The sequence below is a fragment of the Primulina eburnea genome, chromosome 14 (assembly GCF_022965805.1).
Source record: "Primulina eburnea isolate SZY01 chromosome 14, ASM2296580v1, whole genome shotgun sequence".
NCBI classification, from domain to species: domain Eukaryota; kingdom Viridiplantae; phylum Streptophyta; class Magnoliopsida; order Lamiales; family Gesneriaceae; genus Primulina; species Primulina eburnea.
Genome location: NC_133114.1, coordinates 4,182,391 through 4,254,479, shown reverse-complemented (window position 1 = coordinate 4,254,479; position 72,089 = coordinate 4,182,391). Strand labels below are relative to the sequence as shown.

The following is a 72,089-nucleotide window of genomic DNA, read 5'->3' as shown; positions in this document are numbered from 1 at the left end:
ATATGCAAGATGCGGGGACATTAATAATGCTCTCCGCAGGGTAATATGTGTCTCCCAGAAAGAGAGGCATAATTAGAAGAGAATAAATTATCACCAACCTTTCCAAACAAAACCTTCCACACTGTACTGTGTATGAAGGACAAGATACCCAATAGCCGTGTTTCCCTTCTGTTACCCTACAGAGACACGAAAAATATCACAAAATGGTATGAATTCTTAATGTTAAAAATTGTTTGCATATGGCAGATGCCAACAAGAAGGTTGCAGAATCATTTCAAATGTAAACCTTTCATAGGCAAATGAATGCTCATTTTCAAACTCACAAAGTCAGAAAGTCACGAAGTTTAAACTAAAACAAGCATATTTTCCAAGAAATAGAGGCAGAAAGGAAGAATACCTTATTTCAAGACACAGGCACAAAGTTAAATTTGTATACATTTTAAAAGGTTTGGGTTGAATATCCTCAGATACTTTCAGCAAAAACTGGACAACTTACAGGATGCAATTTTCATACAAATAAATCAAATCAAACTTAAAATTCCATATCCTAAATGCATCATGCAAAAAAATTTCTTCCTGGAGATTGAACTCTAAAAACTGTTTTGGCGTGAAAAGGATACGGAAGAAGAAGAGAATTGTTCGCATACAATTTCTACATCAATCAACCTGAGTGCCTTCTGATTCAGGTTCTTTTCTCCTTACACTAGAAAAATCCTACAACTGCAATTGTCTTAAATTGAAGAAGGTTTTACATATGAAGGGTCAACGTGCAGACATGGACCAAGAATATACAAAGAATTACATTATACAGCTCATCTGCATACAAACTACAAAGGCAACCTATCATTCCAGATCGGAAACAAATCACAGGTTGAGATAAAGTTCACCACCTTCTCCCTGTGACAGAGAAGTTCCAGAACCCTGGTTCCAACAGCATAGCCAGCATCCTCTAACCTGATACACAGGAAACACATCAATAATACCATCAACCATAAACAGATAATAAAATAAACATCAAGGAAATATCCCATTTTAAACTTTCAACATAAAAAGGATCACTGCCTTAAGAGTTAGCCATTAACCATCATAAAGATAATGTCAAACCCAAGGCTAAATTCTAATTCCTCACTCATGAACCCCTAAGAGGTGGACAAATAAATGGTTATCAAAGCACTCACAGCAAGCGCCAAGACTCAAGGCACACCCATAAATCACACACCGTGGTGCGCCTTTAAGTCACGAGAAACGAGCCTCAAATGTGGGGAATGCAATTGCAATGCAATGTGAAACATGATGGAGTTGTTATTCGTGTCCGGTTGTATAGTTGTACGATAATAAATAATTTCATATCATCGTTCAAGGGCTATAAAATATGTAGTATCTTATGCTATTCAAATGCTTTAGTAACTTTTTTTTGATAAGGTACAAGCCTTTCCATGAGCCATACAATGACTCTAAATATCTTAAAGATTATTTCTTGTTTTTGGCATTGCAAACACCCTTTGCACTGTGATAATAAACATAGCAATATCCTAGTAAATGTTTCACGTAAATTTTAATATATGGAGATAGCATGATCCAAATTTACACAATAGATTGACCAGCAAACAGCAGTCACCTTCGTTCCAATTCAGCTATGTTGTCTACTTGAGTTTGATTATACTGAACAAGCTCCGAAAACAAGAATGCAAATGCACTCAGACTAACCTGCAAAAAATCATCTTGCCATTAATCATCACCAACAACGCAATTAGATCATTAGACCCGTCGTTAGCAAATTCACCACATGAATCTCATTCATTGTCAGCAAAGTCCCCAATAAAATAGTTAAATCTAATCTCAAATTGGTGTAGTTTCAACAAATTAGTTGTAAAACCCTCTCACTATAATTCAAAATACAACAAAATATTGGGTTCTAGAAATGTTAGCTAAAAACCCTTCAATTATCATTACCAACAAAAATCGCTTGAGTATCAAAATGGGTCCATGAGATTTTAACAAAGAGGCTGTCAAAAGTTAAAAAAAATGAAGATACGAATAATTTAGAAAAAGAAAAACGAAAAACCTCTTGTTTGCCTTTGCTGAGGGGCCGATCGAGTAGGTTCGAATATTGCTTCATTTTCCCAGTTCCTATCATCTCTGCAAATGATGATACACAGTAACGAGAATTTTGACAATCCCGATTGTGGGCTTAAGCTTGCCGTGGGAATCGTCAGCTAAATCTGTTGCTGCAATGTACGGTTTAATTAATAAAAATTAAGCAATCGGATCAAAGATCTGGATAAGTATGTCACCGCCTTATTCCTCACAAGCCGCAACCTTTGAGGCTATAAAATGGCAGCGACAATGGTAGATTCTTGATGGTCGGTCGAAGAAATAGTCCTCTAGAGAGGAATGATGTTGCTCGAGTAAAATTGGGTGAGCTGGGTGGTATGTGCTGGTGATCTAGCAAAATGAACTCGAGTTGGATGGTCTGTTTCTATCTAAGGACGAGAAAGGCTAGTGCGGGGAGGGTTTAGCTTGATTATTCTGACGCTTATAAAGATGGCCAGTGGATTAGGGATGGCAATGGGTCGGGGCAGGGACGAATTTGTCATTACTATCCCCATCCTCGAATTACATCCTCATCCCTATACCAGTTCCTATCCCCGCTTTTTCGGGTTCAGGGAATCTCCAAACCCGAAACTTCGGAGATCAACTTCCCATCCCCGTCCTCATCCCCGTTTCAAAAATATTCATATAGCAAGACGGTGACGAATTCGGAGATTTTCTCAAACCAAAAGTTATTATTATCTATTATTATTAGAGACAATATTAATATTAATATTAATATCAATATTGATAATAATAAGATTATTAATATTTTAAAAAATAATATTAATAATACTATTATTTTATTATTGATATTGTTTTCGGGGCGGGTTCGGGGATTTCGGGGATGGAGATAGTAATCTCATACCCGCCCCGAATTAAATCGGAGATTTATAAAAATTCCCGAACCCGAACCCGAAAAAATCGGGGATCCCCATCCCCGTTTCGGGTTTTCTCCGCAGGGCCCTAAACCCTTGGGGAAAGTTGACATCCCTACATTGGACTGTGAATGAAAAGTGAATTCTTTGATTTTGTCTCGTTTGGAGTATTTAAAAAAAATTCAGAGTCAGTGATCACTACGAAATGTTAGGGTAGTGATCATGATGTGAGGACATGACTCGTCTCTTGGCTTCAACTAGATCGGAGAATGTGGAGTGAAACATGTTCCTTGATTACTAATGGACTAAGCCCACGATCAATTATTATGGGTCTGAGCTTGCATAAGTAGGCAGTTGCATGACAACCTTATTGGGTTGATGCATATCTGAGATAGTTTAAAAACAAGGTATTTTTTTTGTCTGGGCTGGCTTCCATCCGATCTCCTATTGGCTTCCCGAAAACAGCTCTCGAATCCCGATCTTTCTTCCTCTGCTCGAGTCCAAGGATAATTGGACCCTTTCTAGGTATCAGCACTCCCTCCTTAAATAGTCGAATTAGAGTCCTACTCGTTGTCCTGAGTGGTCAGATTTGGACTAGGGCGAGAGAATGTTTACATTTCGAATTTTAGACGTTCTAGGACTAACGGAAAGGTAACATAAGCCCTAGAAGCTGAAAAGACATGTGTCATGTCAAAAGTCACTTCACCCATTCGACATGAATTTCGTTGTCATGGGTGTCCCTGTTCAACTTCTCAGATACATCTTGTTTGTTTGTCTATTCCAAGGTCCACGGTCCGGATTACTCCTCTGATGCCTATGAATACCGACCGTCTTCCACCTGATAGACCATCTATTGCCTAGAAGAAGGGTAAAGAGAAAGTGAAACCGGCTCCTAAAGCCAAAACCCCAATTCCTTCTTCTCATTCTTCCAAGAGGACCGAGCTTCATCCTCATTCTTTCCATAATGGCCTCGACCTTTGTACTATTTGAGATAAATAATCCCTTGATCAACTCCATCATCCTTCATTACTTTTTCGTTTGCCATTTTAATGTGTGTGCATTCTCCCTAGCTGCCTGACTGAATAGTCGATTCCTTGATGATATCCTTTTTTTTATTAAAGGGTTGGAAAGGCCGGTACTTTTACATATGACTTTCTTCTGCTCTTGTCTGCTCGCTCTATTTTCTATCCAAAGTACCTGCCCAACTTGAACTCTACAGTGACTATAAGACCCATGAGCCCCTCGTGGAAGAGCATAAATTTTCCTCATCTATCCTGATCTTGGAGGAAAATTTAATTGCCTACGAGTTGGGCACCTGGGCTGAAGATCCAGTGGAGCAGGCGATTGACGAGTTTGATGCCTGGATTCTCAACCTGGTACATTTTCCTTTCATGCTTTGCTTTTTCTCGCCATTTCTTTGGGCTTTGCTTCTAACCTTTATTTTTATATTTTTGTCAGACAATCCCGAGGTGAAAGAAGCCTTTGTTCAGAGAAAGGCGGTTGGAAAGGCACCCGAGGAGAAGAAGTTGGCAGCCTAAAAGACTGCTGCTGAGAAAAAAGATCTGGCCAAGAAAGCAGCCCAAGAAGAGAAGAAAATTGATGAGGTTAAGAAACTGATGAGGCAAAGGTGGTTGAAGCTCGGGAGGCCTGGGAGAGGGCAATGAAGGAGAAAATAACATTGTCCCGGGTGGAGGAGCTTGACCAGGAGGCCGAGGAATCAAATGACCGCATCCCTCTCTGCCCTAGAAGAGGAAAGCCTTTGTTGACCCCGAACCTGTTATCCTTATCGACACTGAGGAGGGGGTTCCAAAGTTTACCCAAGAAGCCGGCATGTCCTCCCTGAAATTGACTATTCTCGGGCCATATATATCAAGTCTTTCAGCGGCTCGGGGAAATATTTTTTTTGATGGGGTTTTTTCTGCTGGAGTTCGGCTGGTGAAGAGCCTGACTTCCCCGTCTGAGTATAAATTTTTCGAAGGCACCATGCGACCTTCTCTGTAAGCCATATTCCATAATAATTCATTTACATTTTCAACCAAAATGTTTCTAACTTTCTTTGTTTATGTTGGGCCATTGGATGCTGATAGATTCCTACGAGGAGGCTGTTTCCCTAGCTCGACAAGAAACAGGTTGGGCCTTTTGCGCCATGGATCTTCATGACAAGGTTAGTATGAATTAGATAGGGCCCGACAGACAGGGGCGGTCCTAAGAAAAAAGAGGCCCTGGGCGAAACTTATAATATGGTCCTCTTGTATTGATTCGAAATTCAAATGTATATTAAAAAAATTGAATAGCAAAATCAAAGTAAACCAAAATATGTAAATAAAAAAACTACAGATAGAAAAATGTTTACATAATTTCTCAAAATAATTTATTCAACAATCAATATTATTTAAAATGCACTCTTCTTGCGTTTTTTGAAGCAAAGTCATCAATTATGTCGTCATATGAGATATCCTCCAGTATGTCTTTTTCGATGCAGAGGATCGCCAAACTATTCAATCTCTCTTGACTCATTGTGGTTCTCAAATAAGATTTCAATAATTTTAACTTGGAAAAGCTTCTCTCAGCTGATGCTACAGTTACAGGAATAGTCAATAAAATTTTATACGCAACCACAACTGTAGGAAAAACATCCATTTTCAATGCAAACTCCAAAATTTTAATGGCTGTCCAATATTTATTTGTGTCGTAAGCTTCAAGAGGTAGCAATTATTTGTGTCGTAATGCTGCTGTTATAATTTTTTTATCATATTTAGGTCTTATTATATATATATATATATAATATAATTAAAGTAATTATTTGGGTCCCAATACTATTATATATATATATATATTAAAAAAATTTGGGGCCCCCATCAAAATGGGGACCTGGGCATGGGCCCAGTTTGCCCTTGGAAAGGGCCGGCCCTGCCGACAGATGCACGAGCAGATGGTTGATGGGTTGAGGACTACCTTGGAAGTTTAAACAGACCGTGGATGGTAAGGCATACTCCTACTTCCAAACTGGTTTCAAAAATACCGAGAGATTTTTGAGGAAGTCAAGGGAACTTACCAGATTTTGACTATGCAGTTGACTCCTTTTCAGACGAGGTTGCCAAGGAAGCATGAGAGAAAGATGTCGAAGATGCTGAGCCTGAGTACATGGAGAAAATAAAATATGATTTTAATACTTGTACTCATGTTATTCTTTGTACTTGCTTTCATTATCAATAAAAATATAATGTATTCATAGTTGGTACCTTTCTCTCTTGATTTTTCTTTATTTTGATCAGGTTGACCAAAAAAATCGCATAAGGAAAATCTTATAAGTGTTGAGATACAACCGGAACCTTTGGGATGGGCAGAAATAACCCGAGAAAAAATAACCTTAAAAACTGTAAAAAAAATTCTAAGTGTTGGACAGTAATCGGGCCTTTCAGGTCTTAGCTAATATAACCCGGACAAATAAAATTAAAAATCATAAAAAAACAATAAGTTTTGGAAAGTAACTGGTCCTTCTCGGTCAGGCTAATATAACCCGGGCATCCGATCAATGATTGAGTACTCAAACAATCTGAAAATTTATAGAACACTCGTGGTTATTGATCACAAAAGTAACGCGTCTGATCATAACAGATAGAATCCATGGGGACCTGGACTTATAACCAAGATGGGGCTCCAGGTTTACATAAGATGTTGGGGTCTCATGCCTCCTGAACTTAGATGAGATATAGGGGCCTCATGTTTCCCTGTATTAGATAAGATGTCGGGGTCTCATGCCTCATGGGCTGTAATAAGAAGTCAGAGCTCATGTATCTTGGGCTTAAATAAGATATCGATTCTTCATGTTTCCCGAGCTTAGAAATGATTGTCACACATGATGAAGGAATGAATTTTATTCATAATTGAAAAATAAATACAAATTAAGTATAATACTTCTTTAAATGAAAACGTTACAGGGTGTTTTGAGATGTTGGCTCTGACTATCTTCTAGATACACAACTCTTGAGTTGATTATCCGGACTACCTTATAAGATCCTTCACACCAAGCTTATAATTGTCCCATATCTCATGTTTGATTAATCTTCTTTAGAACAAGATCACCTACGTGAATATCCCAAGGTCGGACTCGCTTGTTGTAAGCACGCATTACTCGGATTCTATATGTCTCCATTCGGATAACAGTCACATCTCTTCTTACTTCTACGAGGTCTAATTATTGGGTCCTAGTTTCATAATTCATATCCTGATAAGCATCTACCCGGGCTGAGGTTTACCCTATCTCGGCTGGTAATAGTGCCTTAGGCCCATATAATCTGAAAGATGTTTCCCTCGTGGCAGTCGGGGGTGGTCCGATAGGCTCACAGAACACTCGATATTTCTTACACCCAGTCTTTCTTGATTCTTTAACACCTAGCTCTTAGGGCCTAAAAAAATGATGTGATTCGTGACCTTGATCTGTCTGTTAACCTGTGGATAGGAAACTGGGGTGAATGATTGTGTAATCTTCATTTCTTTGCACCAGACTATCACCTTGCGTCCCTGAAACTGCTAGCCATTGTCATATATCAATCTTCTCTGCAACCAAAACCAGAAAACTATATTTTTCAACAAGAATTTCAATACATATTCTTCCATGATATTGGATGAGGATCCGATCTCCACCCACTTAGAGAGATAATCAACTACCAACAATAATTTATTCTGAGTTCAGGCTATTGAGAAAGGTCCCACAATATCCCTCTTTGTCCTACTAATAAAAAAGGCAGGATTCTTGAACTGGTTTCATGATTGAGATCGGGCTCTGCCAAAAGTTGCCATGTCTCTGGCACCATTTTCATGATCGAACTACATGGACAAAATCATTTTTCATAATAGGCCACCAAAACCTTACCAACAATGATTTCATGGCTAACATCACTCTCCCAATATGATCCTCGCAACATCCCTCATGAATTTCTCTGAGTATGTATTTGGCCCCCTCGTCTGCCACAAACTTGAGCAGTGGACTTGGTAAATCAATGATACAATGCCCCATTCAACACCACAAATCAGGAGGCCCGTCTTCTGATTTTTTTAGCAAGACTCGAGGGGTCCTCGAGTAACCGGGAGGTCAGGATGTAATCAACAAGATGAGACATCTGTGTATCCTCCCTAGGAATCAGTGGCTTGGAGTCAATGGTGGATAGCAACTATGCATGGCACAATATTTCTCGTTCATTCACCTCAGTCAGGATCCTGCCATTTTTTTTCAGGTCATCAGCCTCTGCATTCTCCTCTCGGAAGGTCTTTTCCATGCTCCAATCATGAAAATTTCTGATAAACACCTGATTAGCTTTCAAATATTTCATTAGTCTTTTTTCCAGAGCCTCATAAGATACCCTTACTTGCTGGGCCACCAACTGTAGTTTTGAGTAAATGGTGACTCGGTTGTTCCAGCTGTTCAGGTTGCTCTCATCCCGATCAAAACATTTATATTCAGCCTCATTGTTAAAAGCCTGAAAAGTCACTCTCACTGCTGTTTTGATTTTTTTGATGGGTGGGAAGATCAGGGCGATTCCCATGCCACTTCATTCTTGATTGGATGCATCATCTACAATATTCTCCACATTTATTCTTGTCCGAGGTTGGCTATCTCGGTTAGAAAGTCCAATAAGAACAGGGCTTTGATTGTGGACCTCGACTGATACTCGATGTCATATTGCTCTAATTCAACTATCCATTTTATCAATCTTCCCGATATGTTTGGATGTGTCATGATCCTCTCGAGTGGAATGTTAGTGAGGACAATAACAGTATGAGAGATGAAATAGGTTGTCAATTTTCTTGTAGTGTTTACCAAGGTCAGAGCCACCTTCTCCACCTAGGTATACCTCAGCTTGGGCCCTTTGAGGGCCTGACTGACACAATAGACCTACTTGAAAGGGGATTGGTTACGGTGACCGGAAGCGCAACGGAAGTTCAAAAAATCAAAATTTTTAAGCAAAAATTTCGGCCACCCCTCATTTCATGTAGCAAATACAAAAACACAACTATGTCATACATAGGGTGTAAGAAAATCGTTACCTATCAATCTTAAAAGATTGATGATGGCTCCAACTTAGTTGATATACAACTAAGCTCTTCAAAGGATGATAAATCTACAAGCTTCCTTTGAGCACTCCTTGCTCAACTATTAAGCCCACCACCAACTAGGTAGATCCCCTCATATTTTGCACTAGAAAAATATGAGGATTTTTCAAAGAGAAGTGCAAGATTTCCTCAACCAAAAATTGAAGAAAAATGGAGAGAAAACTTGGAGAGAAAAGGCAAGAGGAATTCGGCCATTGTGTGTGTGTGAGGAGAGAAGGAAGACTAGACTTGGTTGTGGGAAAAGGTGTTCCAAAAAGTTGCATGCCATGCCTTGAAAACTCAAAAAGTAGTCTCCCAACCTTTCACCTCCCATGCATGCATATTATATGGTTTTTAACAAATTAAAAACCATGGACTAAATTTAATTATCTCAAACATATTTGAGACTAATTAAACATTACTTGAATTTACCCAAGTCCCACTAGTTAAATAATTAATTTAAATTGAGCTCTACAAGACTCAATATAATTTAATTAATTCAACACTTGAATTAATTTAATTTAGTCCATAATAATGTTTATGAAAATCACAATTTTCAAATACATTATTCACTTGGCCAAATCTTAATTTAGGAACACTTCCATAAATTAAAATTTACATTTCTCTCATAGAAGTCATACTTCTATTTATCCTTACGCCTATAAACTCATTTATAAGCCGTTCAACACATTGAACTATTTTCTCCTTTATAGAAGTCATACTTCTAATTTTCCTTACGCTTATAAACTCCTTTATAAGCCGTTCAACACATTGAACTATTTTCAACTTCTCAACGGGATCTAGAAAGCTAGTACTTGTGTGGCCCTCAATGGTTCATTGATACAACTAGCCGTGGGTTCACATCTCTATGTGATTCGGACTAAACATGTCCTTATATGAGCATACCCCAATTGCTCCATTCTTACTTATCAACTCCTTGATAACAAGAATGTCAGAACTCAAGTCTGATAGTACCCAACCAATCATGTTAAACGCCTAGCAGCATCGCTTACATGATTCCCTAGGTATCAAATGATAGTGCCTGCAAGAACCATTCAATTATGGTTAGCGTACAGTACGGTCCCTTCAACTCATATATCCCGATCGATTCGACAACCATTGGTTTATCGAGAGTTGTCAATGAATCGATACTATGTGTCATGTCGTAGTTGCATCGATGGTGTAATCTATGAAACCCCTTTCATAATTACCACCATACTCTGGCCAGAGATTTCAACCTACATACACATGATAACACATAGGATATCCATACCCGAAGGTAAGCGGTGAATCCCCGACTACAATGCATCGACTCCTATGTGTTTCGACAGAACACCCAACCTTGCCACCTGATGACCCCATGAGAGTCGGTAAACAAGTCAAAGTGTAATTCTAGCACATAGAGTCTCAATGTTGTCCCGGGTCATAAGGACTAATTCTGTACAACCATAAACTAGGACATTTCCACTCGATAAGTGAGAACCACTTGGAAAGTCCTTTTATGGAGGGTTGTTCAGTGCACTCTACAAGGAGCACCTATCTGCATGTTCGGACATCACAATGTCCCCTACCAATGAAACATGGTACTCACATCGCAGATACTAGTCTCAAACTCGAGCGGCCTATATCCTTCTTAGTGGCGGCTGAATCGACTAGGAACCGTTTAGAATATACAGTATTACAAATATGAGTTTCATGATACTCATCATATGAGCATCTCATATTCTTTCTACTATTTGTATATTCAAGGGCTTTATCTATGCAACTAGCATGTGTATACAGATAAAGATGTGCCAAAATAATAATTTCAAATATTACTAAAATAAAGATTGCTTATACATAGAGTTTCATTGTGAACACTCGGCCAACACTTGGCTCGACGAGCACCTACTCTAACAATCTCCCACTTGCACTAGAGCCAACTACCCAGATGCTTTAAACCCATTGATTCGCGATGCTTGTCGAATAATGGTCCAGATAAAGGCTTAGCTAGTGGATCAACAACATTGTCTGCGGAGCCGACTATGTCAAAAGACACTTCTCTACTTTCCACAATCTCTCCGAGGATGTGGTACTTTCTCAATACTAGTTTGGATTTCTGATGAGACCTAGACTCCTTTGCTTGAGCTATAGCTCCCGTGTTGTCACACAACACCGGGACAGGAGCAACTCCATTAGGAATGACGCCCAACTCTTGGATGAAATTCGTTATCCAAACAGCCTCCCTTGCTGCATCCGATGCAACAATGTATTCGGCCTCTGTGCTGGAATCCGTAGTATTGTCTTGCTTGGAACTCTTCCAAGAGACAGCAGCACCATTGAGCATGAATACAAACTCAGAGGTTGACTTCGAGTCATCGATATCGCTTTGGAAGCTAGAGTCGGTATAGCCTTCCAATTTTAGTTCTCCACCTATAGACCAAGAACAATTTATTGGTCCTTCTCAACTACTTGAGGATGTCTTTCACAGCTTTCCAGTGTGGAAGACCAGGGTTCGATTGATATCTACTCACTACACTTAGTGCGAAAGCCACGTCAGGACGTGTAGATATCATCCCATACATGATGCTACCAATCGCAGATGCATAAGGAATGCTTTGTCATCGCCGCTATCTCTGCATCAGTCTTGAAAGACAGACTTGGATAGGGACACGCCATGACACATTGGTAGATGTCCTCTCTTGGACTTATCCATCGAGAACCGCTTCACGATGGTATCAATGTATGTGGACTGGGTGAGACCAAGCAATCTTTTCGATCTATCTCTATAGATCTGTATCCCAATACAAAAGATGCTTCACCCAAGTCCTGCATCGAGAACTTACTCGCTAACTATATCTTAGTTGATTGAAACATTCCTACATCATTCCCAATAAGTAGAATGTCATCAACATAAAGCACTAGGAATGTCACAACACTCCCACTGACCTTCTTATACACAAAGGGTTCCTCAGGATTCTTAGTAAAACCAAACTCTTTGATTGTACTATCGAATATGAGGTTTCAACTCCTAGATGCCTGCTTTAGACCATAAATAGATCTTTGAAGTTTGCATACCATATGCTCACTTCCGATAGATGTAAACCCTCCAGGTTTGAGACATGTAAATCTCTTCCTTAATATCCCCATTAAGAAAGGCTGTCTTGACATCCATCTGCCATATCTCATAGTCATATTATGCAGCTATGGCTAGCAATATCCTTAAAGACTTGAACATTGCAACTGGTGAAAAGGTTTCCTCAAAGTCAACTCCTTGTCTTTGAGTATATCATTTTGCCACCAATCGCGCCTTGAAGGTCAATACCTTCTCATCCGCCCCAAGTTTCCTCTTGTAAATCCATTTACACCCTATGGGAACAATTCCCTCAGGTGGATCCACGAGATTCCACACTTGGTTCGAATGTATGGAATTCATCTCATATTCCATCGCTTCAAGCCACTTGGATGAATCGGCATCAGATAATGTTTCCTTGAAGGTCCTTGGATCACATCTATGGTTAGGCTCATCATGGCCCTCTTCAAGAAGCAGACCATATCTCATAGGTGGTCTCGAGACTCTCTCGGATTTTCTAGGAGCGTGTATCTCCTCTCTTGGCTCTTCGGGTGTGGGTTCTATAATTGTGGGTGTCTCTCGAACCTCTTCGAGTTCTATCATCTCCCCTTTTCTATCCAATAGAAAATTCCTTTTCCAAAAAGGTTGCATTCCTAGAAACAAACACCTTTGTTTCTTGGGGATGATAGAAATGATATCCAATTGAATTCCGTGGATATCCCACAAAGTACCATAAAATGGATCGACTATCCAATTTATCTCCCACTACCTGCTTCAAATAAGCATGGCTCCCCATATTCTAAGATAAGAATACTTAGGAGGCTTACCCATCCATATCTCATATGGTGTATGCCATTGAATGGACATTTAGTGGAATATCTTTCAATTTTAAGTTATAGAGATCGTTTTCAAGTTCACCAGTACCAATCAAACATTCATTCATGTAAATGTTGCAAACACCTTTGCAAAATAAACAAGAATATCCATCTTTATCACAATATAAATGGAAACAATGATTTTTTTTAACTAAAAAGGTACAAACAAAACATCTCTTACAAATTAACTTAAAATCATTGTTCAACAATAAGTAAACATTTCTTAAGGTCTTGGCAGCAACTCTTGCTCCATTGCCTATCCTCAAGAAGGTCTCACCTTCCCTTAGTCTCCTACTTCTTCCCATCACCTGCAACACATTACAGAGATGTGATCCACATCCGGTATCTAATACCCAAGAAGTAGAGTTAATTGAAATGTTTACTTCAATTTAGAACATACCGTTTCCAGAACTCTTCTGGGCAAGATATTCTTTGCAATTTCGCCTCTAATGTCCAGGCTTCTTGCAGTGATGACATTCACCAGCAGTCTTGTCAGCCTTAACTGGTGTGGCTGCCACAACGGGATTCGGAGAATGCCTCATCAAGGGCACGTTCTTCTTGGGACGTTGGAAAGAACACTTCTTTCCCTTCCCATGTGGATCAATCTTCGTACCAGATGAAGAACCCACATAAAGAACCAACTTCTCTTTCTTGATGGTTGATTCAAACGTAACAAGCATATTCACCAACTCCTCAAGGGTCGGTTCAATCTTGTTCATGTTGAAGTTCACCACAAAAGGATCAAATGAGCTAGGCAGGGATAAGAGCAACACGTCGGTGGTCAACTCCGAAGGCAAGATCATATCCATGCCAACGAGCTTGTCCACGAGCCCAATCAACTTTAGGCCATGCTCATGGACCGAGGCCCCATCTCGCATGCGCAAAGTGATCATCTCCTTGACGGTAGCATGCCTAAGAGGCCGTGTTTGCTCACCGAAGAGCTCCTTGAGATGCAAATGAATGTCAGCAGCACTCTTTGCATCCTCAAAACGCCTCTGCAACTCATCATTCATAGAAGTCAGCATATAACACCTGGCTATCAAGTCATGCTCACACCATTCCTTGTAACTTGTAAGCCTGCAATTCCTCAGGATTGCAGTCATTCGGAGCCTCAACAGGGGGCGACTCAGTCAGTGTATATGCTACCCTTTCCGAATTCAAGACGATTTTTAGGTTTCTTAGCCAAGTGAGGTAATTAGGTCCAGTTAATATGTGTTTGTCGAGTATTACGGATATCGGATTGCGAATCGAAGACATTGTCAATTTGTACTGAAAAGTAAAAACAGATAAATGTTGATGACTATTTTAAAATATTTAGTAAGATATGAAGTTTGGACTTTTACTTCATAAATATTTGCTCCCACTGTTTTGACATATTTCACTACCCTCTAGTGAAAACGGGAAACTCCTTTTCTCAGTAGGTACGTAAGGTCCAATTAGCGAATTATGATCCCGAATAATATCAGCCAATCACAATTCCTAAAAGGTTGTTTCCAATTGCATCACAATGCAACCCTCTATGTAAACTTTTGTCTCACGTTTGATTAGGATCCAATAATATGACGTCGTTCATCTTCACGTGTCAAGCCTTACCCATCGATGTTGAACCTTAATGGACGGTCGCCATGAGTTCCTCCAATAATATGAGCCGAAATCATGAGAGTTCCACGTAGTTCACATCACCATGTCAATGGATGTCACAGCTTTCCGGCACCCAAAGCTCCCCCAATAATATGAACCGAGCCCCGAGTACGGGTAGCGTTCATCATGCACTCATTGTCGATGGAAGACAAGGAAATTATAAACAAATTTATAATTCCCCTTTTCGGGCTTGATATTAATTTTGAATCTTATTCAAAATGAGGGTTTTTAATTTTGAAAGTTCTCATCATTAATTTTATTTTAAAAGCTCGCCATGTTTGATCGTATGTTTGCCGGATTCATGCAACTTTGTTATTATCATAATAATAACGCACATACTCATTATTTATAACATATCATGCATATATTATAAACAGTAAACAAAACAAGGATGATCAATCGCCCCAATACTAACGGACCGTGTGAGCTAAACACGGGCCTAGGTCCAATCCTAGGGAAATGCACGGGATGCAAATGCAACTATTACATAAGCTTCCAATATTTACATGTCTTCGATCTTCATAATTATCATGGCCACCATCTTCCAATCTTGATCATCCACTATACTAATATTTACAAATAAATATCCATGGCAAATAGGGATACATCTCATGGGGTGGGAACGGGCCATAAACCAAGCCCACTTAATAAATTGATAATTATTACAATCATTCAACACAAAATATCCTAGCATACACCTAGCAAATTGGGCTTGGGCTTTTGATCATCCTTCATGCATAATATCACATATCATACACCATCAATTAATTATCACAATAATTAATTGATCCAATATTATATATCTTGATCCAATCACTAACCGCCACGATTATAAACTAAATTAACAAAGTATACAAACACCTTTGTCTACTTTCAAATTAATTTATTTATAACCGAATTTCTTGTAAATCACCATTTACTATAAATATTTAAAGTCCAACTTAAAATATTTATTTCATGAGAAAATATTTGCAACTTTTGTAATTTTAAACTTAAGGGCCCAAAAATTCATTTTTCACCAAAAACGTTTTGGCCCATTTAAAATTCACAAACATGTTAGCCATCCAATGGTCCAACAACTCAAGGCCCATGACACTTTGATAATCCAAAACACTTTTGGAAACCCTAGTCGTCATCGCGGTCGCCGGAGCTCCGTCGCCGGATTTCGGCAACAAAAAATTTTTTTATTTAAAAAGTAGGGGCTGTTCAGGCAGCCCCTCGGGCTGCCCTTGCTGCCTGTTTCGGGCAGCCCCTCGGGCAGCCCAAGCTGCCCAAAAGCCGCCCCAAATCCGGCCTTGAATCGTTGCAAAACTTCACCTCATGCGGTTAGAAATCGATCTCAACATAATATCTTGAATTTGCTACACAAAATCGTAACCATAGCTCGGATACCACTTGAAAGGGGATCAGTTACGGTGACCGGAAGCGCAACGGAAGTTCAAAAATCAAAATTTTTAAGCAAAAATTTTGGCCACCCCTCATTTCATGTAGCAAATACAAAACACAACTATGTCATACATAGGGTGTAAGAAAATCGTTACCTATCAATCTTAAAAGATTGATGATGGCTCCAACTTAGTTGATATACAACTAAGCTCTTCAAAGGATGATAAATCTACAAGCTTCCTTTGAGCACTCTTTGCTCAACTATTAAGCCCACCACCAACTAGGTAGATCCCCTCATATTTTGCACTAGAAAAATATGAGGATTTTTCAAAGAGAAGTGCAAGATTTCCTCAACCAAAAATTGAAGAAAAATGGAGAGAAAACTTGGAGAGAAAAGGCAAGAGGAATTCGGCCATTGTGTGTGTGTGAGGAGAGTAGACTTGGTTGTGGGAAAAGGTGTTCCAAAAAGTTGCATGCCATGCCTTGAAAACTCAAAAAGTAGTCTCCCAACCTTTCACCTCCCATGCATGCATATTATATGGTTTTTAACAAATTAAAAACCATGGACTAAATTTAATTATCTCAAACATATTTGAGACTAATTAAACATTACTTGAATTTACCCAAGTCCCACTAGTTAAATAATTAATTTAAATTGAGCTCTACAAGACTCAATATAATTTAATTAATTCAACACTTGAATTAATTTAATTTAGTCCATAATAATGTTTATGAAAATCACAATTTTCAAATACATTATTCACTTGGCCAAATCTTAATTTAGGAACACTTCCATAAATTAAAATTTACATTTCTCTCATAGAAGTCATACTTCTATTTATCCTTACGCCTATAAACTCATTTATAAGCCGTTCAACACATTGAACTATTTTCTCCTTTATAGAAGTCATACTTCTAATTTTCCTTACGCTTATAAACTCCTTTATAAGCCGTTCAACACATTGAACTATTTTCAACTTCTCAACGGGATCTAGAAAGCTAGTACTTGTGTGGCCCTCAATGGTTCATTGATACAACTAGCCGTGGGTTCACATCTCCATGTGATTCGGACTAAACATGTCCTTATATGAGCATACCCCAATTGCTCCATTCTTAATTATCAACTCCTTGATAACAAGAATGTCAGAACTCAAGTCTGATAGTACCCAACCAATCATGTTAAACGCCTAGCAGCATCGCTTACATGATTCCCTAGGTATCAAATGATAGTGCCTGCAAGAACCATTCAATTATGGTTAGCGTACAGTACGGTCCCTTCAACTCATATATCCCGATCGATTCGACAACCATTGGTTTATCGAGAGTTGTCAATGAATCGATACTATGTGTCATGTCGTAGTTGCATCGATGGTGTAATCTATGAAACCCCTTTCATAATTACCACCATACTCTGGCCAGAGATTTCAACCTACATACACATGATAACACATAGGATATCCATACCCGAAGGTAAGCGGTGAATCCCCGACTACAATGCATCGACTCCTATGTGTTTCGACAGAACACCCAACCTTGCCACCTGATGACCCCATGAGAGTCGGTAAACAAGTCAAAGTGTAATTCTAGCACATAGAGTCTCAATGTTGTCCCGGGTCATAAGGACTAATTCTGTACAACCATAAACTAGGACATTTCCACTCGATAAGTGAGAACCACTTGGAAAGTCCTTTTATGGAGGGTTGTTCAGTGCACTCTACAAGGAGCACCTATCTGCATGTTCGGACATCACAATGTCCCCTACCAAGGAAACATGGTACTCACATCGCAGATACTAGTCTCGAACTCGAGCGGCCTATATCCTTCTTAGCGGCGGCTGAATCGACTAGGAACCGTTTAGAATATACAGTATTACAAATATGAGTTTCATGATACTCATCATATGAGCATCTCATATTCTTTCTACTATTTGTATATTCAAGGGTTTTATCTATGCAACTAGCATGGGTATACAGATAAAGATGTGCCAAAATAATAATTTCAAATATTACTAAAATAAAGATTGCTTATACATAGAGTTTCATTGTGAACACTCGGCCAACACTTGGCTCGACGGGCACCTACTCTAACACTACTTCTGATAAGATCACTCGTCTCAGACTAGTAATGAGTTGACATCTTGCTCAGTTTCATATATATATATATATATATATATATATATATATATATATATATATATATATATATATATATATATATATCAATAACTTCTCCCTGGGCTTGGGCTTTACCAAGACAAGTAATCCAGCCAGATGAATTTTCAAATCCACAAAATCTTGTTCACATTTTCCATCTCATCCGAACTTCTGAGCCATCCTCAATACCTGAAAGAAAGAGTAACTACAATGTGCCGAACTTTTGAGCCTTCCTCAACTTTCTAATATCTCGGCCATGATAAGAGCCTTAGAGCCAACCCGAGAGTCTTCATCCTTCTTTAAAGACCGGTCATGAGGATGAGATTCATCCTTGGATTCCTCTTGCTCTTGCTAAAGATTCTTGTTTGGAGTTACTTTCCCATCCATGGCTTTTTGAACAGCCACTGCAATACACTAGTCTAGCTATTCGGGGAAACATTGATGGTTTGCTAAGGGTTGTTAAGGGGCGGTTTGTCCACGGGGATCGCTGAGTCAATGGCCTTACTTTCAGACTGATTCCTTTGTGATGACTTTCGAGTGAAAATCATATATACGTCTATAGACAGGCTTCCCACGTGGTGAGATGAGTGAGCTATTTCTCGGGCATAAATGTGTTTTTTCCATGTATGTCATGGTGACCGAGAAGATGAACATGAGCTTGATAGCCTGTCTGCCTAAGAACAAGAAACGTTAGTGGGGCTTCGAAAGGGATTTTGGCATGGTTATTTCGACACTCAAGTCATTCAAGTATGCATGCAGAGGAAAGAAAATGTGTTTAAGTAATTAATTTGTAGAAAGTACTAGTGAGAATGAAAAGTGAACCCCCTGATATTACCTATGTTGGGGGTATTTATAAGGTACTAGACTTGATGACCACTCTTAGATGCTTGGATAGTGGCCATGATGTGAGATCTTGGTCCATGTCTTGGCTTCAATATGATACGAGAACGTGGAGGGGAATAAACCCCTTGATTATCGGTGGATATGGTCCACGATCAATTGACTTAGTTTTCATGTGTTGCTCGGTTGATGTTATGGGCTCGGGCTTGTATAAGTTGGTGTTTGTCTGACAAGCTTACTGGGTTGATGCATATCAGTGATGGTTAAAAACATGGAACTCTTATTTTGTCCGGACTGATTTGCATCGGTCTCTTCTTAGCTTCCTGACGCTAGCTTTGGAATCTGAGTCTTTCTTCCCTTGACTGAGTCCAAGGATGAACCAAACTTTTTCCGGGGTATCACCAATAACAAGCGCACAACAATGGACGTTGACACCATACGAAAGTCGAAGAGGAAAGCCAAAGGGTGGGTTAAGTCCCGCTTGGTTAAAAGGATGGAGTTTAAGCACCTTTAAAAAAAATACTTTTCTTCAAAAATTTAATGTTTAATTAAAAATTGTTTTAAAAACGCTTCAAAAACATTTTTTAAAATATGAAATTTATGATTTTTGGCTTTTACTTCTATTTTTTTAAAAAAAAATTAAAGCAAATATATCTTATAACATTTATTCAAATATTAAAACCATTTATTTTTTAATTAAAAAAACATTTTAAAAAATTGCGCTAATTTAACTATTTTTTAGGAGTAGGTCTCACATAATTTTATTCGTGAGACAGGTCAACCCGACTTATATTTATGATAAAAAATAATATTTTGGTATAAAAATTAATAAATTTTCATGAGTGATTCAAATAGAAACAAGAGATTTATAGTGGTTCGGCTAGATAGCCTACATCCACTGTCAAACCAGGAGCAAGTTACTTTATTGATACATCAACGGGAGATTACAGAATGAATCAAGCTCTCTTCTATTCCTTGGGAATTTACAGAGAGAGTCTCAAGTATATGAAAGAAGTACAGTGATTATTTTGTGACACCTTTCTTTAGGCTAACTACCGTAAGTTTATAACCTACTCTCCTAACAGACTCTTAACCACTCTTGTTCCCTTCCTTGCTTGCAACTGCTGGATCTGATCCATTGGTCCATTCACAACAAACCTCCACCTGAACAATGCATCAGCTCCAGTTGCTCCCTCCTGGTTTGCTCATCTTCCCTCCTGTCTAAGGTGGTCTGCCAACTCTGAGCATTGTTAGACAATGTTGGAACTTTGTACCATCCACCACTTTTGTTAACATGTCTGCCGGATTGTCTTCTGTAGGAACCTTTCGAATTATGACCTTCCCTTCTGTTACCACATCTCTTATGAAATGAAATCTCACATCGATGTGCTTGGTTCTTTCATGATGCACCGGGTTTTTGGCTAGTTGTATTGCCCCTTGACTGTCACACCATACCACTGTCTCAACTGTGTTTCCTTCCAGCTCTTCAACCAAACCTTTGATCCACAAAGCTTCTTTAAATGCCTCAGTTACTGCTATGTACTCTGATTCAGTAGTAGATAGGGCCACAATTGGTTGAAGTGTTGATTTCCAGCTGACAGTGTTTCCATATAAGGTAAAGGTATACCCTGTTTGTGATCTTCTCTGGTCCTTATCTCCCGCAAAGTCAGCATCTACATACCCACATACTTTTTCTGATGTATTCCATAGGTTGTTGTAATTCAATCCAACTCCACAAGCCCCCTTTAGATATCTTAATACCCACTTGACTGCGCGCCAATGTTCACCCCCTGGATTGGACATGTACCTGCTTATTAAGCTTGAAGCATAGGCAATGTCAGGCCGGGTGCTTACCATGCCATACATTATGCTTCCAGTGGCACTAGCATATGGGATTTTCATCATGTCAGACACCTCATCCTCAGAACTAGGACTTTGAGCAGTTGACAGTTTAAAGTGGGCACCAATAGGGGTGACCACTGGCTTTGAATTCATCATATTAAATCTGCTAAGAACTTTTGAAATGTATCCCTGTTGAGTGATGTGCAACAGCCCTTTTTCCCTGTCTCTACATATTTCCATCCCAAGGATTTTCGAAGCTTTACCCAGCTCCTTCATTTCAAACTCAGAACTTAGGATACACTTCAATGAATCCACTTCTGCCTCTTTGTTGCTTGCTATCAGCATGTCATCAACATATAGTATGAGGTACACACTGGTATATTCATTTTGTCGTTTATGGTAGAAACAACTATCATAACGGCTTCTTGAGTACCCATTGTTGATCATAAACCTATCGAATCTCAGATACCATTGTCTTGGTGACTGTTTAAGCCCATACAACGATCTTTTCAATAGGCATGCTTTATTCTCGTTTCCTGTCTTTACATAACCCTCTGGTTGAGACATATAAATTGTCTCATCCAATTCACCATGTAAAAATGCTGTTTTTACATCCATTTGTTCCAATTCAAGGTTATGAAAAGCCACCATTGACAGCAAGATCCTCAGAGACGTATACTTGACCACGGGTGAGAATATTTCATTGAAGTCAACTCCTTCCTTTTGTGTGTAGCCTTTAGCCACTAGTCTTGCTTTGTATCTTGCCTTCTCACCCCCAAGAACTCCTTCCTTGATTTTATAAATCCACTTACATCCTATCAACTTCTGATCCAGAGGCTTGTCAACAAGAATCCATGTGTTATTCTTGTTGAGTGACTGGATTTCTTCATTCATAGCTGCCTGCCAGAGGCTACTGTCCTTACTGTTTATGGCTTCCCTATAAGTCCCAGGTTCATTGTTGATCATCATAGCTGCAGCAGACAGTGCATGGGCAGAGATATCAACATATCCATACTTCTCGGGAGGTCTTATTTCCCTCCTCTTTCTGTCTCGAGCCAGTTGATATTGACTCAAGGGTGATTGGTCTTCTGCATACACTTCTTCAGGGGTTGGCTCATGTTCAAGTTTCACCTTTTGTTCTAGCTCCACCTCTGACTGAGATCCCTCACTATCAGTTGGAGGTTTACTTTGCTCCTTCTCTGTATAGATGGTGGTTTCATTATTTGTGTTTAGCATTTCTTGCTCATGGAAGACCACATCTCTGCTAATCATCACTTTTGAGTTGCTTCCATCTTTCAACCAACACCTATATCCTTTAACACCAGCCGGGTAACCTAGAAACACGCATTTCTTTGATCTAGGTTCCAATTTTCTTTCATTTACATGGACATAAGCTGGACACCCAAAAATTCTGAGATTTGTGTAATCCACTGGTTTACTTGTCCATTTTTCATCAGGTGCTTTAAACTCTAAAGCTGTGGAGGGTGACTTGTTGATAATATGCACTGCAGTTGCCACAGCCTCTCCCCAAAAATGCTTGTTAAGTTTTGCAAAATTTAACATGCACCTAACCTTGTCAAGGATGGTTCGATTCATCCTCTCTGCAACACCGTTTTGTTGAGGGGTGTGTCTCACTGTCTTGTGTCTAACAATACTAGAGTTTCTGAAAAATTCAGAGAATTCTTCGCCTAGATACTCTAGTCCATTATCCGTCCTAAGCCTCTTGATATTCTTTCCAGTTTGATTTTCAATCAAGCACTTCCATTGTTTAAATGTTTTAAATGCTTCACTTTTGTGTTTGAGCACATATACCCACACTTTCCTTGAATAATCATCCACAAAAGTGATGAAATAGCTGGCTCCACCTAATGTCTTTATTGGGGCAGGTCCCCAGATGTCTGAATGAATATAGTCTACCGTGCCATGAGTGTTGTGATTAGCAGTATTGAACTTCACTCTTGTTTGTTTACCTAGAACACAGTGTTCACAGAATTCCAATTTGTGAACACAATCTTTGCCAAAAACACCTTGTTTGTTTAGTTCATCAATACCTCTTTGGCTAATGTGTCCTAGCCTCAAATGCCATAGCCTTGTCATATCCTCTTTTGTTTCAGTAAGTAGACTGCTGACTGGTGGTAGGGAGTTTCCTTGTAGGATGTATAAACCATTCCTTTTGATTCATTTCATTATCACCAATTCTCCTGATGTTATTTTTAAGATCCCACCCTCGGCTCTGTATGAATATCCCTTCGCATCGAGGCTTCCAAGTGATATCAGGTTTCTTTTCAAGCCGGGCACATATCTCAGGTCTGACAGGGTTTTGGAAGAACCATCCTTCATTTTGAGCTTTATGGAGCCAATTCCAGTTACTGAACATTCAGCATCATTTCCCATAATCACCCTTCCCCCATCAAATTCTTCGAAGGTTTGAAACCACTCCCTTTTTGGGGTCATGTGAAAAGTACACCCCGAGTCTAGAATCCAATCATTTTCTACTCGATCATGTGTAACAGCAAGCACTTCTGAATTTTCATAGGCATCTGATATCATGGCTTCGTCTGCTGAATCTTCCCTTTTTGTATTCCATTTCTTCTTCCTTTCAGGACACTCTCTTTTGAAGTGTCCTTCTTTATGGCAGATGAAACATTTTAAATGAGCACGAGATTTGGACCTGCTTCTTCCCTTTCTTTTACTGTTATTGTAATCCCTCCTTTCTTGTCTTCCTCTTGTCACCAATGCTTCTCCATCACCTTGTTCCTTCACAGCCCTCCCAGACATCTCTTTGGCCCTTAGTGCAGCATATACTTCATCCAAGGACAGACTATCATGTGCATATTTCATTGTGTCAACAAAGACTGATTACGCCTTAGGCAATGAATTCAAAACCAAGATCGCCTTATCTTCATCTTCTATCTTTATATCAAGATTTTCCAGAGAGATGATTATCTTATTGAATTCATCCAAGTTATCCTCCATAGACATATCATCGGTCATTGTAAAACCAAATAGCTTTCCTTTCAGATGAATTCGATTGTATAAAGTGTTTGTCATGTATAACTGCTCGAGTTTGAGCCAAACACCTGCTGCAGTAGATTCTTTGTCTACTTCTCAAAGAACACGATCGCCCAGATGCAGAATTATAGAGCTGTAAGCTTGTTCCATTATATCCGACTTTTCTTCGGTGCTTAAGGATGATGACAGTTTATCGAATCCTTCAAGAGCCTTTGCAACCTTCATTTGAACCAAGATTGCTTTCATCCTCTTTCTCCAGATCGAGAAATCTGTCTTGCCATCGAACCGTTCAATGTCCGCCTTGGTTACTGCCATTCTTGACATCTTTTCTTGAACCACTAGAACCAAGCTCTGATACCAATTTGTGATGATATGATTCAAGTTCTCGATCGATCAAGATTGAATAACCAAATGCACAAGTTAGAATTGTAATCAAGCACTATCAAGAAACAAGAGATTTATAGTGGTTCGGCTAGATAGCCTACATCCACTGTCAAACCAGGAGCAAGTTACTTTATTGATACATCAACGGGAGATTACAGAATGAATCAAGCTCTCTTCTGTTCCTTGGGAATTTACAGAGAGAGTCTCAAGTATATGAAAGAAGTACAGTGATTATTTTGTGACACTTTTCTTTAGGCTAACTACCGTAAGTTTATAACCTACTCTCCTAACAGACTCTTAACCACTCTTGTTCCCTTCCTTGCTTGCAACTGCTGGATCTGATCCATTGGTCCATTCACAACAAAGAGAATACGAGTATCAATAAAATTTTGGGTAATGAACATAAAACCCGAACAACTACCCGATCTTTATTAAAAACACCTATCATCCGATCCTTTAAAATTATATATATATATATATATATATATATATATATATATATATATGTCACTGATCATACGTGTTGTATTATGTGTATAACAACTTTAGTCGATTGCATCATATCAGGAGGAAAAAAGTTGTAAGTCAATGCAAAACTGGTTTTCATATAAAAAATAGTTTACATATTGCATATTAACTAAAGAAAAGATACATATATTAACGGAAACACACAAGCATTGCGTGTACAATGTAATAAAAGGCTCAAAATTTCGTTGAAAATACTTCAAAATTATATTTTATTACTGTAACATACACATAATTTTCATATAATAAACATCAAAATATTTACTGTGGCAAGATCGATGCAGAAACGAAAGAATATAAATGCCTTTTGATATTTAAAACTCACGATATGACGATACCGAAGCGGAGACGGAACGAGACTTGATCCGGGACGAACGTGGCACTATTTTCTTGCAATAAAAATCACCGAAAACTTGCTGGAAATTCAAAAGGGAGGGGTGGCTGCTCTAAGGTGGAAGAACCCTAGGGTTTCTCTCTCAAATTCTGAAAATAAAATGTGTAGATGTGTGTTGTGTGTTTTGGTGTGGGTAAAAACATGTAAGTGTAAAGTGTGTCTGAGTGTGTGAAACATGTGTTTGTGTGTTTTAATTAAGAGTAATTAGTGCTAAATTAACTAATTAAAATGCTAATAAAAGGTTAACTCACACTAATTTTAAACAAACTCCTCCATTAAAATAAATACACCATAATTTTAATAAAATTCTCCTATTTAACAACATAAAATGCACAAAGCCAACTTCAAAAATTTCAAAATTCTGAACTCACTAAATACATAATTTAGACTTTTAAAATGCTACAACTAAATAAATTATTTAAAACGCCCCAACCTTAACTTAAATAAAATACCGCATTTAAAAATTGCCAAAATCGTCACCGATCTCCTTTCCTCGATCCCGCATCGAATAATCGCCTGAAACATGAAACTCGATAAAACAATTAATGTGCTTCACATAAACATTAAAATAATGCAATTTTTTTATTTAATAGGGTTTATATCGTGCTTAGTTCTATAATATTTGTGAGGTGTCTGTTCTCCTGTAGTAAGAGAGTGTGAGTTCTCTTTGAAAACACAGTGAGTGAGTTGTACACCACAAAATATTATACTGGAATTCTTTTCATCTTGTTCGTGGTTTTTACACTAATAATTTTTAGGGGTTTTACACGTAAATATCGGTGTCCAGTTTATTCTTTATTTTCGGGTTTTATTATCTCAAATTCCGCACGTAGGATCAACACATATCAGGAGGAAAAATTTGTAAATGAATGCAAAACTGGTTTTCATATAAAAAATAGTTTACATGTTGCATATTAACTAAAGAGAAGATACATATATTAACGGAAACACACAAGCATTGCGTGTACAATGTAATAAAAGGCTCACAATTTCGTTGAAAATACTTCAAAATTATATTTTATTACGGTAACATACACATAATTTTCATATAATAAACATCAAAATATTTATTGTGGCAAGATCGATGCAGAAACGAAAGAATATAAATGCCTTTTGATATTTAAAACTCACGATACGACGATACCGAAGCGGAGACGGAGCGAGACTTAATCCGGGACGAACGTGGCACTATTCTCTTGCAATAAAAATCACCGAAAACTTGCTGGAAATTCAAAAGGGAGGGGTGGCTGCTCTAAGGTGGAAGAACCCTAGGGTTTCTCTCTCAAATTCTGAAAATAAAATGTGTAGGTGTGTGTTGTGTGTTTTGGTGTGGGTAAAAACATGTAAGTGTAAAGTGTGTGTGAGTGTGTGAAACATGTGTGTGTGTGTGTGTGTTTAATTAAGAGTAATTAGTGCTGAATTAACTAATTAAAATGCTAATAAAAGGTTAACTCACACTAATTTTAAACAAACTCCTCCATTAAAATAAATACACCATAATTTTAATAAAATCCTCCTATTTAACAACATAAAATGCACAAAGCCAACTTCAAAAGTTTCAAAATTCTAAACTCACTAAATACATAATTTAGACTTTTAAAATGCTACAACTAAATAAATTATTTAAAACGTCCCAACCTTAACTTAAAATAAAATACCGCATTTAAAAATTGCCAAAATCGTCACCGATCTCCTTTCCTCGATCCCGCATCGAATAATCGCCTGAAACATGAAACTCGATAAAACAATTAACGTGCTTCACATAAACATTAAAATAATGCAATTTTTTTTATTTAATAGGGTTTATATCGTGCTTATTTCTATAATATTTGTGAGGTGTTTGTTCTCCTGTAGTAAGAGAGTGTGTGTTTTCTTTGAAAACACAGTGAGTGGATTGTACACCACAAAATATTATACTGGAATTCTTTTCATCTTGTTCGTGGTTTTTACCCTAATAATTTTTAGGGGTTTTCCACGTAAATATCGGTGTCCAGTTTATTCTTTATTTCGGGTTTTATTATCTCAAATTCCCCACGTGGGATCAACACATATCAGGAGGAAAAAATTTTAAATGAATGCAAAACTGGTTTTCATATAAAAAATAGTTTACATATTGCTTATTAACTAAAGAGAAGATACATATATTAACGGAAACACACAAGCATTGCGTGTACAATGTAATACAAGGCTCACAATTCGTTGAAAATACTTCAAAATTATATTTTATGTTGTGAATCAAGAAAGCAAGCAAATATTGAAAGAAACTATGTATAAACAATAAATTGGAAACATCAATACCATTTCGTGTTTGAAATGTGGCAAAAAATGGGATTTGAAAGGATTTGGGATTAGAAATTTCATTTTAAGTATTGAGTAGTTCTCTGGTGATACGGTCTTACAAATCTTTATACGTGAGATGGACGGGTCAACCCTACCGATATTCTCAATAAAAAGTAATACTGTTAGCATAAAAAGTAATACTTTTTTCATGGATGGCCCAAATAAAAGATCTGTCTCACAAAATATGACTCTTGGGACCGTCTCACACAAGTTTTTGCCTTAAGTATTCAGAAATATGATATTTCAAAAAGAGATTGATATTCGACAGAATTTGATGAGAATTGCTTTGACTAAAAGAAATTCTTGCCAAATTGAAGAGATTTAATGGGATTTGTACTATGACAGTATAAAACTCATTTTCAAATATTAATTTTGTATATATATATCTAAATTGTATAAATTTTATATTATTTTGCAAGCTTAATAAAATATGATACTTCTAAAATAATTTATTATATTTCACATATTTTATTATAAACTCTACAAAATTTAATATTAAAATTTAATCTATCAAATTTTGATCAAAACCTCATAATGAGCATTATATTTTCTCATTTCTTAAAAAAATTAACAACGATATGGTTTTTTCGTAATTTTTGACAATTATTTTTTCTTTTACAGATTATAAAAAATATATGATTATTTACAAAATGTTATTGATGCAATATATTTAAAAATATGTGATGTATAATTTTTATATCAAATAATATTATTTTTAAGCGTCCAATCCAATTCATACTTCACATGTGAAATGATAAGTATATGGATTCCAAATCCTAATCTTATTCCTATTCATCCAATCAATCCCGCTCATTTTAGGGGCTGGGCTCCACGACACCGTTTTATTATAAAGATGTAAGGTTTTGTTTTGTATCATATTTAGGGATGTAAATGAGCCGAGCTGTTCGCGAGTTTTTCGGATCTCGGCTCGTTAAAAAGCTCATTCAGGCTCGTTCGTTAAGCTTATCGAGCCGAGCCCGAGCCTTATTTTGGGCTCAACACTTTTGTTGAGCCGAGCTTGAGATTAATGATGTTCGGCTCGTTAGCTCGTGAATGTTCGATAATAGGTTCGTGAGCTCGAGCTCGGCTCGTTTAGCTGGCTCGTGAGCTCGAGCTCGATTAATATAAACCTTCGCTGATGGCAACGGTTTTGGGGTTTAGGGTTTAGGGTTTTAGCAAACTGTCTATAAATTGTCGCGTTTAGAGTAGGGGTGAGTATTCAGTTAATTCGGTTAAAAACTGAACCGAATTAACCGAAAACCGATTTAACCGAAAATTTTTAGACTAACCGAACCGAACCGAATTTTCACAAAAACCGAATTAACCGAACCGAATTAAAATCGGTTATTTCGGTCGGTAACCGAATTAACCGAATTAAAATCGGTTATTTCGGTCGGTAACCGAATTAACCGATTTTTTTAAAAAAAATTTAAATTTTAAAAATTATATATAAAATTAATAATTAATATTCTAAAAAAATTAAAATTTTAAAAATTATATATAAAATTAATAATTAATATTCTATTTTAATCATAATAAAACACTTTATTCGTAAAAAATTTAAAAAAATTAATTATAATATACAATATTAAATATAAAAATATTATAAATTTTATTTAAAACATAATAAAATAAAATCAAAATTGTTTATTTAATTATTCGGTTAAACCGATATTTTTTTACAAAAATCGAAACCGAACCGAATTAACCGAATTAACCGATTTTTGAAAATTTCGAAACCGAATTAACTGAATTAACCGAACCGAATTTCCGAATTAATTTGGTTCGGTCGGTTAAATCGGTTTAACCGAATTTTTGCTCACCCCTAGTTTAGAGTCGTTTATAACATTTGCACTTAGTCATCCTGAGTGTTTATTAAATAGATATATATGTTGTCCTTACAATCGAAAAAAATGTCAGAACAAACCATATTTAGACGAAATTACAAACCATTTGTGTTTCCTAATAAAAAGTACAAACTTGCTGATGTCAATCGAAAAAAGAGTCTTGGATACTACGAACAATTTCTGTTTCCTACGCAAGCCTCGCAAGTTGTGTATTTGACTTATCCAACAACGAAGAGAGCAGAATCAGATTGGATGCATGTGAGTACTCTACGTAGGCGAGCTTATGTCACTGATGTTGAGCCAAATACTGAGCATAATCAAATTGATGCGAACGATGCATTTCAAAACAACGAAAGTGGACCTCATGACATCTCAACTCAATTTCTTTTATCGTCTCAAAATCTAGTCGATGTTAATGTTATGTACGACAACGAAAGTGAAACAGAAGATGTTCAATATTCGAGCGACGATGTTCGTGACATTTATTGAATTGTACTTTGGAAAAATATATATTTCATTAATTATAAATGTTAATGTTTTACAATTATTGAATTTATTTTAGCGAGCACGACATGGCAGAGATCCAACGTCATGGGAGCTATACGTTCACACACATCGACATGCAGATGGATCTTTCGTTGACACGCGATTCCACCTGCTCCATATAAGTTTATTAACTTTCGTTATTCTCATCAACGTTACATTAAGAAAATTCAATTTGATTCATTTTAAATCAACAGCACAGGAGGAGATGTAGCGCTACATGGCTGATTTATTTTGTATGAAACACTTGTATTATTATTTGCAAATTAATAATATGATTACATTTCTCAAATTTTGTTAATTTTTTTTCGATTATACAGCAAATTATAACATTTAAAACAAAACATTTAGCGGCGGTTTTTGTTCAAACCGTCGCGACATTAGCGACGAGTTTTATAAAACCCGTCGCTAATGGCGACAGGTTTGACATACTGTCGCGATAATAGCGACGGTCTAAAATAACCATCGCTTTTTGGCGACGATGTCTGTAACTAGCGCTAGTTGCGACAGTTGTAGAAAAACGTCGCCGATCAGATCGGCGACGGTTATGCATAACCGTCGCTGTTGGCGACAGTTTAAGAAAAACTTCGCCGATCCAGATCGGCGACGTTTTTGTAAATACCCGTCGCTAGTAGCGACGTTTGTGTCAATACTCGTCGCTATTAGCGACGCTTTTAATCAAAACCCGTCGCTATTAGCGAACCCGAGCCAGGCTCATTAAACAGATAAACGAGCCATTAACGAGCCGAGCTCGAGCCGAGCCCGAGCTTCATAAATTCCGAACGAGCCGAGCCCGAGCTTCAAACCCGAGGCTCGTAACGAGCTCGAGCCGAGCCCGAGCCCGAGCCGAGAAAATAATGAAACGAGCCGAGCCCGAGCCAGCTACTGCTCGGCTCGGCTCATTTACATCCGTAATCATATTTTGGAGAAAAAGAAAATTTATATTAGAACAAGATATGTATTTTAATATTTGTTTTCGTGCCACAAATATATTCTATTAATTATTAGTATATAAGAGAATAAATTATATTGAAATTTGAAAATTGACGAAGCGCTAAAAAAAAGACGTTGGATTATCCTTTCATGTGGGCAACATAGCAAACTTGGATTTTTCATCATCTATAATTTTTGATAAAATAACAAATACTCAATGTTATAATTGATATCAAATCTAATGTCGAGCATTCGGTTTTTTCATTATAGGGAGTGCAATTGTTAAGTTGGTAAATCTATACTATATTATTAAGTGTGAGGACCTCATAGTAACTACCTAAAGAGGACACCAATTTTTTTTTTCACTTTTACCCTTATATGATACTAATATTACACTTTTGTTTTTTGTTTTTTGTTTTTTGTTTTTTGTTTTAATTTCAACACACACTTTTATTTTTATTTTTTTTATTTCAACCATTAAATATAAATTTAGTCCTTCCAAAATTTGTCAAATTTCAATTTAGTACATCGATAATAATAAAAAAATTTGTAAACACACGCAACCATCGATAATAATAAAAAAATTTATAAACACACGCAACGCGTGTGCATAGTAACTAGTATTGATAATTGTTCATGTCAGGAGAGTGATTTGAATTGTAATATAACTTAAAAAATTTGAGTTGTTTCATTACCATAAGTCATAACTTCTGATAAAATGGTAAGTGGTCGTTGCAATTCGTTGTCCTAATGTAAGATAGTAATAAAAAAAAAAACAGTGCGAATGTAATAATATATATATATATATATGGAAAGTGCGAGGAAACTCATGAAGACCATGCCATTAATCAAGAGGTGCGCTGAAATCACTCGCACTTGCGTCAGATGTTTGGTCTTCAATTCACTGAAATCAAACATGGTAGGTACATATGTGTGTTATGCACATTATTTGTTCGTTTTTTTAATCGGGTTTTGAATCCGAGATGTCTCTTTTAAAACATGTTAAGAGTGTTATATCTCTCACATAAGTTGGATTATATAATTGATACTTGTAAATTTCAAACTTCAGTTGTTCATTCATGAACGTAAAAGACGTGTGTTAAGATTTCACATATCGACTGAGTCAAGTTTTTGTGACTCGCATATATAGAATTGGACAATAATCGAAAAGAAGGTACAAAAATAGTATTATCCCCCTTGTTTTCCATCCCTTTTAGAATCCAAAAAATGCACTCATAATTAGTAGATAAACTATTAAAAGTTTATATTCCATCAGTAATTGTTAATGAAAAAACAAATCATAACCAAATAAAAACTTAAAAAATACGAAATTTGAAATAAAAAGTATGCCAATAAAAATAATTTTTTTTTTCAAAAACTTAATTAACCAATTACTGCCGAAATCACTGACTTTAATACCCTATTTATTTAACATTTTTTTCCGGTTACTGTCTAGAAATTGCCGTGCTTCAGTTCGACGGCTAAAATAATTCAACATTTTCAACATAATTTATTTGTAATGGCCCGGTCAAGAAATATACCAGTTATATTTATATATTTCTTTTTTAAAAAATAAATATAAAATCAAACGTTTTAACTAACAATAAACAACTCTTCTCACTAGATCGTTCGATCCATGATTTATAATTCATTTGATATCAAAATCTAATATTCAAGATAATATTTTGTTTTGAGACCGAATTATAACAAATCATTCTACTACCTTAAAAAAGTCGATATGTCCGTCTCCAATGAAGTCGATTTTTATATTGTATTATTAATTTGAAGATAGCTATACGTAGAATCTACCTTTCATAATAATTAACGCTATATATTGTAATTAATTTTTCTTATTTTGTTTTTATTTTTTTTATTTAATAAGGTTTATATCGTGTGTGTCTATTTTAAAAAGTAATTTTAATAATAATAAAAAGCCCAAACTTGTGTGAGATGGTTTCACGGGTCGTATTTGTGAGACACATCTCTTATTTGGGTCATCCATGAAATTTTTTTATTTTTTTATGATAAAAGTTTTACATTTTATTGTAAATATCAGCAGGATTAACCTAAATCACAGATAAAAATTCGTAAGATCATCCTACGAGAGACCTAGTTTAAACAAAACATTGGAGAAAAATGAGCATCAACTTTGGTGCAATGCTGAATCTTCAAAATAGGACAGCGCCAAATTGAATACGCTATCCAAACAAAGCAAGTATAAATAAATGCCATTCGAGGATCACGAGTGCAGCCAGGCTATATTGCGCCACAGGAACACTACACACCAACCTGATAACTCTGCACATTTTTTGCATTCTCACTAACGTGCGCGCTGAGCCAACTGCAACCTCATTATGGCGATCTCTATGCAGTTCTCTCGTATCTCTTCCCGTGCCGACCTCTTCTCGCCGGATACCAGAATATTCAGGCAACGGAAGCCGGCATTCGTCAGGTGCACCGCGGCAGGGGAAGCTGCCCCGTCGTCTTCCGCCTCGGTGGAGTCGGAGTTTGATGCGAAGGTGTTTCGCCACAACTTGACTAGGAGCAAGAATTACAATCGCAAGGGTTTTGGGCATAAAGAGGAGACTCTCGAGCGAATGGGTCAAGAATATACCAGTATGTCGCGTTGAAATTTCCTTTATTTTGCATTATTTCATGCTCTTACTCTTTCTGATGAAAGATGGTGGGAAGTGTTTTTTTTTTTTGTTCCTAATTTACTTCAGATCCATTGTGTAATTTACCTGGATTTCGTATTGATTCATGCTTTTGGAGTAATTTCAGGCGATACCATTAAAAAATTGAAGGAGAATGGGTACAAGTACACCTGGGGAAATGTTACCGTGAAGCTTGCAGAAGCCTATGGATTTTGCTGGGGAGTTGAGCGAGCTGTCCAGATTGCATACGAAGCTAGAAAACAGTTCCCCAACGAGAAGATTTGGATCACTAACGAAATTATTCACAACCCCACTGTTAATCAGGTTTCTTTTCCTTGAATTCTTACTTGCAGAATGGCTTTTGGTACAAAATTTAGTGTCATTTGATATGAATGAGTGCTTGAAAGGAAACATCACCAAATGTGGTCACTTCGTAAGGTCAACCTTTCCGAATCACTCTTTTTCCCTCATTTTCTTGAAAACAAACATTCAATTTCTGGTTGTGATTTTTTGCCTTCGAGGTTGCTTGATGGCAATCACGTTGAACCAACAAAATCAACGTCGAGGAACATTTTTGTGGTGCTTGAATTGTTCAAGATTATTTTTTGTGTTTGATGCGTTGTGATATGTAGTAATATTGGTCTAAAAATATTGAGTGCATTCCTTTCCTTTTTCTTATTTTTATTATTATTGGTAAAATCATCTGTAGAAAGAAATAAAACTTAATAACTATCAAAGGGAAAAATTATAATTGCTGGATTGCATCTCCTGTACACTGCCGAGTTACATGGGTATCCTTGAATGTAAATCCAGAATATATTCCCTGATTCTTGGCTTATTCATGGGGTTGCATTACTTTTGGGTCACCTCCTGTGAACTCGATTTTTGGGAAAATTGAGTTAAGATAATAACTGGTAGTAACTTGGCTATTTGACTTTCTACCAACAGAAGCTTGAAGAGATGGACGTGAAAAATGTTCCTGTCCACAATGGAAAAAAACAATTTGATGTTGTTAACAAGGAGGATGTTGTTGTTCTTCCTGCTTTTGGAGCTGCTGTAGATGAGATGATGGTTTTGAATGATAAAAATGTGCAAATAGTTGACACCACTTGCCCATGGGTGTCGAAGGTACTTTTTTACTATAAAATTTTTTGTTCTATTGATCATCTTTATCCAAAACAAAGTGTGTGTGTCTCTCTCTCTCGAGTTCTAAACTTTTGTTTTTTACAGGTTTGGACTTCGGTCGAAAAGCACAAGAAGGGAGAGTATACGTCTATTATCCATGGTAAATACTCTCACGAAGAAACTATTGCAACTGCTTCTTTTGCTGGAAAGTATGTCATTGTAAAGAATATGGCAGAGGTAAGTTTAATTTTGTGCTTCATTTCAACTATATTCTTTATCGATCACAGAGAAATTAAAAAAGATTGGTGTAGAAGTAGTTCACATGTGGTTGTGACTTTAGAAATGCTGTAATAATTACAGGCAACATATGTATGTGATTATATTTTGAATGGCGAGCTTGATGGATCCTCGTCATCCAAGGATGCGTTTCTCGAGGTAAGCTGGGCATCTTATGCTGCTGAAGTTGAACTTTATTTTCTGTATTCAGATTTGAAGAGATTGTTCCCTTTGCAGAAATTTAAATATGCTGTGTCCAAGGGTTTTGATCCAGACGTAGACCTTGTAAAAGTTGGTGTTGCAAATCAAACAACAATGTTGAAGGGTGAAACAGAGGAGATTGGTTAGTTACAAACCAGTGTCTTAGTTTCTCAACATGTTAGTATTGTGTGGCATGTGAATTGATGTTGGTCTTTTATCGTACAGGAAAATTAGCCGAGAGAACCGTGATGCGCAAGTTTGGAGTGGAAAATCTTAACAACCATTTCATAAGTTTCAATACTATTTGCGATGCAACTCAAGTAAATTCTATATCTTCTTTTTCTAAATATATCATACCTACTTTTTTGTCCTTGATATGATTTGAAGAACCGTAGAGTTTTTATCTCTAACGATTCTGTTTTGTTGACTTGGTTTATGAATATGTGTGTGTGTGTGTGTGTCTGTGTGTGTAAAACACAGTACAGAATGCTTATGATTGTCCTTTAACCATTCAGTTCGGTGCATCTTGTCTGACATTTAGCCGTTATATTTAGGAGAGACAAGATGCCATGTTCAAACTGGTTGATGAGCAGTTGGATCTTATACTAGTCGTTGGTGGTTGGAACTCAAGCAACACTTCGCATCTTCAAGAAATTGCAGAGGAGCGTGGAATCCCGTCTTACTGGGTCGACAGCGAGAAAAGGATAGGTCCCGGAAACAAAATAAGTTACAAGTTAAATGTACGCTTCTACTGACCATTCGATCTCGTTATCATCTATCTGGTGCAGACATTCGTTGATGTTTTATGTTCAAATTTAGTGAGAGAATGCATAACTTAAGATTTAATCAAAGCCTAAACCCATGACAAAATGCACAAAGGGTTAAAATTTTACTGGTGTGTCTTAATCTAGATTACAATCATTACTTAATTATGTGGGTGAAAATGGTGGATAGATATGGTAGGAAATCTTTCTTACAATAACTAAATTATTACCAGCTCATATAATAACGAAATATATTCTTTTATTTCTAACATTTTAAAGTTGCATTTGACAGCATGGTGAGTTGGTAGAGAAAGAGAACTGGCTACCAGATGGTCCTATTACAATCGGTGTCACTTCTGGTGCATCGACGCCTGATAAGGTAAGCTAAATTTGCTCAACTCTCGAGAATTTTGAATGATTGTGGGCTGCAGCTGATCTATTTTTCGTGGGCATTAAATGTTTTTTTGCTAGGCTGTTGAAGACGTCCTAGCGAAAATTTTTGAGATAAAGCGCGGGGAATTGCTGCAATTAGCATAGACCATGCTATAACCAGTATCACGTAGATTTTCTGGGAAGCTACTCGTAATAACCTATATTTTGGCTAGAAGAGGTATGGAGGAACGAGTTATTGTCCAACTATTCGTAGTTGAACGAATACATATATATATGTATGTGTATATATGTTTATCTGTAGTTATATTCACTGATAAAAAAAGTACCTGCACTATTTAATTTGTATTTGTGAGAGAGAACTGCGGCATGTTTCCTTGTTATGGAAAGCCCGAGTTTGTTACTTTTGTGCTTCAAACAATTCAATTTTTTGGTGTTTTTATGTTGTGATATAAAGATCTGTGTTTGGGCTAATGCGGCGCAAACTCAAAAGAGTAGGTATCTTGTGAGACGGTCTCACGAATCTTTATCCGTGAGATGGATCAACCTTACCTATATTCATAATAAAAAATAATACTTTTAACATAAAAAGTAATACTTTTTCATGAATGACCCAAATAAGAGATATGTCTCACAAAATACGACATGTGAGATCGTCTCACACAAGTTTTTGTCAACTCAAAATGCAAGAGAAACAAACAGGACGTCTCTATAAATTTTTAAAATTATGAATGAACTAAACACTTGTTTCTTCTCGGTTCTTTGGCTATAAAATTTGTATTAGCCGATATTATTTATTTCAGTACTTTTCCTGAAGAAAATGAGTCCAAACTATTTTCATTGATAGTACAACATCAACTGAGACATGAAAAGATACGTACACTCTTGGTTCGTAAATTACGTAGTTAAAAATCGATTTTCATGTTTAAAACCTGAGACGAAATCATAATTTTTAACAGTGCAAGACCAGAATTGCAATTAAATTGTATCTACCGACGTATCATCATCATAATCGTCAGCTACATCGAAAAAACAACTAAAATTGCCAAAATCGCAAATTTTCCTACGATGATCGATTAGTACGCTTTTTTTTAATATACAGCTTGTGAATTTTTATTTTTGAGTCAAATAAAACAGGCTCAAATTTTGCCATATAAATAAATTATTAAAGTCGTGAAGAAGTTGCCAAAATTGAAGGCTTGAAGTTTGCGTTTGTAGGTTGACTTCCAAAATAAATTATTACTGCTGTTGTTTGGAGACCGGAGAATCCAGCGACAAGTATTGTCTTAATATTCATATTGATTAATGTATTATTTTGATGGTAAGTAATTAATAAACTTAATTAATTGCATTCCATTATTGACTACGGCCGGTTGAATTATAGCTGATAGAGTTAAAAATTCAAATTAATGCTCATTTATTAGTCAACTTCGACAACTTCGGCGTCGTGTATGTCGCCGGCGTTTCGGCTTTATTTAATCATTTTTCATCGTGACATTTCCAAAAGAATTGATCAATCAGTTCGATAGATTTGATGATGTTATCTTCCTCGGATGATTTCGATTGTAACCAAAATTGCCAACTTTTTATTCACGACTCTCTTTTTGTTTAATTTAGGTACAATTTACGATTAGCAGTCCGATACAAGGCATTGCATGAGTGATTTAATAGATAGCTTGTACGTTGACCGATGATGGGAATTAATAGGGACATCGATCGATTCGGTTTAGGTTTTGGTTTTCAAATATCTGATATGAAAACAGACCATATTATTTTATATTTGGCTTTGTTTGCTTGTACGACGATTTGGTTGGTTCGGTTTTGGTTTATATGGTTTAATTAATAAATTAAAAAATAAACTAAATTGAATGTTTTATATTGAATTCTCAGTAAACATTTGAATATTTTCTAGAACTCTCTAAAAATATCAAAGATTGGATAAATATATAAAACTTGTAATTTAATCAAAATATAATAAATTAATTACGAAAAAATCCATTAAATTTTTTGCATTAATACAATTTAAATATTTTAACATATGATATATAAAATGGTTAACTATTTTAAATATATGTTATATGTAAAACAGCCCATTTCCGGTTTTTCTTAAAAACCCGAAACCGAAATTAGCAACCAAAACTGAGCATATTTTTTTAAAAAAAATCGAACCAAATAAACTACAATTTAGGTTTTGTTTTTTACTTGAACAGTTCAATGAACATAATTAGTTGAAAGGAACATAATAAAAACACTTAAAAATAATACTTAAATAATTTCAGTTTAAAAAAAAAAAAACTGACGCAATTTTGACATTTGGATAAACGTAGAAAAAAGTACTTTTATTTTTATTTTTAATAAAAACAGAAGGAGAAAAAACATATTTTCATATATTTTTTTAAAATAATTTTTATGGACAAACATTCTATGTTTTAAAAAATCATTATTTTTTTTTTAAAAAAAAAAGGTTTCTCCAACCAAACATACTCAAAAATCACACCTATTGCGTGACTATGGGGCGAACCAATATTTCCAATTCTTAATGGGCTCATTTAAGAAATTGGATTGGGCCACATGTTAAAAATTTGGATTAATTTTGTTCGGAAGCCCATTGATAAACAGTATGTAGGTTTGTCACTCACCGTTCCGGAAATTACCTTCGATGAAAGATGGATGCGCCGAAGCCTGAGAAATACGACGCCGTTCCGGCCACTGCTTCCGCGTACCTCGACCGCCACTACTGGTCAGCTGCGAAATTCCATGTATCTTCTTAAGAATTGTAACTGAGTCATTTTTGTTACCTGTGAATCAAATATTGAAGTTTAGGGACCAGAGATTTGCCGAGGAAGAGCATTACGAATGGTTCAAAGACTATTCTCATTTCCGGGATCTTATTCTTCAAGAAATTGAACCCGATGCTTCGGTGATTCTCTCGTTTTATATATTTGCTGAAATCGCTAGCTTATTTCCGGGATAAAAAAAGGAATGATTTTTAATGTTGGGTTACCAATAAAATAGGTATTGGAGGTCGGTTGTGGGAACTCTCAGCTGTGTGAAGAATTGTATAGAGATGGAATTACCGAGCTGACCTGCATTGATTTGTCTCCAGTTGCTGTGGAGAAGATGAAGCAACGATTATCTTCAAAGGGCTTTAAAGGTGTTCCTTATCTTGGATTCATTTTTTTAAATCTTTTCTACTAAGTTGAGGGCATAGGGCTTGAACCAATTCTTGATTTTGTTTATTGATAATGTTTCATTGTTTTATTACAAGAATTTAGTTCCTAACAGCTGATGCGATTTAATTCTCAAGTTGTTTGTATTTTGGCTTGTCTTGTTATAAGAAATTAAAGTAGTGGAAGCTGACATGTTAGACCTGCCATTTGAAGATGAATGTTTTGATGTTGTTATAGAGAAGGGAACCATGGTAAGTTTGCATTATTAATCATCTTTGTCAATAGAAGAACATCATCTCTTTCTTTTATAGTATATAATAGAATTAGATCATTAGGAATATTTGTTGTAGGTTTGGTTTATGAAGAAAAAATGGATGGATGAGTGAGAGCTAGAGGGAATGGGCAGGGGCGATTAATCCATCAGAGTTTTTTAAGTTTGTATAAGTGTATATGTACACACAAACATATTTCTGTACCGCATGTAAAGATCGTGGATTTTGCGCCTTTTTTATTATTAAAGAAGAAACAAAAAAATTGGAATTTTTTGTTTCTGGCTTAGCTACCAGAAAGAACAATCTTGTTTCCTCGATCCAATTCTGTTCTTCATCGGATTGGTTTGGTTGGTAGGGGATGAGCTGATTAAGCAAGTTGGACTACATGAAATTAGAGCATGAACGCGTTAAGGTTTTTTAGGCTCCTCTCAATAATTTCATCTTCATCCCCCTTTCGCATAAACTGTTCATTTTGCTGGATAAACAAGCGTACAAGGGGCCGTTTGGTACATGTGATATGATAAATGAGGCACATAGAATCAAACTGTAAAATATATTATTTTATCAGCTCTAGATCATCCCATCAAATATGCTTAATAGTCCCTCAACCTTTAATTTTAAAGGGAGTTTTTACTGAGCATCATTTTTTATTTATTAATTTAAAATCTTTATTGAGCCTCTTTTTTTTTGTTGCATAGGATGTATTGTTTGTTGACTCGGGTGATCCATGGAACCCAGAACCTCTAACAACAGAGAAGGTTATGGCATTGCTCCAAGGTGTTCATCGAGTTTTGAAACCCTGCGGCGTTTTCATTTCAATCACATTTGGTCAGGTAGAAAGAAAAGAACTCGATGATTCCCATTACTTCCCACCATAACAATAAAACTGATGAAACTTAGATTTTTGGTTCTGTAGCCTCACTTCAGGCGTCGTTTCTTTAATGCTCCCACATTTACGTGGTCTCTTGAATGGAGGACATTCGGAGATGGATTTCATTATTTCATTTATATCTTGAAGAAGGTTAGTTCCTTTAAGATACTGTACTGATTAGCTAAACTGAAACATGGCAGTGAATTATGATTAATAATGTCTTTCATAGTTCTCCATGAATGCAAACTGATCTTGTGATTGATAAGTAGCAAGTATAATCTTTCAGGGCCAAAGATCATCACATGAGATCGAAAATATCGAAAAGATTGGTGTGCCATTAATAACTCTTTACCATGAGGAATTAGACGACGAAGACTATTTGTTTCGAACAGATGTAGATGGGATTTGAAATCAGATTCTAAAGGTAAAGATGATAATTTGGCTCTTTTTCCTCTTTGAAATGAACTGAACCGATACAAGTCATCTAACCTTTCAAAGCATTGTTTTCATATATTTGAAAATGTTCAGGATATCATTGCTTCATGTATTTTGATACTTGTTTCAATCTTGCGGTTTCCCTGACATTGACATCGAGCATAACATCACGTGGCTTCTCATTTGATTGGTATTCTTACATTTGGAGATATGGAGGTGCCTATGAGTCCAACCTATCGATGCTACTTTTGTATGTTCTGTATGGGTCCTGCAATCAGCTGCATCAAGATGGTGGAAAGGAATTAGAAATATTATATGTTCTTCAATCTTCTTGGTGCTTTTTCTGGGAGGACTCGTTGTATTTTAGATGAAAAATAGTTCACAAGAATCGCACTTGACATTTTAACATTTATGGGGAGTTTATTTTCGAATGGGTTTCAGCTGATAATTCTGCGGCCTGAAATTTTTCTTCTTCTTCTTCTTTTTTTTTTTGTGATTTTATAACTTATTCTGGATTTGAATATTAAATATTTAACAGTATCTTTCTCAGCTCAATCTTGTGGCAAAATATGCTTGATCACTCGACAATCAACCAAATATTTTTTTTGAACAGTTGGTTAATCATATACCAACATATGAGAACCTAAAACGAAGAGGAAAAGATTATTTTCGTTCTTTTGAAGAATGTAAATCGTAAACAATTTTAGTGAGAGTAGGAATAATTCAAAAGCCATAGGTTAGAATTAAAAGTTATTCGTGGATTGGATGCATACGTACCTTCTCATTATTCTGTTCAATTGCCCAGCAATCACAGAGAGGAATAAGCAATCAAAACTTCTTTCGGTTTAGAAAACTCCAGCCTACACCACACAGTATACAGTAACGTACTCTCAAATTATATACAGTTGCCAAATCTAAAATTCAGAAACATGATGACCTTCAGTACTATCAACAGTTGACTGCATGCTAGCTGGCACCGCAGCTTCCACCATGCACGTTCCATGTTCTCCGTCAGGGTGATCACAGTTGGACCGTTCGATCTGTGAAAACTCGCTCCCTTCTGATCGTACGGTAGATAAGGAGTATGCATATGCGGAAACCCCGACGAGATACCATGGATCACAATCCTGCTATTGTGCAATAGGTCAATCGTTGTAATCTTCACGTAGTTGATCCTCATCGGCGCCAGGGATCCACCTCCGCCGGCGGTGGTTACCACCAGGTTGTTTTCAACGTCCATAGTCGGCAATATCGTGGTTGAAGGCAAGCTCACCAGCTCCGCCCCAGTCAGTCGTCTGTTTGGAACCACATGATACCTGAAGTTTGACAAGTAGGAATTTCCTTCTCCAGAAAAGATGGAGACATCGTCAAGTGCGAAAATCGTAATCGATTTCAGTTCCGAGAGGTGCACAAACTTCACACGCATTGCGAGGGAAGCGATGCTGTATCCTGTGGCTCGTAGGCGGAGGATAGTGTCCTTCAACATCAGGCGCATGATAGACAGAGACGGAGATGGTACGGTCCTGGATGAGAGAGACTGAGCAGGGAAAGAGAGTGACGCCATGCGCTCGACGTCGCATGAGACAGGAGAGAGATGCGAGACAAATCCCTGGAGACCGTGAATGACGACGAGACCATTGCTGAAGAGATCAGGATGCGAGATCTCCACTCCGTTCACGAAAACCTTATCCTTGTCATTGTTCGTGACGGTGAGGCAGCGGTTGGGGGCTAGGGTTTCTATTTTGGTACCAAATATTAGAGTTTGCAGGAAATGCAGGGGATAGAGACCTGGGAGAGAGAGCTCCTGCAGTAGAAGCGGAATCGAACACGAAGGACAGGTGAGGAGCGAGGCGTCGGAGGGAGCGAACACAGTTATCGGAGTGGTGGTGGAGAGGTTGGCGGCGAAGGCTGCGGTGGAGAATTCCTGGAATCCGAGAGTAGATAGAATGGTGGAGACGAGAGCTGCATTGAACGGGTGTGAGTTCGGCTGGAATGTGGCGGACGGAGGGGGTGAAGAGGAGGTGCTGCCGTTGGTCTCCGTTTCGAAGGCTACTGCGGCGGAGATAATCAGAGGCAGGAGAACGAATCGCAGAGTCATTGAATCTGTGGAGTGTGAAATGCATGAGTCGAAAGTGAGAATGAACGATCGAGTGTTCGGTTTTTATAAAGCAACTAATGGTGGGAGAAGGATTCGGTTAGTCTGTCGGATTGACGAATTTACCCTTCTGGTTTCAATTAATTTTCTCGATCGCCAATGCCCTTTGTAACCGTCAGCTGTTAGCTGGGCTTCTCCACACTTGTTGGGCTTTTATGTTTGGTCCAATAAGGATCATAGGTTTTTTTTTGTCGGGCCTTTGTTAGCTTGACTAGTCCAGGGTTTATTATTATATTTATTTAATAAATAAATTCTTGACTTTGGTGATCTAGGGTGTATAAAGATTCTAATTGACTAGTTTTTCTTATATATACAAAATATTTTTTGATGTAAAAATTGCATAATATTTTTTAATGGAATATTTTTTTTAAAAAAATCTACTTGATATGGTAGCTTGTTTATGAGTAAGTTTTTTGTGAGACGGTCTCACGAATCTTTATCTGTGAGACGTGTCAACTCTATCGATATTCACAATAAAAAGTAATACTCTTAGCATAAAAATTAATATTTTTTCTGACTCAAATAAGAGATCTGTTTCACAAAATACGACCCCATGAGACCGTCTCACACAAATTTTTTTCCTAGTTTATTCGAATATTTTAGAAGTATTTGTATTTAAATTTATCGGAATTGAGTTGAATCGACGTCATTTTTAATGAAACTGAAATATCATATTAAGTTTTGTTTATTTTTTTTATTTAAAAAAAACAACTATAATATCAGTTAAAAATTATTTTATTTTTATACAATCGAAAATGAGTATGTCTTTTGTGAGACGGTCTCAGGAATCTTTATCTGTGAGACGGGTCAACGCTACCGATATTTACAATAAAAAGTAATAATTTTTCATGGATGACCCAAATAAGATATCTGTCTCACAAAACACGACCCGTGAGACTGTCTCGCATAAATTTTTGTCATTGAAAATAACGTGTATTGTCCCAATCAAATTTTCAATTACACAAAAAACTCTTGTGAGAAGTTCTTTTGAGTCAATTTTGCGAGATGCGTCTAACTCATAAATATATTATTTTTTTGTATTGTAAATATAAACATGATTAATCTATCTCATTAATAAAGATACGATATCTCGTACTATTTCAATGATTATTTTTAGATTGCGCAATAATCAGTACAAGATCGCCCCAATTAAGGACCACATTAAATGAAATCTGCAAGACTATAATCAAACAATGATTTTTTTTTTGGGTCCCATATTTCAAGAACCTACAAAATAAAACTTATTAATAATTTCAACGACTTGGAGTTCGAATAATAAAACTTATTAATGGTGAAATAATCGATGCGGTCAGATGCATTCTGTGTATTAAATTAGGCTGCTAGCATGTCTGTAAGATTCTTTGGAAACTTACAATTGACTTGCAAGAAAATTGCAGGTAATATGGCTAAACAAATGGAGATATTGGAAACAATCCCATAAAAAAAACATTTGCTTTTTTGTTTTAATTTTGGACCAACCAGCAATGACAAAAAAGTGCATCAATTTCTTAAAGTGGACAGACTTCAAGGCCTATAAGTCAACAATATTATGGATTTTACAGACTAAAATATGTGTATAATCTTTACTTTATCAATAATTTGTTTGTTTGTATTGATGGAGCTAAAAGTTTTTACTAAGGTAAAACAAATGTTAGAAAAATGGGAAATTTTTAGGTGATGAAATACTATTTTTGTACATTTTTTTTGTGGATGATGTACAATATTATTAAAAAAGTAGAGATTTCAAAATGATTATTTTATGAAAAATTGTGCAATATATAATGAATATGGCAACTGAAAAAGAATGAGATTATTTATGTAAAGTATAAATAATTAAATTTGGCTTAATTATTTTCCTGGTTGAAAATAAGGGAATTAACCATATATATTTTATGGTATAACTTCCCACTTTATAATAAAAATAGAAGTAGGTCTTTTGTGATAAGATCTCACGAATCTTTATCTGTGAGACGGGTCGATCCTACCGATATTCACTATTAAAAGTAATACTTTTATCATAAAATGTAATACTTTTTCATGGATGACCCAAATAAGATATATGTCTCATAAAATACGATCCGTGAAACCATCTCACACAAGTTTTTGCCTAAAACTAGAATTGATGGTTGTACAACCGATACCATTCATTTTGAGAATATCGAGCTCATTTGATATCAATGTTCTAAATTGAGATGATGTCTAGAATTCGAGACTAATTATAATTAATATCTTTTTTTTTATAAAAAAACATCTAAGTTAATTTTTGAATTAAAATCCTATACATGACCAAATTTTTTTCCACCAAGTACCATAAACATGAAAAGTAGATTCCTTTTGTGATTAGCATCTCTTTTTGTTATTGTGACTTGAGGGGACTAGGCCATGCAAAACAATACCTAAAATTAGCCTATTTCTTGAATCATTCCTTTATACTTTTTGTTTTGACATTTAAACTTTCACTTCTTTTGAGGTACAAAAGCTAATTGCTATGTAAAAAAGCCCTTTTCACCACTTTTTAGCTTTACTAATCTAATGTGACTAATGTATATTTTCAAATGACTTATTCATGAGGATGAACTAAAAATCAGAACCCATTTTCCAAATATATGAAGATAGATTTATCCATGCTACACGGGTGAAAATCGCGAGCACAAGAAGATCACGAGTCTTTGAATTATCATAACAAGGGCGAATCCATCGCTATCCAAACGAAATAAATTTATGAGATAATCGGGGTGAAATTTACTTGGTGGAGGATATGAATTTCAAAAACATTGCATATTGTCCTCCTATGTGTTAAAATTATTGCATGTATATTTCAATACCTTTAAAATGTACATATTTGAAGCATTAAATGTTGGAGCCATACTTTCGTAATGCTTCCAAATGATTTTACTTCTTTTAATTCAACGCACGCAGGGCATGCAAAAGTTTGCCAAGGTGGGCTGCCTTTTTAAGACAAGTGAAGTAACCAAGAAAATCGAATTTCGATGCCATGTAGATAAATAAAGTATCAATTCGAAATACCAACTAAATATTAAATCCAATTTATTGATCTATTGTGATATCTGTTTGGTGTCAACGGTTTTTTTGTTTTGACAAAAACTTATGTGAGAGGGTCTCACGGGTCGTATTGTGAGACGAGTCTCTTATTTGGGTCACTCATGAAAAGTATTACTTTTTATGTTAAGAGTATTACTTTTTATTGTGAATATGGGTAGGGTTGACCCGTCTCACATGTTATGATCCTTGAGACGGTCTCACATGAGACCCACTCATTTGTTTTTCGTTTCAATTATAAAATTGTATTTTATTTTTTTAAGAAGCAAGTAGAAGTTTTTATGTTGATTTGGAAGTCAATAACATTTTAGCACGTGTAGATTTATCATTAATTAATGGAAAACAATATTTTATGTCAAAATGACAAAAAATGAAAAATACTTAATACTGGATTTCACGATTAAAGTGATCAAAACCTCCTAATTTATATAAGAGAATTTTTTTGTCAGACGGTCTCATAGATTTTTATCCGTAAGACGAATTGTACATATCCATAATTATCATAAAAATAATATTTTTTTCTAAAAAATGGCACTTTTAATGAGTCGAGTCGAGTGAGTCAAAACCAGTTTTACAAAATGGACTCATAAGCCGATTTCGCAAAAGTTTTTATGATTATATATTACATACAAATAGTAAAAAAAGATTTGGAAATATTATGCTTTATTTAAAAGATCCCAATGGCAGAAAATGGATATCAAATCAACTAAATAAGATAGACAATAATGGGGGTAAATTTTATTTTTTATTTTTATCTTTTTTTTAAATGAGAATAATGTAAAAACAATAAATCTAGTACGAACATTGCATTGCCAGGCCAAAATCAGCGTCCACGACACAAGTTTCTTGATCTGATTCGAGAAAATCAGATTTAAAACCCAATTGGTTATTGAAACACATCAGATTTTGACTCGGGTTTTCAAGATTTTTTAAAGAAAACTGAGCAGTCTTTCTCCGAGTCCCTGCATCAACGCCTTTTGCTGAGGTCTCTTGTTTTCACAAAATTAATGTTTCTTGGAGCTTTCTTACATCGGAAAACGTTTCCGTAAAGGGACTCGTCAATTTCTGTCGGAATATCTGCCTCCTACATTTAATGCTGTATCAGCAGTGGTCTGAGTTTGGTTCCACTGTGGAGAATCTTATACTCCAAAGAATCTGTATTTAATGCTTTTGATGAATCTAAAAATCAGTTGAAATTAAATGCAGGTTGAATTTGCTGCGTTTTAGGTTCTGAGAGGTATTGTTATTGTTTTTTGCCATTTCCTTTTCATGCACATTCTTGTTTCCATTTGCTGATTGTTCTTGCTATGTAGATTGGTAAAAAGTTTTAATGGGATTGTTTTCTAAAATAGGAAAGTGGGTCGATGTTTTTATTGTCAATAATGTAATTTTGGAGACTATTAAGGCGTGAAATTTGAGATTTTCTGTATTTAGGAACTCTTTTGATATTGCGTAGGGATAAATAAAGTTTTACTTGGCAAGACTTCAACTTCTTTGCAAAGGTTAAATGCTTTGATTATGGGAAATCTGAAGAACTTTGAACGCAAGAAGAGACAGTTGTCTCCGGGGGAGACCCAAAATCTGTTGATAGAAGAGGTAAATTTCGTCGGCGGGTCATGTTTGTTTGCTATTTTTCCCTTTGATCTTTGAACCCAATTCGATATATGAATGATTTATGTTTTGGGAAAACACGATGATGTGGAAAATCACATGGAAGACCGATAACTGAAATCTGCTCTATGCAGAAATGAAATCTTAATGCTTTGTTTAATATATGAACATATTAAGCCAAGAAATATGAAAAAAAATATGACTTTTGACGTGTTTTTTTTTTTGGGGTAGATATTACAGCTTCAGAAACAACTAGAAAGCCAAACAGCGGTTCGATCTGCACTTGAGAAGGCTATGAATTGCCAGCCTCTGTTAGATGATCCTGCATATAAATCACTTTCCCAGGTTCTATTCTTGATTTTTACCATCGAAATATTTATGTTCTCTCTCAAATCCTCACAGGTTCCCACCTTTTTTGATGTCCAGCCAGCTGAGAATCTCATTAAAGAAATCGCCCTTTTGGAAATGGAAGTGGTGTACTTGGAGAAGTATCTTCTAGCTATGTATAGGCGAAATTTCTCCAAAAAGGTATCTTCCTTACCTACGGTGGACGAACAACAGAAAACCGATTCAAGAACAAATGGTTACGTGGTTCTTGAACTGCCAAGAACCAATTTAGGATCGGCGAGTGAAAACTCATTCATTAGATACAGCAAATCTGCAAAAAACGACAATCCAGGAGGCGATACACTTTGGAGATGTGATGACATCTTGGGAGCAGAAACACTTGTTTATAGTGGCATTGACAGAAGCCATTCTTCATTGTCTCAGTATTCAGCTTCTTCCTTTAGAATCTCACCTCCATTTGAAGCTTTTGCCGAGGCTGTTGACTCTTATCATTCCTTGCCCCTGTCGATGCTAGAGGTAATTAATATTTGATTCTCAGGAAAACATTGGTTATGATCTTACCTATTCTTAGTACTTACTCGGGCAATATTTCGTTGCAAATTTTGATTCATATGGGCCTGATGTTCTTGTGTCGTTTCACCAGCGGGCACAAAAGTCGACTTCAAATGCCAGTTTGGCAGATTTTCTCGGCTCAAGGTTTCCCAACCGTGTTCGTGAAACGCCCAACTGGATTTCTGAGGAGATGATAAAGTGCATCTCAACAATATACTGCCACCTTTCTGATCCTCCTTTGTTCAATCATGGATCAAATTCTAGCCCACATACATTGCCACCGAGTAAATTATCTTCACAAGGACAACATCACTTGAGAAGCTTATCATGTGAAGAAAATCCATCTTCTAATTCGTGGATGAACAATCCTTTCCAAGTTGAAACATCCAAAGATTTTAGTGGATCTTTCTGCTCCATCATCGAGGTGCAAGGCATTGTTCGAGAGCCCCAGAGGCTAAATTCTGTTGAAGTCTTGCTGCAAAAGTTTAGGTACTTTAAATCCTTTAGCTTTTGATTTCTTTTTTTTTTTGGAGTCTGCAGCCGTCTATGTTGGCCATCGAATATTCGAGTTGTGCAGATGGTTTTCTTTATATTGCGACAACCATTCGGTCTTACACAATGCTTGTTTTGCTTCGTAATGTTTTTACTGCTCTTTTCAGGTTTCTCATTTCTAGGTTGGCAACAGTCGATCCCGGAAAACTAAAACACGAAGAGAAATTAGCATTCTGGATCAACGTTCACAACGCTATAGTAATGCACGTAAGAATTTAACAACCGAACTGTTGACCAAAAATTCAATCGAGCAGACAAATGTTCTTTATCTGTTCCTTCTTATTATTGTCCTGAAACCGTTAAGTTTCAGTTGTTTTAGAAATTACAATGTATGAATCTATGGCAACTCATTTATACTGATGCAGGCATTCTTGGTTCATGGGATTCCAAGAGGAAATCAAAAGAGGATCTCTTTAGCTCTCAAGGTAGTGAATTATATTCTCACATTCCTTAATCTCCAATTCTTCAATTTTTTTTATAAGGTGTTATAAACTTATGGATTCAGGCTGCATATAACATAGGAGGCCACATCATTAGCGTTGACAATATTCAAGGCTCGATACTGGGTTGTCGTACGCCTCGTCCTTCTCAGGTATGACTTCAAAGTAGGGGTGCAAATGAATTGAATTCGCTCAAGTATTATTTGATTTTGTACGCAAAATGATCGAACAAGCTCTCGATCCAAGTCAACCTGAATTTGAGTTCAAAATAATCCATTTTTTGAGTTACGAGTCGTTGAAAAGTGGCATTCTGTTTTCGGGTGAAGGCCTAAACGTGCAAATATTGCCAAACAATCAACTTCATGGCCTAATGGAACTCCATTCCTTTCTTGCAGTGGCTTCACTCATGGTTCTTCCCCAAGACAAAGTTTAAATCCGGAGAACCTCGAAAATCGTTTGCAATAATGAATCCAGAGCCTCGGTTACATTTTGCACTTTGTTCAGGATGCCAATCGGATCCTTTAGTAAGCTGCAGCCATTTACATAAGTTTAAATTTTCTGTGTTTTGGGAATACATTAATCCGCTCTGTAACTTATTCCAGGTTCGTTTATATACGCCGAAGAAACTTTTCCAGGACCTAGAAATAGCGAAAGAAGAGTACATTCGAATGAACATCAGGAAACATAAAGATCAAAGGCTGCACATAGCTAAAAACGTGGAGTATTTCGTAAAGGAAATGGGGTTATCTCCATCTGGGGTGGCAGAGATGCTTGAGCTTTCGATGCCCGATTCTCTGAGAAAGAGTTTTCAGCAAGGAAAATACTGCAAAAAGATCGATTGGATTCCTCACAATTTCGCCTTCCGTTTCCTGATATCCAATGAGTTAGTCAAGTGAGATGTGTGTGCATTCCTATGAAGAATCATTAGAGAAGTGATTGTTTTGTGTTACATAGAACTGAATAAAATGACCTGTTTGAATGATGGATGAATCATGATTTGTAGCCGAGTGCCTCTGAATGCGAAAATCGCAGTCCAAGAACATCTAAGATCGTTGCATGAAGACGGATTTGTGGGATGAATATCAGAACGAGGGGTGTTCATTTCATGGCTTTAGAGTGATTCATCTGTCATTCCCAAAATGGTTCACATGTATTTTAGTTTGCAATATGCTGTCCATCTATTCAATTCATGAGCATTTCTTGTAGGTTTGTTAAAATCAGACACGACTCATCAACCCGACACGGTTCAACCCGAAAAAATTAGGTTTGGGTCTGCGGTTTTCGGGTTCAGATCAGATCGGTTGGACCCGATAGCTGACCCGAAAAAAATTATAAGGTTGGGTCGGGTTCAGGTCAACTCGGGCCAAAATTTTAATTTTTTTTAAGAAATATAATAAATAAATATTTTCTACATTTTTATATATTGTATCTCTGAAAAAATATTTATTGTATATTTATATCATAAATTTTCATAATTTAATATTTATTTTGAACATTTTTTTAAATAATTGTTTATTTGATTTAGTAAATATATTTTATTTTTTTATAATTAGACTTTCAAATTTGAATTATATATATGAGGGAGATTTTGTTATTAAGTGTTTAAATTAAAATATAATTTTTTTAATTTTCAAAAAAAATTTAAAAAAATCAAAATCGGGTTGATTGTGTTGATTCAGGTTCAAATTGAGTGTTTTCAAGTTGTCTCGGGTTCGGATTGATCAATTTTTGAATAATATTATTACTCAATCTAACCCAACTCACCTAACACGTCTGAATTGATACCCTTAATTTCTTGTTCTTTCTTCAAGAATTATGACTTTAGTACAACTCACTGGCATCAAAATCCGTCTCTATGAAGCAAAACTCAATACACGAAGAATTTTTCAAAATATAGTAGAAGGAAGTGCTGATTTTAATTTCCACAAGTTCTGATTAAATTTTTATTCTTTAAGGCTCTGTTTGTTATGTGTGATAGGATAATTAAATGATTAATAATTAGAGTGATTAAAAAATGAGATATATAGATTAATAGTATGGTGGGATAAATAAGTTTGGTATGATTTTAAAAAGATGGATTAATTTTGTAAATTTTATTGTAATGACCAAAATGCCTCAAATGCTAATTAAATATATATTCTTAAAATAATTGGATAGATAATTAAATATTTATAATTATAATTTACATTTATTAAAATTAATTTAAATCATTTAAAAAATTAGAATTGAAAAAATATTTATTTTCATAAAAAAATTAAATAACAAGATTACAAATTTATAAAAATTTAATTTAAGAATTACAATTTATTTTCTTTAAAATGAGTAAAATAATTAAAATATATGAAATTAATTTATAAAAAAATATAGTAAAAATTTAAATATTATATTAATTATTAAATTTTCACTAATTTTAATTTTCATATTATATGAAAGAAAACAATTCAAGGGTATTATGGTCAATATACAATCTTATCATGATCACTATTCAAAAATTATTAATTATCACACCTTTTGAGAAGTGATATTTAATCACACAAATAACATTAAAAATGTGGGCTTTCAATCATAATCAAGGGCCTATAGATTAATAATAAGGCTATATTATTGTTATTATCTATACTATTTATTAAATTTAGACTTTTTTCTTTATGTTCTACATTCTTTTCATTTTAAAATTTTTTAAAATATATTTCATTCTATAATTTATTTACAATACGAGTTATACGAAGAATTATGGCACCGACTTGAAAATTCCAAAAAATTTATGATTTTATATTCTTTTCATTTTAAAATTAAAAAAAAATTATATTTCATTCTATTATTTATTTCAGTACAAGTTATAGGAAGAGTTATGGCACCAACTTAAAAATTCCAAAAAATAAAAAATAAAAAATTGAGCCAGGGAGATATTTTTGTTTGTTTGTGGTAATAGGGGATTTCTTTACGTCAAAATTCCACGATTATGAAAAGTCATGGGGCTATTGATTCCCACATGTTGAGGGCTTATCTTGTTAACTATAGGGGTTTAAAATGTAACATGTCCTGTCATAAGCTATAAATGCTTAGTGTAAGGAAACTTTGGAAAGAGACAAGTCATATTAAAAGCAATTTCTTATCAAATTTATGGACCCAACCCATTTTTTTATATATTGGTGTGTTCTGGATAAACTTAAAAAATCAACACAGTAGTCAGTAAATTATGTCGATCAAATAAACTACATGGACAAATTTTGCATAACATACTTAAATTAGAGTTGGTCTCTTGTGATACGGTTTTACGAATCTTTATTTGTGAGACGGAAAAATACTACCGATATTTATAATAAAAAATAATATTTTTAGCATAAAAGGTAATAATTTTTCATTAATGATCCAAATAAAAGATATGTCTCACAAAATACGATCAGTGAGATCGTCTCACACAAATTTTTATCTTCAAATTAAGCTGAGATGACAGGAAGCGACTGAACCACTGACCTCTTAGTAAAAACACAGTATACCCAACTATCCAAGCTACCTTTGCTTCTACTCACACTACAATTCTACAAGTCCAAAAAGTAGGAACATCATTAATGATCCCTCATGTGATGAATTAATTACAAATTTTCATAATATATTAATTTATTTATTTTCCGCAAATTGTTTACATCATATTTGTATGTCACGGTTCTAGAAGGATAATATGGAATTTCTCGTCCAATACCATTTCGTCTTTTCATTACATAAGGGTTTTTTAAAAAAAATTCAACTTACTTAGCGAATTGTACTATATTTATAAAAGATAAAAACTTGTATGAGACGATCTCACGAGTCGTATTTTGTGAGACAGGTATCTTATTAAGATCATCCAGGAAAAATTATTACTTTTTATACTCGTCTCACAGATAAAACTTCGTGAGAACGTCTCACAAGAGACATACTCTTTATAAAAATAAGTGTCATTATTGGTTTTAGGATGATAATAGAGAAAGGGAGTTGGGAAGAGATCGGGATCGATGATTTAGTGTATCAAGAAAATTTGAAGATTATCTCCCAAAGAATGAGAATTTTAATGATAGGATCTTTCACTAGTAAAATTTTAAGATTTTAAAATAGAGAAATATTACATAATTAATTAGTAATCTTAAACATAAAATATTTATATTAAATAGTGAAAATAAGTTTGTTACTTAAAAAAAAAAGTCTCTTGGCATTAAATTTGGTAAAATGACGTGTCAATCGCCCACCATACACAAAATCCACTACCGAACCAAAATCAATCGACCCAACCGCACCTTCTAATCTGTGTGCTTTCAAATAAATCCTCACAAAATCAAAACCACTGCCGCCGCCATCGCCGCCGCCACCACCATGGCTCACCGTCGGCTAGCCCCTGCGCCGGCGCCGCTTCACCGATACTTCCTCTTCCGCCCACAGCAACAGTCTGCCTCACCAGTAACCGCCACCAGCTCCTTTCTAGAGCCACCACTTTCCTCCACGACTTCTTCCCATGCATCCTCTCCGCCTCAGTCTAAAATACCGGTGGACTTTAGTCCACCTTTAATTGCCATGGTGGTCATAATCGTGACGGCCTTTGTCATCATCACGTACTCCCGCCAACTCTCCCGCCATTTCCTACATAACTACCGTCGCTACAGAAGGTGGCGTCTCCATCGCAGGGTGTATGTCCCGTCATCATCGGCCGGAGATATCGAGTCGCAACCTTATTCTTTCGACCACAACGATGCCTTCAGCGTGCTCTCGCCATATGGCCTCGACGATTCGATCATCAAAACCATTCCCCTCTCCGCGTACATTCACAAGAGTGGGTTACATGATTGCGCGGTGTGTTTGATTGAATTCGAGGAGGAAGACTATGTCCGTACACTTCCGGTTTGTTCACACGCCTTCCACATAGACTGTATAGACATATGGCTCCGTTCTCACCCGAATTGCCCGCTCTGCCGTGCGGGAATATTCCGTCAGGAGTCGCCGTTTACTCCATTAATGGCAGCAAGGATTAGACCGAGTTTAGATGAAATTCTGTTCACGAGCACGATTCTCGAGCCGTTGGCAGAAACAACGATCGAAGCGGAGGTGGTGGGGGCCGGAGAAATCACGCAGGAACCTTCGCCGAGGAGGAGTCAATCGGAAGACAGATTCAACCGCCGGGATTTCTTGTTAAAGCGATCGTACTCTTTTGGATTCGAAAGAAACATAGCATCAGAGAGATTAGTCCTGGAGCCAGTAACAGCCTCGCCGTGCAGATACCGACGAGCTCTCGGCGTCGGAGGAGGCTTCTGGTGCAAACGTCCATCTCCTTTCACCGCGCTAACAAAACATAGGGTCTTCTCCTCCCGTTACTACCGGGGCATGAAATCCCCGTTCTTTCGAAGGCGTAGTATAGGCAGCTTCCTCCCCTTATCAGAGTCAAGCTTCCGCACCTGCTTATCAAGCGGTGGAGGAGTCGGAGGCGGCGGCGGATGCTCCTCCCGGCGAAGCAAATCATTCGCAAGCCCAATGTTCCTGCATAGATCTTCAGGTGTGACGACGCTGTTCTCGCCGAGCCGGCTGAGGAGCGGCGACCCGGAGGCGCTTTTATCGCCGGAGAGATTGAGCGGGCGGCGACAGGGAACGGGTGTTAATTAATAGGATGTCTGAAAATTGAGTAAGAAGCATTAAATGGATGGCGAGGTGCATTTAAGAATTTTTGAGCGGTTTGCTTTGACTTGTTTGTACTTATATTATAATGTCATGTGTAATAAATAGGATAGGGATAAGATAACTCCGTTTTACGAGATATATATTTTATTTGATTTATTTATAAAAAATATTAATTTTTATTTTAAAAATATAAATATATATTTAACGTCTCATGAATAAAGATATGTGAAATTATTTTGCGAGAGATCTACTCTTTTATCTAATAACTTTTACATACTTATTTTTATTATCTTATTAGTAAATTCACAAATTTAATTTACTATTTTGTAATTTTTCTTATTTTTAGTTTTTACTTATTTGAATATTGATGCGACGTAAAAAAAAAAGACACGTTGACTTGTCCGGTATCATATTAGTACTCTGAAAAAACCTAAGAACAAGAAAATGCAAGTTAATGAACTAAAATAGTAAATTGATTGGTAATCTATAATACTTTATTAAGTTTGAGGTACTTAGAGTAATTAACTTTGGTGTCATGGTCCGTTTTATTAATTATATATATATTAATAATATGGTAAAATTTTAATGTAATTTATGTGTAGTTCATTGGATAGAATCACTATTTCTTATAATTATATTTGATTCTTATTTAAATATAAATAAAATGAATTATAAAAATTATTACTAGTGTATATAATTGTTCATTCTTCTTACTAATTAAATTATAATTAAATGGTGCATAATTATTTATTTATTTATAAATTTTTATTTTTAATGAAGGGTCGATTGGTGGTGCTTGCGATTTTGGAAACTTGGCTTCATTCATAAATTTTCTTGGCTCTTGTCCATGTTGATGACTATCTATATTCTATATTATAAATTTATAATAATATCAAGAAATAGAACCATACAAATTTTTATTTGGAAGTCCAATATATCAGTATGAATATTAAAAAATGATATATAATTTGAGAAATTATTTTATAGGTACACCGTATATAGATGTAAAAGCAACCGTTATTTTATTACTTGGGAAAGTATACATGAGACGACTCACGGTACTAATTTCGTTATATTGATTGATTTGAATCATAACTACATTGAAAAATAATATTTTTTTAAAATAAAAATTAATTTTTTTTTTCAATGACTAGGACGGGCCGTATATCTGTCTAATAAAATTGATTTGTGAGACGGTTTCATAAGGATTTTTTGTTAAATTTATCAAGGTAATTCAAAACTAATTTAACTCAATTTGAAGAAAAAATTTCCAATATAATAATTATAAATATCATGTATAATTTATATAAAAAAATTACTTTATCACATATTTTTAAATTCAATCGAAAGTTTATTCCTTTCCAAAATAAATTTAGCAAAAATTATAAAAATTTATATTTCAACATCTTTTATTTTATTCTAATATTAACATAGAGAACACGTTTTGTATTCACTAGTGCATTGAGGTATAAGCACGGATTTAATTATTATTTTTGATTAAATTATGTTGTCTCAATCATATTTATTTGGTTTCATTGTCTGGCTATTGCATAATAAAAAATATTAGGAAAAAAAATTTAAATTATATAATTCAAAATATTTTATATATTTTACAGTTACTTATGAGATTTATTTTATATTCAGTAGTCTATACGATGGATTTCTAGTAGATGGAAATGAATTGGATCAACATGAATAAAATTTAACCGTATTCGACATTATGGAAGTTGATCAATCGAGCCAAAATAAAAAACTATTTATTTAGCTGAATTGAAAACTATTTCATTAATGCAACTGTTTGTTGTGGGTCGCTAATTTTCCTTCAAACTTTTTCCCCCACATTTCACATATCTACGACTTCTATCGTATGATATATATTATATATATTCGATTGTCTGTATTAATGGGTTTTCTTTATTTATTAGTGAAAATTAAGAGATGGTTGGTTTGTCCTGCATAGGAAAAATAAAGTGGTCTAGATGATCTTATATTATGTTACACTTCGTGGAAGTTTAAGAATGATTGGTCAAGAAGTTCTCTCTCGTGTACACCAGTGTTGGGGGCGCAAAGCATGTTCTCGAATGGAATTGGAAAAAAACTTGACTCCTAAAAGTAAGGAAATAGAAACGGTTTAAGTAAAACCGATTTTGTTGTTCATTTTTCACGAGCGGTTTAGAAGTGCTCCTCAAAAACCGCTTCTAGAAACACTTTTTTTGTAGTGTCACTGGCATGGGAAACAGACGGATGGCCTCTATACAGCCCTTCTGCAGGTTTTGTATTATTTCATTGGTAAAGGTTTTAATTTCTTCGTTCCAAAAGTTATGACTAACTGGATCTTGGTAGCGCAAAGGAATAAATGTTGGAACATATGTTGGCATCCGTTTATGTTATAGTTTAATAATTTGAGAACAAGAATGATATTAAGATGATAAATGTATTAATTTCATTTCATGCTTTTGTTACTTCCACTCAAATTTATGTCTCTTGTTTTTTGATTCACTTTCGATTTCCAAGTTAGAAGGCTAAGTCCTCTGTGCCGTTATATATTTCATGACCATATTTTCAATGATACGCTTGAGAACTTATACAAGAATTCAAAGTGTTAATTTTATTCCAAGAGGTTATATATATATATATATATATATATATATATATATATATATATATATATATAGGACAGTACTGTATTTCAATTTTTCCACTTACAGCACCACAGTGGCATATTATGATAGACACATCAAGAAATATGGCTTCAAAAATAAATTAAAAAAAACATTATAAAAAATAAAATCATTCTTCTTTAACAATCAAAACTCCCCACCATTTTCTTAACAATAAGAAATTTTTTGGACAACAATAAGAATTTTAAAATTTATATTTCATCAATAGATTACAAAATTATGTAAAGTATATATAAAAAAAAAATCGAAGAAAGATGACTAAGCTAAAGAAAATATAAAATTTGCCGAACCATAACAAACTTTCCAAAAAATCAGATAAAGTTTACTCAAAATTATTTTTATTTAATATATCAAATGATTCGATCATAAAGTTCAAACAAAACAATATTTGATCAACAAATCAGTTGTGATCTTCTGTTTATGCCAAATCATCAATTCTATATTAATTTGGTCGTTCAAATGCAACAAATTAATTGGATCTTTTATTTTTAAAAGGAAAAAGCAGTGTATCTTTCAAGATATGTCAAAAGATTTGTTTTGTCTTAATAAATGTTTTGGATTTACCGATAATAATCTTAGATATCAAAATCTGAAAATCATCAAATCTGAACGAATTCCAGGAACAAGATAACCATCTCATTTTTAAATCTCTATATATTTTAATTAACATCCACTCCGTGTATTAATTATTCGAGGGTATGTAATAATTAATTTTCAAAATTATTAAGGATTTAATAAAATATGTACATAACTTAGTAAAAATACATACACACATTTCGTTATAAGAAGATTACTTAATTAGTAATTTGGGTGTTGAAGGAGATAGAATAATTAAACAAAAAAAAAATTTAACAATGTAAATCGATATGGACATTCAAAATTGGAAAACCCCCAAAAAAATGTTTATTATATTTTACAATGCATTTATTTTATATCATGCCCGACAGTTTCTCCATCTCTTCAATTCTGGACGAAACGTTCTTCCTCAAAGATTCTAAACTTTCCAAATATCCCTCAAGTTCTTGAGCATCCATCCCCTCAATTTGCTGATCCGACCAGAATTCACGATTCGTTGCAGTACCAATCAATTCCTTCTTCTTTTCTTCCAACATTCTAACAGCCTCCTCGTACTCAGTTCTGGCATCATCTATAAAAACATCTCCCATATCGAATCTGCGGCTGTGGAATGCGTAAAACTTCTTCGCCGGAGATTGTACGATGATGGAGAGTTCCGAACCGCACATGATGCATAATTCACTGGCCTTTTTGAATAGACCTGTTCGTCTTTTGGAAAAAGCTACTTGCAAGCTCGATTTTTTCTGTATTTTTTTCATTTCAATTTTACGACGGCCCATCGTAAGTTTTTTCCTACCATGTAGGTGCGACGACTCTGCAGTCAGAATTGAAACAAACTAATCATGCTTGATATCTAGTTCTTATATAATTCAACGAGGAATAATCAAAATTAACATATATAATTATTATGTATTAAGAAACCAACGTGTTTTAACCTTCAACCACACTTTCAAATAAATTTCCAGGACATGGCTCACTCATAAACCCTATAATAAATCCCTCGATCACATCCACTCCGTCGTCGGAATTACACTTTAAAGCTTAAAAAACTTTCAATAGAAAACCGATGGGTAAAGGTTCAATTCTTTGAAATTCCCAAAGTTCTCCCATCCACTCAAACTACCCACAAAATTTGATCGAACTTAAAGCACAAACATAGATTTACCTGACATGCTACTCTGAATTTGACACCCGCAAGATTCCATCTTTTTTTCTTTTCTCTCCGCGGCGAAGAGAGTTTGAGGGTGGGGTTTTTGCTGTATAGCGATAGGATTTTGATACAGATGAATCTGTTTTGATACAGCAGATGAATCTGTTTTGATACAGCAGATGAATCTGTAACCCGGCGCTCCGTTAAAGCCCAAGCCCAAGCCCAAGCCCAAGCCCAAACAAAATCTTGCAAGTTAAAATACTACTAAAATTTATTTCCAAACTTACTCAAAAAAATATATATTTCAAAACTCCTAGTATTAATTATTTGACTATGCCAAGGGTATGTAATAATTAATTTTCAAAATTATTAAGGATTTAATAAAATATGTACATAACTTAGTAAACATACACGCATTTCGTTATAAGAAGATTACTACTTAATTAGTCATTTGGGTGTTGAAGGAGATTGAATAATTTCAAAAAAAAAAAAGACATACAATGAAAATAATATATATTTCAAAACTCCCTAGTATTAATTATTTGAGGGTATGTAATAATTAATTTTCGAAATTATTAAGGATTTAATAAAATATGTACATAACTTAGTAAAAAATACACACACACATTTCGTTATAAGAAGATTACTACTTAATTAGTAATTTGGGTGTTGAAGGAGATTGAATAATTTTTTTAAAAAAAGACATACAATGAAAATAATATATAACTTACCACGCAATATTTAATCTTTAATCGGGAAAATTGGAGTAAAATCCCTATCAACATACATATTTTTGTGATCAGTCCCTGTGTCAGGGAAATTAATTTTCCACTTCCTGACACACCATAAATATTTTTATTAACTCCCTGTTAAAATATTTACGAATTCTTGACTTTATTATTATGGAAAATAAAAATTTAACAACGTAAATCGACATGGACTTTCAAAATTGGAAAACCCCTAAAAAATGTTTATTATATTTTAAAACGCATTTATTTTATTAAGATAAGATAAGAGTAGTCCGAAAAAACAAAAAATAAAGAATGAAGCGACTCCGCTGGGGATCGAACCGTAGACCACGGCCTTATCCATTGGGCCACAGAGTCATTACAGTGAGGGAGGATCTAACATATTAATTTTGTTTTATACAATTCGTTGTACAAACTGTTTCTTGAACAAATTTGATGTAAGTATGCATGCAGGAACAGTTAAAATCTCAACTGAGACACATAACTTCGTCTAGTTAAAAACTTGAAAATAAAAATGATAGCAGTTTAAAAGAAAGAGGAAATTGTAGGCACGGGATAAACAAAATTATCGTCCTTGTTTGGAGTGAACAAGAATTGAGCAACATTGTTTGACCAACTTAAATAACCAGGTTGGTGTTGTCTTGTTCATCTACGTGATGATTTTCACAAATGTCCGAGCTCAAGCTGAAGATGCTGGTATTCTGAAAACAAAGTTATTTACTACACAAGTGGAGAGTTTCGTTATTTCCAAACATAGTAAAATTTATAAACCAAACATGACGGCCTTAAAGAACAGAAAAGATGACATTTCTCAAGCATAAGCACTGGGGTTCTGGATCAGATAAACCTCCTCAGCCTTGTAAACTCCCAATACTTTCTCTTTCCCGGCTTTTATCTCTTTCTCTGTCAGCGAGAAATCGCCTTTTGTCTAATAAGTGCTGGTCACCTTAGAAAATGTACCCCCATCTGGTGCTGCTTCCAACAACTTGATTTCATGTGTTATCTTATCAAGATTGTCCATTAAAGTATCCCCTTCAATCACCGTGTAGCTATAACTGTATGTCTCTTCGTTCAGTTCATCAATCTGATACTTCAAAGATTTAAGATCACTACCTATAAAAAATAAAATTAAGATTAAAAACACATCTCATAACTGGATTAGAATTATATGCAATATCGTAAACATGTTTGGATGTTTAGTTAGTTACCTTCAGCAAAATTAACTTGTTTTATGCTTCCCACTCCACCGTTGCCTTGAAGAAATTCCATGCTTTTAATTACCTGTGGGAGAAGTTTTGGGATCAAGTTACTGGAGTCTAGAATTGAGGCTTTAAAGATTCTTTTTGGACAGACTGCAGAAGCGTGCTCTTCTGTAAAAGTAAGGACACCCATTTTCGTTCGCTACTGTTTTGAGGGTTCTTATTGATTGGATTGTGTTGGATATATAATGTGACCATGGATTCTATTTATAGGCTATAACTACAGGTTCTGAGTCATAACAGGGATAAACTTTGTTAAATCCCCAGATGACGATCCTCCATAATGCTCCAAATCCCAGAATCTCGCCAATGTCATTCCAGATTCTGGGAATTATACCTTTTTCTGTAATAATATCAATCGAGTAACAAGAATAATAAAATGGGAAAAATAAGAGTAAACTGGAGTTTTCCTTGAATACAAACTTCAGCATCCCGCAACCTTTGCAGCACAAATAGACAAGAAATGGAATGTATTAGGCCGTCCACAAACATGAATGAATTTAAAACTTCCGATTTTAAATCTATAAATACAGCACTTCCCTGTGATAACTTCGCCAAGCAAAAACAATATTCCAGCTTTTAATAAGAAAAAGCACCAAAGAACATGGCTATTACCACATTCACTGACGTGCACATTTCTCCAATCCATCCTTCAAAAGTCTTCAAGGCCTCCATTGTGGACTCACACAACTTGATACCGAAGCTGATGCCACAAGCCATCAGCAGCATTCAGATTACTGAAGGTGATGGAGGTGCCGGAAGCATCTAGCAGATTAATTTTGCTTATGGTGGAAACTTCAAATCTTTGAAATATCGCGTAGATGAGCTTGATGAAGAGTCCCTTGTGTACAAGTACACGTTGATTGAAGGAGAGGCGTTGACAGATAAACTTGAAAAGATTACATATGAAGTCAACTTTGAGGTAACAAAAGATGGTGGCTCTGTGTCTAAGGTGACAAGTAAGTACTACACTGTTGGGGATTTCATGCTTCGACCAGATACACCACGTTTCTGGCAAGCTTCAACTAGGTTTACTGTCCCAAAGTTATCCACCTACACAAGAAGATTGCACAAGTCCATGAAGAGTATGCATCCAAAGTGTAACAGAACCAAGAACACAAAAACCGAAGAAATTCACTCACCTTCCATGGAGCCGTTAAATCCCATGAAGGTCGAAAACCAGTAGCACATATTACTGCTTCAGAATCATCGCTAATAGCCTCAGCTAACTTAGTTGAACCCTCGGTCACATCTGCTTTCACCTGAAAATACAGGTGCATATAATCGGAGCCAACAGATTCACCAAAATTTACAGCATTATAGTTAAATAAATGGCAAAAGATGCAATTCAGACAGATATAGATCAACATACAATTATGATCTAGATTCTAATGATCTTCCGGCACTTCATTAGTTTACGTACGGACAATATTGATGCATGGCTTTTAAGCACAATTTTTGGTTCGTGGGATACGATGATATATAATATATGGATGATGAAGCAAAGACGTGAAATTTATCCTTCCGATGACTTTATTAGTTAAAAGTCGGAAATAGAAAAAAAAACAAGCGATGAATATGCAACCAGCCAAGGGCCGGCGGGGATTTACCTAAAGGCAGCTTATTCTGCTTTCTCAAATGTTTCTATAGTATCGTGTGATACAGTGAATATTTAGTCGTGACTGTAATGAAACGCAGATAGATATATATATATATAGTCATGCTTAGCTCTGTGGACGTACGTGCTTAGCTCCGAAAAATATATGAGAATTTGGATAGATAAGAATGAGGAATTGTGGTCTGGCAGAGTTATTTATAGGGAAAATGTGTAGTTAATGGGCTAGCTGGCCGGATGCATTTATATATAGAGAAAGAGATACGGTATTGAATCCACTATAAAGAGCCAAAAAATGCCATGCAAACCCCACCGGCACCCTCCCCTAGTTGTACTAAACAAAAAGACAAAAACTTGTGTGAGACGGTCTCACGGATAGTATTTGTGAGACGGATCTCTTATTTGGGTCATCTATGAAAAAGTATTACTTTTTATGCTAAGAGTATTACTTTTTATTGTGAATATGGGTATGATTGACTCGTCTCACATATTAAGATCCGTGAGACGGTCTCACATGAGACCCACTCAAACAAAAATTTCATGTCAGCTAAGGACCTAATGAATGCCTTTTAACTTTTTTGAATGAAATGAATTCACACGTTTATTTATATTTTTTTATGTTTCATTTCAAAAGGAATATATATAATAGTACTAAGCAATTTTTTGTGTCTCTGTAAATGTGTATGTACGTACGCGTTGGTAATTTTGTGCGTTTGTTGGTATTATCAAATACTGGACGGAAGAAAATAAATTAAAAAAAAAAGTCAAAAATACATGAAAGTTTAGTTTCGGATATTTTCCAACTTACTTTTCACATATATAGCTTTGTAAGGAAAACAAATTAATCGAGAAATATTGAATTTTGTTGATGTGATCCGCTGTTTGCGAATACATGAAAGCCAAAAATTGTGCCAAATGACTTTCCTCACGCTTTCATTTTCACATAAACAACATACACTGTTTTGGCATTACAAATTTGAAAGTCCCTACCGGACGAACAAAATTCAACATTTTGAATGAAAAATATAACGATAATACCAAAAACTGAAGAAGAAAAACATGTGTGTGCGTACCATGCCGCGCGCCATTGCTCATTAAGTCTTGAGAAGTAGTTTTCTATGTTGGATTGAACTACCGAAATTGACCAAAATTAATCGCTAGCTACAAAGAAAATAAATTAAAATTAATAATAGAGAAGTAGTTTTCTGATATTTATGTTTTATCTTATCATAAAAACAGAAATTACACTTATGTCAATACATATTAATTAAGGCCAACAACCTATTAGATATGTTAAATCTCAATAACCCGAAACATTAGTTGATCATTTTTTTTTTTGGACTTAACTTAATAGATAACTCACAACAAATAATCATAAAAATAAAATTTATCCAACAATTACAACATATAAACATTTCATAGTGTCATATACATTCAAAGGAGCTAAAAATCTCTGGAAATTGTAGTGAGCTAAATTCCATATATTTTGTTTAATTGACAAGTCAAATCTCGGCCTCATATATTATTTGTTAACAATAATAATAATAATAATAATAATAATAATAATAATAATAAAGGGTTTCTCATATAACTTGCAAAATGTGAAGAGACAAGACTAGATTTAATTTTACACTACATGAACAGTTTCAAATACGAATTTATGACATGTTTCTCAATAATAAAGGGTTTCTCTCATTATTTTTCAATATAACTAACTACAGATCGCCAGTAATATTTAGCATATTTTTGGATTTAAGAATTTGTGATTTTAAATTCTTTTTACTTGTTTTCGATGAATTTATGTTATGTGGATATCAAATCCACTATCTACTATTTTTATTAATAATTATAGTTGATTTCAAATCTGTACCCGAATCGCATACCCAAATTAAACCTCAGTTAAAATATAAAACAAGTGGCATCATTATATGAAAGAATACAAACCTAAAAAATGAAATAATTATTTTGTTTTTACATAAAATAAGTGGAGAAGGGGGAAAAATAGTAGATTGTCAAATCAATTTGATAAATTTAATTGCGCGGGGAAGCTAAGATGCAACCCTTATGCGGCGGCCTCAAGATAATTACAAAACCTTTAACAAACACGGATCTAGAAGTTCGATTATATCTTGATATTTTTTGTTGTTGTCATGTTTATGTGAATAAACTAAAACCTATAAATTTTCGAAAACTACTAAATCCATTGATATAAATTTTGCTGAAAATAAATGAAATAGAAGATTTAAGGTTGAAATGGCCCCATGAGGTTCGGGTATAACTCCACATGCTACGAATACACGTTAAGGATGTAGGTGAAGGTTAAAAGAAGGCTTGGAATCATTGTTTCAAGCTATACACGACAAGGCATATCCATGTTATCACGACAAAAATAGAGCATTATCATAATATACAGAGTGTATCAATTTTAGAGCAGTTAGCAGTCCAAAACATGAGAAATCGAAAAAAAAAAAAAAACAATTAAAGTAGCTAGCCAGCCCATGATATACGATTGCTCCAAAATTGCTTTGGCCGACCTCCCGAGCCGACCTCCCTAAGAAGCCGAGGTCCTGCGCGGGATCATGTCTACGAGAACTCTTAACTAGATACTGACGAGTAGCCTACAAAACTCAAGCCCAATTAAATCTAAATCAAATATTGTACAGAATCTAACCAAATCCTGTACAAGATTCTGAAAATCTAAATCTACCAAATCATTACTCTATTCTTCTCCTATAATTCACATTCTCCCAGCACACACATTATTCTCTCAGTTTTCTGTTCTCTGACTTGAGCGTCGGAGGGGATACGCCGGAACAACCTTCCGATCCCCTTCTAACACTCTTGTTTGTGTTTTCAGATTTCGAAGGTCCGATCCGAGCTCTCAAAGTGAAGATTCGACCTCCCAGCTACCTTTCGTAGGTCCGATCCGAGCTCCCCAAGCAAAGATCCGACCTCCCAATTACCATCCCGAATTTCAGCAACATCACCTAGTATTAATTATTTGACTATGCCAAGGGTATGTAATAATTAATTTTCAAAATTATTAAGGATTTAATAAAATATGTACATAACTTAGTAAAAATACATACACATATTTCGTTATAAGAAGATTACTTAATTAGTAATTTGGTTTTGAAGGAGATTTAATAATTAAACAAAAAAAAAATACATACAATGAAAATAATATATAACTTACCACGCAATATTTAATCTCTTTCTCCTAAAATAAAAATTTAACAACCTAAATCGACATACTTTCAAAATTGGAAAACCCCAAAAAAATGTTTCATAATATGCCACTGTGGTGCTGTAAGTCGAAAAATTGAAATACAGTACTGTCCGATTGGATGAATATATATATATATAACCTCTTGGAATAAAATTAACATTTTGAATTCTTGTGAAAGTTCTCAAGCGTATCATTAAAAATATGGTGATGAAATATATAACGGCACAGAGCACTTAGCCTTCTAACTTGGAAATCGAAAATTCAGAATAAATGAATAAACTTTGAAGGAATTGTTGCGCATTAATTTTCAGGAAATAAATATTAGAAACTTGTATGTCAGAATTGAGTGTCGTGCTCAGTGTTGTCAACACGTCACACAACACAGCAGCGGAAATTTGTTATTTAATATGGACGTAACGTCAACAAATGAATGCTTGAATTTCACTTATGCACAAGTATAAATACTTGTGCAACGCCTCATGACAAAAATTCACTAAAACAATTATATCAATCGTTTACACAAAAACAATCCTAGTAAAAAAAATCAAAATCATTTCCCTTGACATTCCAAGGAATTAAACATGCATCAAAATAAACCACCTAAAAACTAGATGCATAAAATAAAACCGTTTTGCTTAAAATCATCTGAATTCACTATTCGATCAACACTCTGCGTCAGTGTTGTTCTTGAGTGTATGAAACACCAAACAACAACACAGTCACTTGACTGACGAACTCACGTGCTTTGTATGCAAGTCTTCACAAGTAAACACTCATGCGGCCGTCGATCACACCGTATTGAGAATGGGCCCTTGTATATATAGTCTCTCCTTTGACCTAGATCTTCATAGATCCTTCACACCTATAAACAAGGAAACTAGAGTTTAATAGGAATCAAACTTCAATTTAGATACCATACCTTATATCTTATAGATAATTTTCCAACTATATTGAATCATTCCTAATGATAGGATATAATAAATATCGGGAAAATTAAATCTATTAAATTTGTCTAGAAGTGCAAAATCAAAATAATATCTAAAATGGATTTGGAATACAATATTCCTTTCATTCTCTCCCTTTTTGCAATTCTGGACAAAATTAACAACGTGCCAAAAATATTCCAACTCCTCCTGAGTTGTAACTTGCTTCTCCCCCTGAATTATGAAGACACAATAACCAAAAAGAACAACCTAGGCATAAATCGAAACAAAACAACATAGGTAAGGAGCAACACGTGAGCCCATGAGCCTAATCAACTTGTTCATCTTCCTGATGTTTTGTTTCAGCCTCAGCATCTCCCCCTTTTTGACCAGAATGCACACCAACCTCAAGGAGTAGTCTATAGTCCGCAATCAATTTTTCATAATAGGTAATTGTGGAATTGGATTGGCTGATCAGCTTGGTAGCGGAGACAATGGTACCCTGGGCTTGTTAAATCTGTTGAAGCCCAAACGCAATTTGTTCATGAACCTCGGGGACCATCAAAGCGATATAATCATTTGAGTTTGAGTGGGATGAGGTAGGAGTGTTGCCAACACCAGGGGAAACACTAGGGGCAACACCAGAAGTTTCCACGTTGGCCGACCAGGGAAGGTCCACTTTCCGATTACCTCGGAGGAAAGCAGGGGAAATTTTTAAAGGTTCTCCGATTGCCGTTAGTTGATCATCTTCATCCGGCACAAACCCTTGAGATTCAAGCAGACCAAATATAAGAGAGGGAAAGGGCAATTTCACTGACTTCATCTGGCCTTCAGCAAACTGCATGACAGTGGTGAAGACCACAGTGGAGTTTGTAGATGGGGTCCAGTTTCGAATTGCTGTTTTGTGTAGCACAGAGTAAAACGAAGTAAGGTTTGCTGCAGAAAGTCGTTGAGGGAGGTATGGAAATGTAGAGATAAATCCGCCAGTGAGCACAGAGGTGATAGTGTCAATGTGAGGAAGGTCAGCAAAATCAGCTTCTGATGGGGTTCTGTAAAATTCATTTATCGAGGACGGAGAGAAATCGTAAATACTATCCCGAACAAATACTCTCCCGTATAAATTCACGATGAGCATACAGAGCCCATCTGCTAACAGCCGCCTCAGAGTAAAATATTGTTGAGAAGGAACGAGCAAGATTGTAGTCTGAGTTGTCAACATTATCTGCAACACCAGTGTCAACACCATCAGAAGGGTCTTCAACTATAACATCAGGAGCAGGGTCACTCACTGATTCTGTGGGTTCAGGGTTAGGTTCAGTCTCCTTAGGGATAACTGGGGTGCCTTCATCCTTAGAAGATCCCACTGTCTGTGCTCCTTTCGTCGCTTTTAGACTGTTCATAAAGTCAGCCAGTGATTGTTCATCCTCAGAAGAGAAACATACCTCGGTAGAGGGCTCATGAGACTTATAAGTTGGAGGAGCGGATGAGGATGATGGGACTGATGTTTTCTTTGTACGAGATGACCGCTTCCGATGGACCAACTCGAAATTGTCATCATCTGAGTCATCTCCGGACGAAAAATCTGGATCAAGTGTAAAATAGGTGGACATTCGGGGTTTCTTTGGTGCATCGAAGTTAGGGTTGTAACCTACTTGCCGCTTTGATTGCCTTCGAAACACTGGAGGTTGAGTGGGAAAAACCCTTCGATAAATCTCCTTGTCTATTGGGTTGTCAGCATCCAATGGATTACCAGGCTCTCCAGGGAGAATTTCTTCCAACGGGAGTGCTTCGGGGTCAACAGCCACCATCTGCAATGGGTTTTCAGGAGGGTTCTCAGACGGTGGTGTTGTTGGCGGTGTTGTTGCCGGAGGAGAAACACCTTGACTTGCCGCCATTTCACTTCGTATGTCCTGTGGATCGAATTGATGATCTGCCATTTGTTTTGACAGAGAGGGAGAGTGAGACAGTAAATAGAGAAGAGCAATTTTTCACTGTTACGGAATGAATCAGAGAGCAATGATCAAATTTGATAAATCTGAAAGAAACAAGCAAAGAAAAAATTGATCAGAAATTAATTAGGTGGGAATATAAACCCTCACATCAACGGTAACAAAAATTTCAATTTTGGAAAGTTGCACAGTAACGGAAAAAAAAAACTCGGACTCATTTATTACCATATTCGAAATTATCTTACTAAATTGCACTTTTACTCCTTATACCCAACGGTACGGGACAATTCAAGGCGCAGTAGCATTAAAGACCAGCCTGAACAAAAACACTTCGAGTTCATCCCATATCCATAAGACGTCACTCCTTTTGAGCAAGGTCAATTAAAGTTTCTATCAATCGTCATGAGTCAACACTGATATGTCACTGAACATGATAAGTTCACGAAACAAAAAATATGCATGACTTACATATGCCTACAATAAGATGATTTCTCAGAAAATTTCAGGCAGTTTATAATTTTTTGCAGTGTCTGAACTTGGTGTTGGCAACACTTCTGGCAACACCACTGAGTTAGATTCAAACTTCCAAAAAAAAAATTTCCTTTTGTTTCAGAAATGGTAGCTCTCACTCTAGAAGAACGGTCTTCAATGGACTCCCCTAGGTAGCTTTTTCCATTATTATTTTTACTTAGAAGTGGCAGCTCCCACACTAGAAGAACGGTCTTCAATGGACTCTTCTAGGTAGCTTTTTCCATTTTCTTCTAAACAAACTTTTTTTTTGCCTCTTTTCTGTTTTTCTCCTTATGCTCTCCTTTTCCAAGTCACTTTTTCATATTGGACAAGATCAGGATTTCTATGAACATCCTCAACTACTCGATGCCTTGGATTGAGCACAATATATTCCTCAACATTTGATTGGAAGTATGAACACTCGGAGAGTACCTTTCAGAAATTGCCGTCACTGTTCAGACATTACCCAAAAAAAATAGGATGTTTATGATTATGCAGTATGCCTAGCATCCTAAAAATAGTCATGCAAAAATGGGTGTTGTCACTGGTGTTGTCAACACCATGGACAACACGGAACAAATGTTTTTTAAAGTACACACATGCTGAGAGATTTCCGAAGATTTGAAAATATCTCGAAATCCAAAGGTTTCGTGAAAATATCTGCCAGCTGGTTTTCAGTCCTGACAAACTCCAATCGTATAATACCTTTTTCAACCAAGTCTCGAAGAAAATGATTTCTTATATCTATGTGTTTAGTTCGAGAGTGTTGAACATGTTTCTTAGAAATGTCTATGACACTAGAGTTGTCGCAATACACAATCATTCTGTCACTATGAAACCCATAATCATTGATCATTTGATTCATCCACATAAGTTGAGAGCAACAGTTTGCAGCTGCCACATATTCAGATTCTTCTGTGGACAGGGAGACACAGTTTTGTTTCTTGCTAGCCCACGATACAAGGTTATTTCCCAAATAAAAACACCCTCCCGAAGTGCTTTTCCTATCATTTAAGTCACCCGCTCAATCAGAGTCAGAAAAGCCTACCAAGTTTGTGTTTGTGTCATGAGTGTACCACAACCCAAATTCTAGTGTACCTGCAATGTATCTTAGTATACGTTTTACAGCTTTAAGGTGCGAAATTTTTGGATCAGCCTGGTACCTAGCACATAAGTACACACTGAACATAATATCGGGTCTAGTTGCTGTTAAGTACAGAAGACTCCCAATTATGCTACGATACATGGTGTTGTCAACACCCTCAGCAACACCATCCTTAGATAACTTGTCACTTGACCCCATAGGTGTCCTCACATGTTTTAAGCTGTCAGTAGAGAATTTTTTGATCAGATTTTTAGCATACTTTGACTGACACAGAAATATACCATCATGCAATTGCTTAACTTGCAATACAAGAAAAAAATTTAATTCTCCTACCATGCTCATTTCGAATTGAGATGCCATGCAGTCCAAAAACTTCCTCACAAGTATTTGGGATGAAGCACCGAAAACAATGTCATCAACGTATACTTGACAAATCAAAATATCATTATTTTGTTGTTGAATAAAAAGGGTTTTGTCAACCTCACCTCGTTTGAACCCCAAGTCTATCAGATAGTCAGCTAACCTGTCGTACCAAGCCCGTGGAGCATGTTTCAGTCCATATAGTGCCTTTTTCAGTTTGTAGACATGGTCCATGTGGTGAGGATCTTCAAATCCCTTAGGTTGACAGACATACGCTTCTTCACGTAAAATGCCATTCAAGAACGCGCTTTTCACATCCATTTGATACAATTTAATACGCATATGACATGCAACAGCAAGTAACAATCGGACAGACTCCATTCGTGCCACAGGTGTGAAGGTTTCATCGAAATCCACCCCATCAACCTGTGTATACCCTTGAGCTACCAATCGTGCCTTATTTCGAATAATGTTATCGGATTCATCTGTTTTATTTTTGAATATCCATTTTGATCCAATAACATTGACGTTCGAAGGTCTGGGAACTAAGTCCCACACATCATTGCGAACAAATTGTTCTAGTTCTTCATGCATGGCATTAATCCAAAATTCATCCTTAAGGACCTCATTCACAT

General features: G+C 35.7%; 6 protein-coding genes and 2 pseudogenes across 13 annotated transcripts in view; 4 read left to right on the top strand and 4 right to left on the bottom strand.

The window, feature by feature from the left end:
• LOC140812878 (uncharacterized) overlaps positions 1-2,559 on the bottom strand; it is a 4,171-nt gene extending 1,612 nt beyond the window's left edge. Inside the window, exons 1-5 of one of the 3 annotated variants that reach the window (XM_073171248.1) lie at positions 2,320-2,559; positions 2,066-2,228; positions 1,619-1,707; positions 891-954; positions 99-176 (exon numbers count right to left, since the gene is read on the bottom strand). In XM_073171248.1, the coding sequence (XP_073027349.1) occupies positions 99-176; positions 891-954; positions 1,619-1,707; positions 2,066-2,137 (303 nt within the window). In that variant the 5' untranslated portion in view covers positions 2,138-2,228; positions 2,320-2,559. Of the gene's footprint in view, positions 1-98; positions 177-890; positions 955-1,618; positions 1,708-2,065 lie in introns of all 3 variants that reach the window. The other 2 variants (XM_073171249.1, XM_073171247.1) reach the window with 2 other exon arrangements.
• A 30,508-nt stretch (positions 2,560-33,067) lies between these two features.
• Positions 33,068-36,677, top strand: LOC140812253 (4-hydroxy-3-methylbut-2-enyl diphosphate reductase, chloroplastic-like). Its single transcript, XM_073170481.1, has 10 exons — positions 33,068-33,445; positions 33,611-33,807; positions 34,432-34,611; positions 34,714-34,845; positions 34,969-35,043; positions 35,122-35,227; positions 35,311-35,405; positions 35,640-35,825; positions 36,142-36,228; positions 36,321-36,677. Exons 1-10 carry the CDS (start codon positions 33,184-33,186, stop codon positions 36,384-36,386), a joined length of 1,386 nt encoding a protein of 461 aa, XP_073026582.1. The 5' UTR covers positions 33,068-33,183; the 3' UTR covers positions 36,387-36,677.
• A 2,183-nt stretch (positions 36,678-38,860) lies between these two features.
• Positions 38,861-41,459, top strand: LOC140813109 (uncharacterized). 2 transcript variants are annotated; one of them, XM_073171542.1, is made up of 8 exons: positions 38,861-38,979; positions 39,063-39,159; positions 39,255-39,393; positions 39,578-39,660; positions 40,380-40,514; positions 40,598-40,702; positions 40,839-40,976; positions 41,081-41,458. In XM_073171542.1, exons 1-7 carry the CDS (start codon positions 38,906-38,908, stop codon positions 40,959-40,961), a joined length of 756 nt encoding a protein of 251 aa, XP_073027643.1. In that variant the 5' UTR covers positions 38,861-38,905; the 3' UTR covers positions 40,962-40,976; positions 41,081-41,458. The 2 variants fall into 2 exon arrangements, with proteins under 2 accessions (XP_073027643.1, XP_073027642.1); XM_073171541.1 differs by having other exon boundaries at positions 40,839-41,459.
• Positions 41,460-41,901: 442 nt separating this feature from the next.
• LOC140811106 (fasciclin-like arabinogalactan protein 21) lies at positions 41,902-43,085 on the bottom strand (annotated as a pseudogene).
• A 3,926-nt stretch (positions 43,086-47,011) lies between these two features.
• LOC140813152 (uncharacterized) lies at positions 47,012-50,922 on the top strand. Of its 5 annotated transcripts, none has more exons than XM_073171605.1 (10): positions 47,014-47,187; positions 47,659-47,798; positions 48,045-48,158; positions 48,240-48,677; positions 48,805-49,202; positions 49,373-49,472; positions 49,631-49,690; positions 49,771-49,857; positions 50,101-50,229; positions 50,308-50,922. In XM_073171605.1, exons 2-10 carry the CDS (start codon positions 47,721-47,723, stop codon positions 50,599-50,601), a joined length of 1,698 nt encoding a protein of 565 aa, XP_073027706.1. In that variant the 5' UTR covers positions 47,014-47,187; positions 47,659-47,720; the 3' UTR covers positions 50,602-50,922. The 5 variants fall into 5 exon arrangements, with proteins under 5 accessions (XP_073027708.1, XP_073027706.1, XP_073027707.1 ...); XM_073171606.1 differs by having other exon boundaries at positions 47,014-47,439; positions 47,705-47,798; XM_073171603.1 differs by having other exon boundaries at positions 47,014-47,439.
• Positions 50,923-53,871: 2,949 nt separating this feature from the next.
• On the top strand, positions 53,872-55,498 carry LOC140812902 (RING-H2 finger protein ATL65-like). The gene has a single exon (XM_073171280.1). It carries the CDS (start codon positions 54,056-54,058, stop codon positions 55,331-55,333), a length of 1,278 nt encoding a protein of 425 aa, XP_073027381.1. The 5' UTR covers positions 53,872-54,055; the 3' UTR covers positions 55,334-55,498.
• A 3,460-nt stretch (positions 55,499-58,958) lies between these two features.
• LOC140811104 (agamous-like MADS-box protein AGL62) lies at positions 58,959-59,384 on the bottom strand. Its single transcript, XM_073168980.1, has one exon. It carries the CDS (start codon positions 59,382-59,384, stop codon positions 58,959-58,961), a length of 426 nt encoding a protein of 141 aa, XP_073025081.1.
• Positions 59,385-61,048: 1,664 nt separating this feature from the next.
• LOC140812267 (major allergen Pru ar 1-like) lies at positions 61,049-63,114 on the bottom strand (annotated as a pseudogene).
• Between the last annotated feature and the right edge of the window lie 8,975 nt (positions 63,115-72,089).

Excerpts from the sequence above, each read along its gene's own strand:
- LOC140811104 (XM_073168980.1), bottom strand. The coding sequence starts at position 59,384 with ATGGGCCGTCGTAAAATTGAAATGAAAAAAATACAGAAAAAATCGAGC.
- LOC140813109 (XM_073171541.1), top strand. The coding sequence starts at position 38,906 with ATGGATGCGCCGAAGCCTGAGAAATACGACGCCGTTCCGGCCACTGCT. Across the intron at positions 38,980-39,062 it reads TACCTCGACCGCCACTACTG|GGACCAGAGATTTGCCGAGG; the intron begins GTCAGCTGCGAA and ends ATTGAAGTTTAG. Across the intron at positions 40,703-40,838 it reads TCATTTATATCTTGAAGAAG|GGCCAAAGATCATCACATGA; the intron begins GTTAGTTCCTTT and ends ATAATCTTTCAG.
- LOC140812253 (XM_073170481.1), top strand. The coding sequence starts at position 33,184 with ATGGCGATCTCTATGCAGTTCTCTCGTATCTCTTCCCGTGCCGACCTC. Across the intron at positions 35,406-35,639 it reads CTATTTGCGATGCAACTCAA|GAGAGACAAGATGCCATGTT; the intron begins GTAAATTCTATA and ends CGTTATATTTAG. Across the intron at positions 36,229-36,320 it reads GTGCATCGACGCCTGATAAG|GCTGTTGAAGACGTCCTAGC; the intron begins GTAAGCTAAATT and ends TTTTTTTGCTAG.
- LOC140813152 (XM_073171605.1), top strand. The coding sequence starts at position 47,721 with ATGGGAAATCTGAAGAACTTTGAACGCAAGAAGAGACAGTTGTCTCCG. Across the intron at positions 49,858-50,100 it reads GTACGCCTCGTCCTTCTCAG|TGGCTTCACTCATGGTTCTT; the intron begins GTATGACTTCAA and ends CCTTTCTTGCAG. Across the intron at positions 50,230-50,307 it reads GATGCCAATCGGATCCTTTA|GTTCGTTTATATACGCCGAA; the intron begins GTAAGCTGCAGC and ends AACTTATTCCAG.
- LOC140812902 (XM_073171280.1), top strand. The coding sequence starts at position 54,056 with ATGGCTCACCGTCGGCTAGCCCCTGCGCCGGCGCCGCTTCACCGATAC.